This window comes from Gymnoscopelus braueri (genome assembly GCF_963280865.1).
Source record: "Gymnoscopelus braueri genome assembly, chromosome: 16".
Lineage (NCBI taxonomy): Eukaryota > Metazoa > Chordata > Actinopteri > Myctophiformes > Myctophidae > Gymnoscopelus > Gymnoscopelus braueri.
The window spans coordinates 45,666,854-45,738,942 of NC_137616.1; positions in this window are offsets into that span (position 1 = coordinate 45,666,854).

Genomic DNA, 72,089 nt, shown 5'->3' on the forward strand with positions numbered 1-72,089 from the left:
GGTGTCTTTTGTTATGCGCCTTTCACATTGAAATAGCCCTGACTGCAGTTAACTGGAGGAGAGCTGAGAGCAGGTGGGAGGAAGTGTTTCTCCACTCACAGACAAAGGGGAGGTTTTACTGTATAGTCCCACATCAACACACTGTGTAGTTTTTTACAAATGCACTATATGCGCAGAAGGACTACGTTCAGTGAGAGACAGGTCAACACACAGTGAACAGCTACACAAACCCAGCAGCTTGTCAGCACTATACTGCACCATTATTTACCGCATATCAATGAACATAATAATTATTAGATGAATATGAATGAATATGATCCATATATCCATCACAAGAAACTTAATTAAATTAATGTTTATTTTATTCAGTCATGTTGATATTGTCAAATTGTGTTATTCCGTTGCTTTAGTATCCTTGTCATCGTCATAATGGATTAGACTGAATGATCATGTCTTATAGTAAGGCATCCCCCCTATATGAGTTTTCTGAGCAAAGCCTTTACCACATACTGTTCAAGCAAAGGTATTTTCGCCTGTATGAGTCCTCATGTGTTTTTTTAGACCACACTTGTGAGCACAGCCTTTACCACATACTATAGTAAAGTGGACCTCCAGAGGACCATTCGAAAGGCCAAGAAGGAGTATGCGGCCAAACTGGAGGATCAATTTAACAGCGGTGATGTGAGGAGTACGTGGCAAGGCCTAAGAACATTACAAACTACAGGGGTGGGACCAAGCACACAGGGAACCCCTCGGCCTCTCTCCCGAATGAGCTGAACATCTTTTTCCCCCCGGTTTGAGCAGGCCACAAACACCGCACAACCTGCACCGTCCCCATCCCGGGACGCCTGCCCCCTGTCCATGATGTAGGGAGAGCCTTTAAAGGGCTGAATATCCACAAGGCTTCAGGCCCGGACAATATACCAGGCTGTGTCCTCAAGGCCTGTGCGGACCAGCTAGCAGATGTTTTCACGGACATCTTTAACCTCTCCCTTTTCCAAGGAGTGGTCCCTGCCAGTTTCAAGATGTCCACCATTGTCCCGGTCCCAAAGCAGTCCAAGGTGGCAGGCCTGAATGACTGGAGACCTGTCGCTCTAACCTCCATTGCATGTAAATGCTTTGAGAAGTTAGTAAGAGACTACATCTGTGCGATGCTGCCCCCTACTCTGGACCCCTGGCAATTTGCATACCGGCAAAATAGATCGACCGACGACGCAATTGCACTGGCTGTCCACTCCGCCCTCCAACATCTGGACGTGAAGAGCAAGGGCAGTAGGTATGTAAGGATGTTGTTTGTGGACTATAGTTCAGCCTTCAACACCATAGTTCCTGCCAGGCTCGATGCAAAGCTCAAAGTCCTGGGCGTGCATCCGGCACTGCGCACCTGGATACTGAACTTCCTGAGAAACCACTGCCAAGTGGTGAGAATGGGTGACATAACATCTGACCCCCTGACCCTCAGCACTGGAGCCCCCCAAGGCTGTGTGCTGAGCCCCCTCCTCTATTCCCTCTATACCCACGACTGCGAGACCAAGCTCAGCTCTAACATCATGGTCAAGTATGCGGACGACACGACAGTCATGGGCATGATTGTAAATGACGACGATACTGCATACAGGGAGGAGATCAGACTACTGGCCCTACGATGCCAGGAGGACAATCTCACCCTCAATGCTAAGAAGACCAAGGAGTTGATTGTGGACTACAGGGTACCAAGGAGAGAGCACGCCCCTATTTACATCGATGGAGTGGCGGTGGAGAGGGTCAGTGAATTCAAGTTCCTCGGGGTACACATCACTCAAGACCTTAAATGGTCAACACGCACCACACACGTGACAAAGAAGGCCCAACAACGCCTCCACTGCCTCCGGCAGCTGAAAAAGTTCAGTGTCAGCCCCAGCATCCTCAGGTCCTTCTATAACAGCACGGTCGAGAGTGTGCTATTGTACGGCTGTACTGCTTGGTATGGCAGTTGCACTGCACTCGACAGGGGGGCCTTGCAGAGGGTGGTGAAAGCGGCCCAGCGCATCATTGGAGGTGAACTTCCATCCCTCCAAGAACTCTTTGAAAAAAGATGCATTGCCAAAGCAAATCGGATCATCAAAGACACTTACCACCCCAGCCATAAACTCTTCAAGGCCTGCAGAAACCCTCGCCCTGGCAAACGGTTTCTTAGCCTCCCAAGTACCACAAATAGGACACTAAATAGCTTTTTCCCCACGGTAGTGAGACTGCTAAATAAGCAGTAGTGTAGTACTGGCTGTACACTCTGGACACACTGGACCTTATTATCGTTGTTTAGTGTCTCCGCCGGAGGCGGAGAGTATGTTTTCGCTTCGTCCCGCCGTGTGTTCACCTCCCTCCTAGCCAAGCTAACATTGGTCAAGCTCCACGTGACATGTGTCAATATGTTGACACCAATGCCTTTGATTGGCTAGAGGGACGCATGACGAAATAAAATCCTATAAATAGGTGTGTCACTTCAAAAAGCCATTTATGTTTTTTGAAGTGAGGTAAGACAGGATTAATCAGTCTTGATTGGAACAGTACCTTCCAGTACAAATCACCCGTCCGTGCGTGTGTGTGTCCCTCTGAGAACACCTAACATTGGTCAAGCAAAGGCGCAGAAGGCCAAAGCTAAGAAAGCATACTCATCTACAACAGTAACACAGAAGAGGACTATAGAGTTGAATTGATCCCACAACAAGGCCGAAGTCTTAATACTGTAACAATTGGCCACCTTGATCAAATACATTATGTAGCACTAGAGAAAACTGACATAGATCAAACACACCAATCAACTGCTGAAACTGTTCAAGACAATGAAGATGAAGAAGACAGACAAGCATTTGAACAAACCAGTCAATTACGACGACTCCCATATGACACATTGCTTCAAGAAGAACATTTTTTAGATGCAGACACTACATATTCAGTCACCCCTGCAGAATCGGTGGGTTTGCGATACAGATCTGTCTGTATAGTGACATGTACATTTTGTATGACTAACACATCCAGGAAACTCAAGAGTGAATTGTAAAGAGTAGAATCTAGAACAAAAGGTTGCTCAAAATAACCCATATACATTTGCGTAGTTAGGGGCCATTGTACTACCCATGGCTGTCCCCTTAGTTTGTAAGAAAACTAAGCGGCCTTTTTTGTACAGAAAATAATTTGTAGTCAATACTAATTCAGTGAGCTCAGTGACACAGGCTGTACTGGGTTTCATAAAGCCAAGTCCCCACCAGACCGATTTTGGGCCAACTTGGCGTCGGGAAGCGTTCTATATAGTCGTCCAGTCGGTTAGGGGTCCGTCGGGTGGTCCCTCGGGACCTTTTCGGCCGACCCAGAGCCGACCGAACATGTTCAGTCGTTTGGCCGACTGGTAGAGCCATGGGGTGGTGAAGCGGGGGGAGGGAGGGGGGTGAAGGCTCTGTAGAGCACCCTGATTGGCTGTTTAGCTTGTTTGGTCAGACAAATCAGAGCACGAGTAGAGAAACGGAAGTGAGCCAACGAGAGAGAATAAAAGACAACACAGGGAGTTGCTATGGTCATGTGTCTAGCAATGGCGACTACGTGGACTGAGGAAATCTAAGGATATTTATGTTATTAGGAATGATTCAGTCCAATATTGTCAGTCCATAATACCTTTACTGTCTATGTACTGTAGGTATGGAGATCAAAATAGTTATCTCGTTATATTTAGTTGAATATATTGGAATGGAATGATCAAGATGAACTATCAATCATTTAGCTGGGGACCCCCTGGAACCCTATCAAGGACTCCTGGAGGTCCCCAAACCTTACAATGAGATCCACTGATCTACAATATGGCAAATTAAGAACTAACTAGAGACACCATGATATACTTATATCTGTTTGGTGAATCGCATGTGTTTGGTGATAGTTGGAGAAATTCAACATTTAAAATAACTGAAACAATGTCATTCATTAGTAAACACTCCCCCACTCTGTGTGCAGTGCAAAGGGCCTTGATCAGCCAAATCCTGATTATATACATTATATTAAGCATTATCGTCTCAACACTCTAAAGAATCTCTGTCAGCAGATTTTCACTCTAATTAAAAAATAAATACATAAAAAACTAGGGTTCCTTTAGTTCAGAGTGTTTCAGGGGGACCCCAGCAAAATTAGCAAACCACATGAACCCTAGAAACCCTATTCTGGGCATGTCATAAAATGCAAACATTCACAGAAAATTGGCAAATTAAAAGCTCACAATGCGTTGCAATTCAACACTTTGTGAGCTTTTACATCAGCTAAGTTGGTCAAGATGTTGTGAAAAGGGGGAAAGAGGGGGGGCAGTCAACAAATTGTTCATATAGCATCACATCCAGACTATTTTAACCTGTTTTATACTATATCTGAAAATAGCGTGGTGCATTGTGAGCTTGTGGATCAGCTATTTACAAACAATGCGTTTGATTTGGGAATAATCTTGAAGAATGTTAACAACACAGACCATCATTTTATTTTATTCACATACCAGTATACTAACCCTTTTCATCATCTAAACTGACCATTTATTGCACACCAAAAAAATCCCATTGGAAATGAACTATTAACTATGTGAACATCTCTGGGTTTTCTTTCTTTGGGGAAGACAAAACAGTCAGCATGTTGATGAGGACATTGAAACTTGTGTCTATGTAAATATCTCTGATGATGATCATCATCATCATGGTGTCTTTTGTTATGAGCCTTTCACATTGAAATGTGCCCTGACTGCATTTAACTGGAGGAGAGCTGGGAGGAGGTGTTTCTCCACTCCAAGACAAAAGGGAGATGTTACTGTTTATTATTATACTCCTACATCAACACACTGTCCTGCTCAGTGCTCAGAGCCTCAGACTGACCCCAGGGCCCAGAACACACACTCCACACATGAACAGATGTCTTTGTATTTTGTGTGTGTGACATTTTACCCTGTTGTTTGTTCCATGTTGGAAAGTAATCTGATATTTTACTTTAGAAAAAGTACAAAAATCACTTGGCATCAAAATATACTCTATCAAACTTTTTAAGAAGTTTTAAGGCTTTTTAAGTCGATCTAAAAACTCACATTGTGCTGCATCATGATGCGTTGTGAGCTTGTAGACGGCTATACTTGAATAGCCGAAGTATAAAGTACGTCATAGGTGGTAAATGTATATTTTGTAATAATGATCTAACCCAAGTTTTCAAATAATTGTAGTGGTGTGTAAAATATTTTCCTCTGAGATGTACTGGAGTAGAAGTATAAAGTATTGAAAATCTAACTCAGGTAAATGTATCTCAAACCACATGGTGTCGCCATTGGTTTGTAGTATGACTAAATGAAATAGTATGATGAATATAAAACATATTCAATACTTTCAAAGTGTTCCTGAAAGAGTGTGTGTTCCTGAAACAACAAGCTGGGAGTTCCATAGTTATTTTACTTGTTGATGTCTCATAATGTGATTGTATACGTGTGACGATCTGGTAATGCCTGGGATTCAAAGCCTGCTACAGTATCATGTCTCTCCAGTATTTTGTTAATAAAACTTAACGTGTGCAAACAATTGTTGCTCTTTGACCATTTATTCCAGCTCCTCCTGTTGCATAGAGGAGACATGACTTGTGCTCATGGAGAAGACACATACCTACAAGATGTTGGAGAGCCTAAACAGACTGCTCAAAAATGAATAATTTGATGTGATTCTGTGCTACAGAGAAAAGGAGTTCCCCTGTCATTGTCTCCATTGTGTCCATAATCTCTGCTTAACAAGGGTTGTATTGTATTTGGTCCAGGCCCTGCTAGCAACAGCACACTTGTTAAATGTCACAGCTGTTCAAGAGGCCTGCTGTCGTTACATGGAGAGTCACATGCATGAAAAGAACTGTGTAGGGATTCACTGCTTGGCTGATACCTACTCCTGTAAGATGTTGGAGAAGCACAGCATGGATTACATTCTGAAACACTTCAATGTTGTGTGAATTCTGCTTCACAATGATAGGAAGAGCCGAAATCGACGGATGTCGGCTGGATCTTTAAACGACTGGATCTTTAAAGACTGCATTCTGGTGCAACCTATCTGCCAGTCTTATCATCTAATATTGTGGCAGATGTATTTAATTTGGCCACCGACTCTGTTTTCAGATGAGGAGCCAGAGCAAAAAAATCTTTGTAATTTATTTATTCAAGCAGACTGTGTCTGTAGGCTGTCTTGTCAATTGTTAATGTCATTTTAATGTGTGGTCTACAGTGCAAAAGTTCAGCCAACAAATAGATTTAATTCTATGAAGACACAAAAAAAGATTTATCGGACAGATCCATGTTGATCACATGACTATCAGCACTGCTGGCTGAACAGACCGATGTGAAAACATTGGGCAACTGGTTCAGCTCTTAATCTGGCCTCCAGTTTCACGTTGATCGGGCCAACTGTGCCAGAGATTAGCTGTTCACAGACAGACGGACACACGCACACACACACACACAAGGACACACGGACGGACAGGGGCAAAAGCATTGTCTCAGCCACGCCTTCGGCCTGGGGGAGACATTAATTATAACAACAACTAGGTATGCAGACTGTAACATGAATACTTACTTTAATCATGTATTCTGTAGTAATAATTTAAACAGAAGATATGCAGGCTGTAAAATGAAGCAGTGATTGTTCCTGTATTGATCACAGTAGTTATGGGTACAACACATTTTCTGATATCGTTTATGTAATGATAAAGCACACAGAGAGGACCTGTAGAGGAGAAACCTTTATTAGACTTAACAAATACAAACATTATCAATACCCCCCCCCCCCCTGGTGTATAAACATGGTTTGTTAAGTTTACAAAACACCTAAAGACACACAACTATGTAGAAGTAATGAAAATCAAATCACCACAACATCCGTGGTGTTGAGCAGGGACTGTTCCACTGCGCCATCCGAGCGCCTCGTCAGTCATGTTGATATTGTCAGATTGTGTGATTCCTCTGCTTTGATATCCATGATATTTTCATCCTGGATTGATGAATGAATGATCACATATATTATGTGTCTGTGTGACTGACTTCCACTAAAAGGCTTTCACCCCTGTATGAGTCCTCATGTGTATTTTTAGATTACCCTTTCTAGCAAAGCTGTTACCACAAACTGTACAAGAAAAGGGCTTTTCGCCTGTATGAGTCATCATGTGTAATTTTAGATGAGTCTTTGTAGCAAATCCTTTACCACAGACTGTACAAGAAAAGGGCTTTTCACCTGTATGAGTCCTCATGTGTGTTTTTAGAGTACTTTTCACAGCAAAGCTTTTACCACAAACTGCACAAGAAAATGGCTTTTCACCTGTATGAGTCCTCATGTGTCTTTTTGCTGTACCCTTTTCAACAAATTCTTTACCACAAACTGTACAAGAAAAGGGCTTTTCACCTGTATGAGTCCTCATGTGTGTTTTTAGATGACCCGTCTGAGTAAAGCCTTTACCACATACTTTACAAGAAAAGGGCTTTTCACCTGTATGAGTCCTCATGTGTCTTGTTAGATCACCCCTGTTAAGACAGCCTTTACCACATACTTTACAAGAAAGGGGCTTTTCACCTGTATGAGTCATCATGTGTGCTTTTAGATGACTCTTGTGAGCACAGCCTTTACCACATACTGTATAAGCAAAGGGCTTTTCCCCTGTGTGAATCATTGTGTGTCTCTTCAGATGTGACTTACGAGTAAATATTTTGTCACACTCTGTACAACTAAAACTTTTCCTCTCTCCGTGACTCCTCATGGAGAGAGGAGACGATTTCAGGTCCTGGGACAGCTTGTGCTGTCCTCCCACATTTTGTTTCTTGTGTGATTTCAGTGTTTTTAAAGCTGACTGGTCTCCCCTAGTCTCCTCCCACTCATCACTGTCTTCGGTGTCCGATTCAGAACAGTGAGAAGAGAGGAGCTGGTCATCACTGGTTGGTTGTGATGTTCCACAGTCCTCTACATCAGGTTGTGTTTTCATGTGTTCAGTTGAGGTGCTGGCTACAGGCTCTGTCTCTCTGTTTTCATCATCATCTTCACTTTTCACTGCTAGTAATGTCAACGTTGACCCACCAGCCTCTTCTGGTCTTTGAAGTAGCTGCTCCTGTTCTTCTTTAATCTGTGGAATTTGTGGTTCCTCCTGGACCAGACTGGGGCTCCTCTCATATTTTGGAGATTTTGATTCTTCCTGGACCACACTGGAGCTCCACTCCTCTTCAGGGGAAACCTCCTCTTTACACACATGGGTGAGCAGGAAGTCTAGGAAAAAAGATACAATGAGACTCTATAGAACTTTACATGATATCATGCAGTGTTCCCTCTGCTTTATGAAAAGCTGGTGCACATATATCCACAAAAACACAAGTTCAACAAATACAAAATAAAGTCTGCAGACTGGCTAAAAAATCTCAGCTGTTGTAATTGCTTTATTTTCCTTTGTTTCCTGTTTTATGTCTTTAGTAGTTGGAAGAACTTCAGCTGTAAATAAAGTCTTCTGCGCTCTGTGCTGAAAATAATGTGGCCGTTGTTTGTTTACATTGCAGCTCTCATGAGTCCCTGAATGAGAGGTGGTCTCTATAATTTTGGTTTATACCACTTTCACCAATAAAATAAATAAAGAGTGCTTAAAACTTACTGAGGTCCAGGTGGTCTTCAGGTTCCTGTTCAAGGTGGTCTTCAAGTTCCTGTTTAATAGAAACGGTCCTGGCTGGAGAACTGATCTTCACCTGCAGACTGGACTCCACACACTGGTCTGGAATGAAGGAATACAGCACAAAATAATTAGAGCAAAACTAATAAGGACTTTGATGTGACATAAATAAGGACTAGTCACTAGACTATATATAGACTCTGGACTATAGATATGTATTATGTATACATTATAAGTAGGTGTGTGAGAATATGTGTGTGGAGGGGGGAGTTAAACTCAGTCATCAAAACGGAGCCTAATGGTTGGTCTATTGATCTACAAGCAATGATCCACAGAAACAGATCTACAACCTGACAAAACTTCCCCATGCAAACACTGTGTCATACCTGCAGTGTGTAGTTTGACGTTATGTGTCATACCTGCAGTGTGTAGTTTGACGTTATGTGTTTAACAGACATACCTACAGTGTGTAGTTTGATGTTGTGTGTGTACAGACATACAGTGTGTAGATTGATGTTGTGTTTGTAACAGACATACCTGCAGTGTGTAGATCGATGTCCATATCAAAATCAATGTCCAGCAGTTTGTTTTGTTTCTCCAGCAGAGTTTCTAGTGTCTCTATCTCTCTCTGGAAGAGGTTGCACATTAACTCTGCAGCCGCACTGAGGTGCTCCAACACAAACACTCTGACAAGCTTCACACAACAAACATCAGCACCACACTGCTGTTTGTCCAAAACACACAATATCTCCTCTCCCACCGACGTCATGTGTTCATTTATCTTCAGCCGTACAGACTCCATTTGACACGTTTTTACCTCCTTTATGACACGTTTTTCACCTTCTTTTGCGTTTCGTCCCCTGGTGGAAGAGGTGTGTAAGTGAAGATAGAGCGTCCTGTAGCTGTGGAAAGACAGTCTGTCCTCCCTCACTGTGAGTTGTGTGTTTGGGCCGGGGTGTGTCCAGAGAGTTTAACTGTGGTGTGTCCTGGAGTCTGAGCAGGAGGACAGTGTGGAGATTTGGAGTGAAAACACCACCTTTTTATCTTGGAGAGGAGAAACAGCTCCTCCCATCTCCTCACATTCTTCCAGTTAACTGCAGTCAGGGTCAATTTCAATGTGAAAGGCTCATAACAAAAGACTGTGTAATGATGGGCCATCATCAGAGACACATTTACATAGATGCAAGTTTCAATGTCTTTTGCTTCATCAACAAGTTGACTGTTTTTCTTTGCCAAAGAAAGCAAACCCAGACACATTAACTCTTTTCACTTCTTTACACCTGTAAACCTGTGATGAGGCAAAAGTGAATTCTGATTCTGTCAAATGTTCTTTTCGAGGTTTTGCTATTGATCAATTTCTGTGGAATTGTCTGTTTAGATAACAAAATGTTACTTTTCTGTGAATAAAATAGCTTTAAAAAAAAAACATTACAATGATACGCCGTAATGCCACCCTTTTTCGCTATTGAAAATGTATTGAATTCTGGGTTTTATCAGCACTGCACACAGAGTGGGGAATGTTTACTAATAAATTACATTGTTTCAGTGATTTTTTTTACATAGCATATGAATGAGTTTAATTATTGAACTACCAAACATTTCTTATTTTCATTTTAATACCCAGTATGTTGTGCAGATGTTATAAATCTGCATACTATAATGTTAGCAGGTATATCTCAGATAATATACTGTATGTCCATATTTAGTTTATTTAGCCGTTACATGCCATATTGTATTTGTGTTGATGATCAGTGCCCCCTCCCCCCAGGAGTCCATGGGAGGGGTCCAGGGGATCTCCATAGATAGATAGATAGATAGATAGATAGATAGATAGATAGATAGATAGATAGATAGATAGATAGATAGATAGATAGATAGATGGATGTACCTACAGCACATACACTGTAAAGGAATTCTGGACCAAATGACAGAACTGTGTATAATATACTGTATATATTTACTGTGTATAAATGGGTGTACATTACTGGTGTAAGATATCTGAAGTTACAGGTAAGGACTATCGTTGGATGATAATAAACCTTATCCTCTGAAGTTGTCTGCTATTTTCATATAAGGTAATGAGTAAGAAAGGAGCCCATTTAAGTTTGAGTAATTGTTGCAATGTGCTTATTAAGTACAAAAGTATCAAAAATATACTTACAAGTAAAAGTACCAACATTTCCCTACATTTTTTAACCTTTTCAGAAATAACCCATCTAGAAGCCCACAACATGTTATACATTGTGACGTGTTGTGAGCTTGTAGCTTGTAGTTTTGATCCTAAAACAACTAATATTGTAGTTTTGACTCCACTATATTTCTATAGAAAAAAACTGTAAATTTTGAATTAACAACTTCAGTTGCATCCCAACTTCCAAGTAATGTAAAGTTACACTTGGTAGTGAAGCCGCATTGGGCACAACTACCGCACCTGTAGTTCCCATCGGGAATGTCATCCAAAAGGGTGCTTTTCTTCTGTTCGGGTGTATAAGATCTAACCAACTGGTCCATCAAATTGGGAGACCACAGCTGGGGCTTCTTCTTCACAACTGGGGCTTCTTTAAAAACAGTGTTGAGTCTTGGGTCTGATTGAATTATATGTCAGTGTTCAGATTGTTTTTATTATTCAAACCCCATGGGTGAATACCTGAGGACACTTGATTGATTGAATACTTCATTCATACTTCATACTTCATGCAAACAATTGTTGCTCTCTGACCATTTATTCCAGCTCCTCCTGTTGCATAGAGGAGACATGACTTGTGCTCATGGAGAAGACACATCCCTACAAGATGTTGGAGAGCCTAAACAGACTGCTCAAAAATGAATAATGTGATGTGATTCTGTGCTACGGAGGAAAGGAGTTCCCCTGTCATTAACTCCATTTTGTCCAACAGCTCTGCTTAACAAGGGTATCATTTTATTTGGTCCAGGTCCTGCTAACAATAGCACACTTGTTAAATGTCACAGCTGTTCAAGAGGCCTGCTGTCGTTACATGGAGAGTCTCATGCATGAAAAGAACTGTGTAGGGATTCACTGCTTGGCTGATACCTACTCCTGTAAGATGCTGGTGCAACCTATCTGCCAGTCTTATCATCTAATATTGTGGCAGATCTATTTAATTTGGCCACCGACTCTGTTTTCAGATGAGGAGCCAGAGCAAAAAAATCTTTGTAATTTATTTATTCAAGCAGACTGTGTCTGTAGGCTGTCTTGTCAATTGTTAATGTCATTTTAATGTGTGGTCTACAGTGCAAAAGTTCAGCCAACAAATAGATTTAATTCTATGAAGAAACAAAAAAAGATTTATCGGACAGATCCATGTTGATCACATCGATGGCCAAAACGCAAAACCTCCTATCTGAAAAATTAACATTGTTGGGAAAATGAAAAAGAAAACTACAAAATGTTGTATCTTTTTTGCACAATGCTATTTTTTTATGATACCCATCACATAATTCACCATTTCTGGATTTCTGGACTATATTACAATATTATATGCTAATTACACTGATCTCATATTGCAAATGCAGATAGGAGGTTTTTCCCCACTTTTCCTGGATAATTCTGCAGATAGGAGCTTTTGCACTCTGATGTTAAGTGATTGCATAACTAAATAATGATAAATAGTACAGAATGTAAATACATACATTTACAGCTGCAAACAGTTGCATCAGTGGTGTGGTCTAGGTTTGTTTTCTGAGGTATACAACAATCATTACCTGCACGAGATGCGCGTGGTCGTGGGTATACGCTAGCGCATTTTCAATGGATGAAATGGTTAGTAGACTGTATACGCTTTTTTCCAAAAACAACAACAATTAGGTGGACTACAAAACAACTGGCCCAGGCACCCCTCGACATAATCCCCCCTATACCCTCAACTCCACCACCTGAAATACCCCCCCACTCCCACAACCCCCATTCCCCCCAACCAGCACAACACACCCCCCAAACCCCACCCACCCAAACCCTCATGCCCTCCAACTCCCCTAACTCATACAACTGGATCACCAACCTTGTGTCCGGTGTGGATAGTGGAATAGTATGTAAGATCATTGAATGTCTTAAAGAGCCTATAAGCAAGGAGGAAAGACGGATGCCTTGACCCTAGAATCACCACAGCCAGGGAGGAGATGAGAGCAGCACACAGGGACTTTGTCGCTGACCAAAAAGGAGAAGGTCTGAGGGAGGAATATAAGCGGAGGAAGGAGGAGCTATATCAAGTGTATGCAACTGGAACAACGGGAGCTGACCCAGAAGTTCAGGGACATTAAAGAGGTGCATGTTAACCAGAAACATGGCAAGAGCTGGAAGCTCATCAATGACATTTCTGGCAGAAGCTCGTCTCAGACCTCCAAGATCTGGGGAGAAAGCGCAGAGGAATGAGTTGAAACATGGTACCAGCACTTCAAAACACCCCTCGGATATCCTCCTTCAACCGAAGAAGAGGATGATCCGATGCTCCTGTCTTCCATGACCTTCCCAAACCAGACGGTTCACCATGAATGAGTACCAGAGGGCCAAGGCTACTATCAAGTGAGGCAAGAGCTGCGGGGAAGATGGAGTGACAGCAGAGGTTCTGATGTATGTGCCCATAGACGAGGTGGTGTTGGATTTTATCAAGCACACACGTCTAGCAAGCTGCCGAAGCTGTGGAGCAAAATGATCATCGATCCAGTACCAAAGTCAGGCGAACTCACCAAGGCATTAGCCTGAGCTCACAAGTTGCCAAGACGGCTAACAGGAAGATCCTCAACCGTCTTAGACCCATCTTAGACCCTGTAATGAGAAACTCGGGCAGATACTGGTGCTGAGGAGGATACTGGAAGGAGTAAGGAGCGGAATCTTTCAGTGGTGATCACCTTCATGACTTCCAAAAGGCTTTTGGCACCATCCACCGGGGGAATCTGATGAACATTCTCCGGGCCTATGGAGTTCCTGAGAAGATGGTTCAGATGATGGAGACAAGCTACTCGAGGCAGTCCAGGACTTCTAATAACCTGGGCCTGGACTGCTTCAATGGAACAGGACCTGAAGGTCCGGGGGGCACTTGACTGGAATGCCTTGCATGGGATGAGGAGAGTGTGGAAATCAGACATGGGAGAAGACCTCAAGAGGCGGCTGTTCGTATAGCTACAGTGGAGTCAGTACTGCTGTATGGGGCTGAGACATGGACCGTCACAGCACAACAGGAAAGGATCTTGGATGGAGTCTACACAAGAATGCTATGAATGGCACTAGGAGTCACATGGACGGACCACATCAGAAATGTGGTCCTCTACAGGAACCTACCATGGGTCACAGACAAAGTCAGAGAGAGAAGGATGAGGCAGGGCACTGCGTCAGGGACCCATAACTAGTGGCAAGCAAACTAACACTATGAGAGCCAACCCAGGGCAAAGCCAGGAGAGACAAGAAGTGCACCACCTACGTAGATGCACTTCGGCGTAACAGCTTAGCCAACAATACTGTAGAGCTCAAGACCCTGATGCTAGATAGGAGAGTGTGGAGGGCAGCGATTCAGGAGTCCCAAGTTGGTGTTGGCTAGACCACACTCACACATCGCATCGCAAAGACCCTATTCTATATGATCCGGCCTAACTGACCCATGCCCCCCTCAACATAATCCCCCCATACCCTCTACCCCCAACTCCACCACCTGCAATACTCCCCCACTCCCACAAACCCCCCCCCAACTGCCAGCCCACACCTCTCCACCTCCATAACTCAAAACCCCATCCCACTTCAGGGGTCCCGAGTTGGTGTTGGCTAGACCACACTCTCGCATCGCAAAGACCCTATCCTGTGTGATCCGGCCTAACTGGCCTATGCCCCCCTCAACATAATCCCCCCCATACCCTATACCCACCAACTCCACCTACTGCAATACTCCCCCACTCCCACAACCCCCCCCCCAACTGCCAGCCCACACCTCTCCACCTCCCTACCTCAAAACCCCATCCCACTTCAGGAGTCCTGAGTTGGTGTTGGCTAGAACACACTTTTGCATCACAAAGACCCTATCCTGTATGATCCGGCCTAACTGGCCTATGCCCCCCTCAACATAATCCCCCCCATACCCTCTACCCCCCAACTCCACCACCTGCAATACTCCCCCACTCCCACAAACCCCATACCCCCCAACTGCCAGCCCACACCTCACAACCCCCATAACTCAAAACCCCATCCCACCCCATACCCTCATACCCCCAAATCCCACCCAACCCATTACCCCCACTCCCAGAACCCCCGGTCCCCATGCCCCCAACCAGCACACCACAACCCCCAAACTCCACCCACCCAAGCCCTCATGCACCCCCACCCCATTTTTATGTTCATTTTGAGATCAAGACATTCTACAGTACTGTATCAAGTATTACCATTACATTTATTTATCAACTCACACCCTTGGTGTGATAAAAGTGTCACCACCTGACACTAATCATTAGCAATCAACAAGGCAATGCAATTAACTTGACAGAGTTACTAACAAATACTTAACTAGTAAGGGGGGAAGACACTTTTTTATTTTGAAAATAATAGATGACTACAAACTGAAAGACATTTAGACGGTCTACATAACATAGAATTCCCAAGTTTCAGCTCTGTCTGCTGCTCAACTAGTTCTGGTGCAGATAAGAGGTTTTGCGCTTCAACATTTTAGCACTAATTGGCACTGAACAAGATAGGAGGTTTTAGTCAAATTACTTTTTCTGACAAAATGAGGGGCGGGACTATCTTGCAGACAGACTGAGCATGTGCAGCATAGCCTATAGTCCTCATCCACAGTGAAATCCGAAAATCATGAAATTTGCACATAAGGAGGTTTTGCATTTTGGCCATCGACATGACTATCAGCACTGCTGGCTGAACAGACCGATGTGAAAACATTGGGCAACTGGTTCAGCTCTTAACACATCGGGTGCCAAACACGGTCTGAACCGTGTTTGCGCAGAGTAGCGGTCCGGTGCCGAACACGGTCCAGACCGTGAAATATGTCTTTTTGTTTTTTTCGTTTTTCTCCACACGGGCGGGGCTAGAGCAGCTCTGGGAGTACCCATTGTGATCTTGAGAAGGATAGGCCAGATAGATCACCGGAAAAACAAAAACATGGCTGCCATCCACTTCCTGTCTATTTCCTTCTTTAACCCATTTAGACCGGGTGCTGCGCAGACGTTACTGTACCTTTAAGACCGTGTGCTGCACTTGCGTTGCTTTACCTCTGAGGCCGGGGCAACGTGCGCGTCTCCTTGTAGTTTTGTAGTCTTTTCTAGTACTTTTCCGGTCACGTGAGCAATGAAATGCATCCTGATTCGCTAGAATACTTTCTTGGGAATCTCGCAATGCTTTTTGGGGATTTTTTTTCTTCTTCTACGCTTTTCTGTGATTTTTTTTGTTCAGCGTGCACCAGCTTCATAGTAAATATGGCGACCGCAGCAACAGCGCATCGGAGCGGTAGAGACGATGAACTCAGCGATGGCAGTGACATAGATATTGATTATAGTTTCAGCACAAGCAGTGATTGTGAAGTTGATCCAAGTGATGGAAACGTGGAGGAGGAGGATTTTGAACAGCCGTCAGATCCACTGGCCAGAGACCAGTGGATGCCTGACATGCCTCACGTTTTCTGGGATGATTCTGACGATGAGTCTGATTTTGGAGGCTTTGACTGTGACTGGAAGACACACAATTATACCCGACGCACAAAAAAAGAGTACACAGGCCATAAGGGTGTACAAATTAATATTCCTGACAATGCAACGCCAGGTCAGATATTCTCCAATATCTTCACTGAGGAGCTATTTCTTTATCTTGTCAATGAGACAAATAAATATGCTCAACAAAGCAGGGCTCAAACCCCATCCAACAGCAAGTGGGTCGAAGTCAGTCTCATTGAGATGAAGACTTTTATAGGACTTTGTCTTGGGATGGGGATCCTGAAATTACCTGCCAGGAGGGATTACTGGAGAATAAAGAGACCCCTTCTTCAGACCAACTTCCCCCAGCAAATGTCGCGTGACAGATTTGCCGCTATCTGGAGGTAATAATGATGATTATTCTATTTGATAACAGTAATAAATGATTATGATGATGATGATTATGATTATAACGCTGGTAAGAAATGATGATGTTCATTCAATAGGCTACAGTAGGCCTAGACCCCATAACAAGTGTACAAATGGAACCAAATGGACCCGTGATATCTATCTATCTGTCTATATCTATCTATCTATCTATCTATCTATCTATCTATATATCTAGTGTACAAATGGAACCAAATGGACCCGTGATATATATCTATATATCTAGTGTACAAATGGAACCAAATGGACCCGTGATATATATCTATCTATCTAGTGTACAAATGGAACCAAATGGACCCTGATATCTATCTATCTGTCTATATCTATCAATCTATCTATCTATATATCTAGTGTACAAATGGAACCAAATGGACCCGTGATAGATATCTATCTATCTAGTGTACAAATGGAACCAAATGGACCCCTGATCTAGGTAGATAGATATGTACACACAGTATTATTATAATAATGTCTGATGACAGTGAATGTAATAAATAATCTACTATACTATAACTATAATGCTGATAAGAAATAACAACAGTAGTAGTATTTTGTTTTGTGATCTTATTTATCAAATGCAATAATACACAATAATTACATGAATCTACTAGCAATAAGTATTAACAATACAGACAATATAATAAAGTCTGATAAGAATGTACTAGCAATAAGTATAAGAATATAGACAGTATAATCAAGTCTGATGATAATAATAATAATGATGATGATGACGATGATTATAATACTAAGACATTATGATGATGATAATAGTAATAAATTATGATAATAGTAATAAATGATGATGATAATAATGATGATGATACTAATACATTATGACGATGATAATAGTAATAAATTATGATAATAGTAATACATTATGATGATAATAAATGATGATGATAATAGTAATAAATGATGATGATAATAGTAATACATTATGATGATACTAATACATTATGATGATGATAATAGTAATACATTATGATGATAATAATGATGATGATAATAGTAATACATTATGATGATGATAATAGTAATAAATTATGATGATAATAGTAATAATAGATGATGATAATAATGATGATGATAATACTAATACATTATGATGATGATGATAATAGTAATACATTATGATGATGATAATATTAATACATGATGATGATAATAATGATGATGATGATGATACTAATACATTATGATGATGATAATAGTAATAAATGATGATGATAATAATAATGATGATGATAATAGTAATAAATTATGATGATGATAATAGTAATAAATGATGATGATAATGGTAATACATTATGATGATAATAGTAATAAATTATGGTGATATTAGTAATAAAGTATGATGATACTAATGATGATGATACTAATAAATTATGATGATGATAATAGTAATACATTATGGTGATAATAGTAATAAATTATGATGATACTAATGATGATGATACTAATACATTATGATGATGATAATAGTAATAAATTATGATGATAATAATGATGATGATAATAGTAATACATTATGATGATGATAATAGTAATACATTATGATGATAATAGTAATAAATTATGGTGATATTAGTTATAAAGTATGATGATACTAATGATGATGATACTAATAAATTATGATGATAATAATAGTAATACATTATGATGATAATAATGATGATGATAATAGTAATACATTATGATGATGATAATAGTAATACATTATGGTGATAATAGTAATAAATTATGATGATACTAATGATGATGATACTAATACATTATGATGATGATAATAGTAATACATTATGATGATAATAGTAATAAATGATGATGCTAATGGTAATAAATGATAATAATGATGATGATAATACTAATAAATTATGATGATGATAATAGTTATAAATTATGATGATAATACTAATAAATTATGATGATGATAATAGTAATACATGATGATAATAATGATGATGATGATGATGATAATAAATTATGATGATAATAGTAATAAATGATGATGATAATGGTAATAAATGATGATACTAATGATGATACTAATACATTATTATGATGATGATAATAGTAATAAATTATGATGATGATTATACTAATAAATTGTGATGATGATAATAGTAATAAATTATGATGATACTAATGATGATGATACTAATACATTATGATGATGATAATAGTAATACATTATGATGATAATAGTAATAAATGATGATGATAATGGTAATAAATGATAATAATGATGATGATAATACTAATAAATTATGATGATGATAATAGTTATAAATTATGATGATAATACTAATAAATTATGATGATGATAATAGTAATACATGATGATAATAATGATGATGATGATGATGATAATAAATGATGATGATAATAGTAATAAATGATGATGATAATGGTAATAAATGATGATACTAATGATGATACTAATACATTATTATGATGATGATAATAGTAATAAATTATGATGATGATTATACTAATAAATTGTGATGATGATAATAGTAATAAATTAAGATTGTAATGCTGGTGATGATAGTAGCTTGATGGTATGCTGATGATAATGGCTTTACACAGTAGCTTCATAAATAAATACATAAATGAATACATACCTACCGTAAATACATAAATATTGCAATGTAATATACAAGATATACACAATATAGATAGTATAATAATGTCTAATGATGGAACAAGACACTGACGCCGACACTCTTCGCAGACGCCGAAGAGGGTGAGGAGGAAGAGGATGAAGATGAGGAGGAGGAAGACGAAGAGGAGGAGCCGGCAGAAACTGGAGAAGAAGATGATGCTAAGCTTCCACTATTTTTACAATACCAAAATATGACAAGTGAAAACATTCATATTCATCCGAAGTAACTTAGGTACTTGTGTGAATATCTATGTGCATTTTCAGATATCTTCATCTCCAAGATAACGAGGAAGAAGGCCTGGACCGCACGGACAAGCTGTGGAAGATACGGTGGTTCCTGGAATACCTCACCACAAAGTTCCAGGCCCTGTATGGGGTAAATGGCTTCGTGTCTGTGGACGAGAGCATGGTGAAGTTCAAGGGCAGACTCTCCTTCCGCCAATATCTTCCGCTCAAACCCACCAAGTGGGGTGTGAAGGTGTGGGTCATGGCGGAGAGCTCCACTGGATACGTCACCAACTTCCAGGTAAGAAACATAAAATCAGCACACCAGTTAGCTCTCATATGCAAAGATGTATTGTAATAGTGAATGACGTTTCAAGCACCAAAGCTCTTCCTCAGACTTGTTTTTCTTACAAACTTCCAGGTCTACACAGGTCGTGATGGGGGGATACAGGAGAAGGGTCTTGCTCACCGTGTGGTCATGGATCTCGCCAAACCCTTTTATGGCTCCAACCTGTCCATTTATATGGACAACTTTTACAGTGGGGTGGAGCTTTTCCAGGAAATGCGGACCAAAGCATTGGACGCCTGCGGCACTATTCGGGCCAACAGGAAGGGGCTACCTAAGGATCAACAGCTCACCAAGAAAGCCGGCATGGGAAAGCACCAGTTCCGAGTCGCCCAGAAGGATGACCTCACCTTTTGTGTCTGGCAGGACACAAAAGTCGTGATGGTTCTTTCCAACTTCCATGACCCCACGGCGACCGGGACCGTGCAGAGAAGGAAGGGGTCGACCAGCCAGTCAACAGTGGTAGTGCCAGCCAGCCTTGCTGACTACCAGAAGCACATGAAAGGTTTGTTTGGGTTATTGATTTTTTTTTATTGACAAAAATACATCCTGTATATGACATAGCCTACAGTATTTGAACACATCTGTCCAAATAGCTTGAGAGCTTTTTTTCCATTGTGGTCCTCTCAGTGCAAATGTGTGTGTAAACTGAGTGCCATGTGTTTGTTCCAGGTGTGGATCTTCTGGATCAAATGGTGGGGTACTACAACATAGAGCATCGCTCAAAGAAGTGGTGGAGGAGGGTTTTCTTTTTCTTCCTGTCGGTCTCCTGCTACAACGGGTACATTGCCCATCGATCTGCTGGAGGAGAGGCATTCTCTGCCAAGTTCAAGGGCTACAAAGAGTGGCTGGAGGAGCTGATGGAGGAACTGATAGTCCCTGTGGTGGCAAGACCTCCTCCTGAGTCCTCCTCCTCTTCATCCCGAGTGAATGCTGAGCTCACCACTGACCACGACTTTGAAAAGATCTTTTCAAAGAGAAGGGCCTGCAGGGAGTGCGCAGTGGCAAGGTGTGGCACTGACACACGTGCTACAGCTACAGTGTACGGCTGCAAGCAGTGCCAGGAGGCTGTGCACATGGAATGCTTCGGCAAGCATGTCCGCCGTTTCATGCATTGAACTGTGAACTACTCAGGATGAGTAGTTCAGTTGTCTTCTCTCTTCTCTCTTCTCTCTTCTCTCTTCTCTGTTGTTATTTGAACAGTGGTCTCTTCTCTCTTCTCTCTTCTTTTGGCTGGTTCTGTAGAACCACTGATCCGATTGACTTCCCACTTGGCATTGCACTAGCCTGTGAGCCCAGGAATCCTCCCGCCAAGTGGGGAGTCAATCGGATCAGCGGTTCAGGAGATATTCCTGCCCATTCTAAGCGGGTCGGGCCGGTTCTGCAGCCATTTTTTTTGGATTAAATTTGTTGCATTTTAGCATTTGGCCACTTGCCACTTGCCAGGCACTTTCATTTTATGCACGAAAAAATACATGTGAATATGTTATTCTGTTATTCTGCCCATTCCGGTCGGGCCGGTTCTGTAGAACCGCTGATCCGATTGACTTCCCACTTGGCATTGCACTAGCCTGTGAGCCCAGGAATCCTCCCGCCAAGTGGGGAGTCAATCGGATCAGCGGTTCAGGAGATATTCCTGCCCATTCTAAGCGGGTCGGGCCGGTTCTGCAGCCATTTTTTTTCAAATCAAATTTGTTGCATTTTTGCATTTTGCCACTTGCCACTTGCCAGGCACTTTCATTTTATGCACTAAAAATACACTGACACTTTTGTTTTACTTTTTAGTGAATATGTTCTTCTGTTATTCTGCCCATTCCGGTCGGGCCGGTTCTGTAGAACTGCTGATCCGATTGACTTCACACTTGGTACTGCACTAACCTGTGAGCCCAGGAATACCCCCGCCAAGTGGGGAGTCAATCGGATCAGCGGTTGAACCGCTGATCCGATTGACTTCCCACTTGGTACTGCTCTTACCTGTGTGCCCAGCAACATACCTGCCAAGTATGAAGTCAATCGGATCAGCGGTTCACGAGATATTCAGACATATTTGAATTGTATTATTATTTTATTATCACTGTATAGATTTTTTGTATTTTGTATACATATTTGTGAAAATAAAATTAATTGTGAACAATAGCCAAAGTTGTAAGCTCTCAAATGTTTTTGGAATTTTGTTTCTATCTGCTACAGAGGCTGAGAAATATATTTTTTATAGAACCTTGACAATTCTGATATTCCTGCTCATTCAAAGCGGGTCGTCCGGTTCTGTAGAACCACTGATCCGATTGACTTCCCACTTGGTACTGCACTAGCCTGTGAGCCCAGGAATACCCCCGTCAAGTGGGGAGTCAATCGGATCAGCGGTTCAGGAGATATTCCTGTTTATTCAAATTGGGTCGACCGGTTCTGTAGAACCACTGATCCGATTGACTTCCCACTTGGTACTGCACTAGCCCAGGAATACTCCCGCCAAGTGGGGAGTCAATCGGATCAGCGGTTTAGGAGATATTCGTGCTCATTCAAGGCGGGTCGTCCGGTTCTGTAGAACCACTGATCCGATTGACTTCCCACTTGGTATTGCACTAGCCTGTGAGCCCAGGAATACTCCCGCCAAGTGGGGAGTCAATCGGATCAGCGGTTCAGGAGATATTCCTGTTTATTCAAAGTGGGTCGACCGGTTCTGTAGAACCACTGATCCGATTGACTTCCCACTTGGTATTGCACTAGCCTGTGAGCCCAGGAATACTCCCGCCAAGTGGGGAGTCAATCGGATCAGCGGTTTAGGAGATATTCCTGTTTATTCATAGTGGGTCGACCGGTTCTGTAGAACCACTGATCCGATTGACTTCCCACTTGGTACTGCACTAGCCTGTGAGCCCAGGAATACTCCCGCCAAGTGGGGAGTCAATCGGATCAGCGGTTTAGGAGATATTCGTGCTCATTCAAGGCGGGTCGTCCGGTTCTGTAGAACCACTGATCCGATTGACTTCCCACTTGGTATTGCACTAGCCTGTGAGCCCAGGAATACTCCCGCCAAGTGGGGAGTCAATCGGATCAGCGGTTCAGGAGATATTCCTGTTTATTCAAAGTGGGTCAACCGGTTCTGTAGAACCACTGATCTGAATGACTTCCCACTTGGTATTGCACTAGCCTGTGAGCCCAGGAATACTCCCGCCAAGTGGGGAGTCAATCGGATCAGCGGTTCAGGAGATATTCCTGTTTATTCAAAGTGGGTCGACCGGTTCTGTAGAACCACTGATCCGATTGACTTCCCACTTGGTATTGCACTAGCCTGTGAGCCCAGGAATACTCCCGCCAAGTGGGGAGTCAATCGGATCAGCGGTTCAGGAGATATTCCTGTTTATTCAAAGTGGGTCGACCGGTTCTGTAGAACCACTGATCCGATTGACTTCCCACTTGGTATTGCACTAGCCTGTGAGCCCAGGAATACTCCCGCCAAGTGGGGAGTCAATCGGATCAGCGGTTTAGGAGATATTCCTGTTTATTCATAGTGGGTCGACCGGTTCTGTAGAACCACTGATCCGATTGACTTCCCACTAGGTACTGCACTAGCCTGTGAGCCCAGGAATACTCCCGCCAAGTGGGGAGTCAATCGGATCAGCGGTTTAGGAGATATTCGTGCTCATTCAAGGCGGGTCGTCCGGTTCTGTAGAACCACTGATCCGATTGACTTCCCACTTGGTATTGCACTAGCCTGTGAGCCCAGGAATACTCCCGCCAAGTGGGGAGTCAATCGGATCAGCGGTTCAGGAGATATTCCTGTTTATTCAAAGTGGGTCGACCGGTTCTGTAGAACCACTGATCCGATTGACTTCCCACTTGGTATTGCACTAGCCTGTGAGCCCAGGAATACTCCCGCCAAGTGGGGAGTCAATCGGATCAGCGGTTTAGGAGATATTCCTGTTTATTCATAGTGGGTCGACCGGTTCTGTAGAACCACTGATCCGATTGACTTCCCACTTGGTACTGCACTAGCCTGTGAGCCCAGGAATACTCCCGCCAAGTGGGGAGTCAATCGGATCAGCGGTTTAGGAGATATTCGTGCTCATTCAAGGCGGGTCGTCCGGTTCTGTAGAACCACTGATCCGATTGACTTCCCACTTGGTATTGCACTAGCCTGTGAGCCCAGGAATACTCCCGCCAAGTGGGGAGTCAATCGGATCAGCGGTTCAGGAGATATTCCTGTTTATTCAAAGTGGGTCAACCGGTTCTGTAGAACCACTGATCTGAATGACTTCCCACTTGGTATTGCACTAGCCTGTGAGCCCAGGAATACTCCCGCCAAGTGGGGAGTCAATCGGATCAGCGGTTCAGGAGATATTCCTGTTTATTCAAAGTGGGTCGACCGGTTCTGTAGAACCACTGATCCGATTGACTTCCCACTTGGTATTGCACTAGCCTGTGAGCCCAGGAATACTCCCGCCAAGTGGGGAGTCAATCGGATCAGCGGTTCAGGAGATATTCCTGTTTATTCAAAGTGGGTCGACCGGTTCTGTAGAACCACTGATCCGATTGACTTCCCACTTGGTATTGCACTAGCCTGTGAGCCCAGGAATACTCCCGCCAAGTGGGGAGTCAATCGGATCAGCGGTTTAGGAGATATTCCTGTTTATTCATAGTGGGTCGACCGGTTCTGTAGAACCACTGATCCGATTGACTTCCCACTAGGTACTGCACTAGCCTGTGAGCCCAGGAATACTCCCGCCAAGTGGGGAGTCAATCGGATCAGCGGTTTAGGAGATATTCGTGCTCATTCAAGGCGGGTCGTCCGGTTCTGTAGAACCACTGATCCGATTGACTTCCCACTTGGTATTGCACTAGCCTGTGAGCCCAGGAATACTCCCGCCAAGTGGGGAGTCAATCGGATCAGCGGTTCAGGAGATATTCCTGTTTATTCAAAGTGGGTCGACCGGTTCTGTAGAACCACTGATCCGATTGACTTCCCACTTGGTACTGCACTAGCCTGTGAGCCCAGCAACATACCTGCCAAGTATGAAGTCAATCGGATCAGCGGTTCACAAGATATGCAGACATATTTGAATTGTATCATTATTTTATTAATTATATATCACTTTATAGATTTTTTTCTATTTTGTAATACATATTTTTGCAAATAAAATTTATTGTGAACAATAGCCAAAGTTGTAAGCTCTCAAATGTTTTTGGAATTTTGTTTCTATCTACTACAGAGGCTGAGAAATATATTTTTTATTGAATCTTGACAATTCTATGAATTTTCTCAGAAATACCTCAGGTTCTAGGGTGTCTTCCATAATACTGCCTTAGGTTTTAGAAGGCCTTTTCAAAATCGCCCTCAGGTCTAAATGGGTTAAAACACCTATATCTCCGAATCTGTTTCCGGTGGGGAAAACCGGTCATGCGCGATGCGCGATCCCCCCCCATTGTAACTCGCGAGTGAAATGTTATCGTTCCAGGCTGTAGCCAGGGTCATCGCGCAACATGAATGGATGTTTTTTTTTACATGGATTTGCTCCTCGTGGAGTCTAGAGCTTTAAACAGCAAAGCGCAGTCAATCGGGAGAATGCTGGCACCCAACGTAAGTTGTTATGAAAAAATGCTGGCACCCAATGTGTTAATCTGGCCTCCAGTTTCACGTTGATCGGGCCAACTGTGCCAGAGATTAGCTGTTCACAGACAGACGGACACACACACACACACACACACACACACACACACACACACACAAGGACACACGGACGGACAGGGGCAAAAGCATTGTCTCAGCCAGGGGAGACATTCATTATAACAACAACTAGGTATGCAGACTGTAACATGAATACTTACTTTAATCATGTATTCTGTAGTAATAATTTAAGCTCAAGATATGCAGGCTGTAAAATGAAGCAGTGATTGTTCCTGTATTGATCACAGTAGTTATGGGTACAACACATTTTCTGATATCGTTTATGTAATGATAAAGCACACAGAGAGGACCTGTAGAGGAGAAACCTTTATTAGACGAAACAAATACAAACATTATCAATATCCCCCCCCCCCCCCCCCCGGTGTATAAACATGGTTTGTTGAGTTTACAAAACACCTAAAGACACAAAACTATGTGGAAGTAATGAAAATCAAATCACCACAACATCCGTGGTGTTGAGCAGGGACTGTTCCACTGCGCCATCCAAGCGCCTCGTCAGTCATGTTGATATTGTCAGATTGTGTGATTCCTCTGCTTTGATATAGATGATATTTTCATCCTGGATTGATGAATGAATGATCACATATGTGTCTGTGTGACTGACTTCCACTAAAAGGCTTTCACCCCTGTATGAGTCCTCATGTGTATTTTTAGATTACCCTTTCTAGCAAAGCTGTTACCACAAACTGTACAAGAAAAGGGCTTTTCGCCTGTATGAGTCATCATGTGTAATTTTAGATGAGTCTTTGTAGCAAATCCGTTACCACAAACTGTACAAGAAAAGGGCTTTTCACCTGTATGAGTCCTCATGTGTGTTTTTAGATTACTTTTCACAGCAAAGCTTTTACCACAAACTGCACAAGAAAATGGCTTTTCGCCTGTATGAGTCGTCATGTGTGTTTTAAGATGACCCTTGTGAAAACAGCCGTGACCACAAACTGTACAAGAAAATGGCTTTTCACCTGTATGAGTACTCATGTGTAATTTTAGATTTTCCCTTTCAGGAAAGCTTTTACCACAAACTGCACAAGAAAATGGTTTTTCACCTGTATGAGTCCTCATGTGTTTTCTTAGATTACCCTTGTGAACACAGCCTTTACCACAAACTGTACAGGCAAAGGGCTTTTCACCTGTATGAGTCATCATGTGTTTTTTTAGATTACCCTTGTGAGCACAGCTTTTACCACAAACTGTACAAGCAAAGGGCTTTCCCCCTGTGTGAGTCATTGTATGTCTCTTCAGATGTGACTTAAAATTAAATATTTTGTCACACTCTGTACAACTAAAACTTTTCCTCTCTCCGTGACTCCTCATGGAGAGAGGAGACGATTTCAGGTCCTGGGACAGCTTGTGCTGTCCTCCCACATTTTGTTTCTTGTGTGATTTCAGTGTTTTTAAAGCTGACTGATCTCCCCTAGTCTCCTCCCACTCATCACTGTCTTCGGTGTCCGATTCAGAACAGTGAGAAGAGAGGAGCTGGTCATCACTGGTTGGTTGTGATGTTCCACAGTCCTCTACATCAGGTTGTGTTTTCATGTGTTCAGTTGAGGTGCTGGCTACAGGCTCTGTCTCTCTGTTTTCATCATCATCTTCACTTTTCACTGCTAGTAATGTCAACGTTGACCCACCAGCCTCTTCTGGTCTTTGAAGTAGCTGCTCCTGTTCTTCTTTAATCTGTGGAATTTGTGGTTCCTCCTGGACCAGACTGGGGCTCCTCTCATATTTTGGAGATTTTGATTCTTCCTGGACCACACTGGAGCTCCACTCCTCTTCAGGGGAAACCTCCTCTTTACACACATGGGCAAGCAGGAAGTCTTCTTTAATCTGTGGAATTTGTGGTTCCTCCTGGACCAGACTGGGGCTCCTCTCATATTTTGGAGATTTTGATTCTTCCTGGACCACACTGGAGCTCCACTCCTCTTCAGGGGAAACCTCCTCTTTACACACATGGGCGAGCAGGAGGTCTAGGAAAAAAGATACAATGAGACTCTATAGAACTTTACATGATATCATGCAGTGTTCCCTCTGCTTTATGAAAAGCTGGTGCAAATACATCCACATAAACACAAGTTCAACAAATAAAAAATAAAGTCTGCAGACTGGCTAAAAAAATCTCAGCTGTTTTAATTGCTTTATTTTCCTTTGTTTCCTGTTTTATGTCTTTAGTAGTTGGAAGAACTTCAGCTGTAAATAAACTCTTCTGCGCTCTATGCTGAACATAATGTGGCCGTTGTTTGTTTACATTGCAGGTGGTCCCTGAATGAGAGGCGGTCCCTATAATTTTTTTAAGTAATTACTTGTAAATGTTAGATCAGTGAGTCTTCTGGGTAATTAATACTGAAGTAGTTAATACTGAAGTATAATTAACTGCAAAGCTTCAGTGAACCCATTAATACTTTTACAACCGAACCATCATACTGAGGTAAACCCTCAGTACCGGACCACTTTCACCAATAAAATAAATAAAGACTGCTTAAAACTTACTGAGGTCCAGGTGGTCTTCAGGTTCCTGTTCAAGGTGGTCTTCAAGTTCCTGTTTAATAGAAACGGTCCTGGCTGGAGAACTGATCTTCACCTGCAGACTGGACTCCACACACTGGTCTGGAATGAAGGAATACAGCACAAAATAATTAGAGCAAAAATAATAATAAGGACTTTGATGTGACATAAATAAGGACTAGTCACTAGACTATAGACTCTGGACTATAGATATGTATTGCATATGTATACATTAAAAGTATTTGTATGAGAATATGTGTGTGGAGGGGGGAGTTAAACTCAGTCATCAAAACGGAGCCTAATGGTTGGTCTAATGATCTACAAGCAATGATCCACTGAAACAGATCTACAACCTGACAAAACTTCCCCATGCAAACACTGTGTCATCATACCTGCAGTGTGTAGTTTGACGTTATGTGTGTAACAGACATACCTACAGTGTGTAGTTTGATGTTGTGTGTGTAACAGACATACATGCAGTGTGTAGATTGATGTTGTGTTTGTAACAGACATACCTGCAGTGTGTAGATCGATGTCCATAACAAAATCAATGTCCAGCAGTTTGTTTTGTTTCTCCAGCAGAGTTTCTAGTGTCTCTATCTCTCTCTGGAAGAGGTTGCACATGAACTCTGCAGCCGCACTGAGGCGCTCCAACACATACACTCTGACAAGCTTCACACAACAAACATCAGCACCACGCTGCTGTTTGTCCAAAACACACAATATCTCCTCTCCCACCGACGTCATGTGTTCATTTATCTTCAGCCGTACAGACTCCATTTGACACGTTTTTACCTCCTTTATGACACGTTTGTCACCTTCTTGTGCGTTTCGTCCCCTGGTGGAAGAGGTGTGTAAGTGAAGATAGAGTATCCTGTAGCTTTGGAAAGACAGTCTGTCCTCCCTCACTGTGAGTTGTGTGTTTGGGCTGGGGTGTGTCCAGAGAGTTTAACTGTGGTGTGTCCTGGAGTCTGAGCAGGAGGACAGTGTGGAGATTTGGAGTGAAAACACCACCTTTTTATCTTGGAGAGGAGAAACAGCTCCTCCCATCTCCTCACATTCTTCCAGTTAACTGCAGTCAGGGTCAATTTCAATGTGAAAGGATCATAACAAAAGAGAGTGTAATGATGGGCCATCATCAGAGACACATTTACATAGATGCAAGTTTCAATGTATTTTGCTTCATCAACATGTTGACCGTTTTTCTTTGCCAAAGAAAGCAAACCCAGACACATTCACTCTTTTCACTTCTTTACACCTGTAAACCTGTGATGAGGCAAAAGTGATTCTGATTCTGTCAAATGTTTCATTTCGAGGTTTTGCTATTGATCAAGTTCTTCTGTGGAATTGTCTGTTTAGGTAACATAAAATGTAACTTTTCTGTGAATAAAATAGGTTAAAAAAAAGTGTGTTTGTTGGACATTACAACGATACGCCATAATGCCACCCCTTTTCACTTTTGAAAATGTATTGAATTCTGGGTTTTATCAGCACTGCACACAGAGTGGGGAGTGATAACTAATAAATGACATTGTTTCAGTGTTTTTTTTTTACATAGTATATGAATGAGTTTAATTCTTGATCTACCAAACATTTCTTTACTTTCATTTCAATATGTTGTGCAGATGTTATAAATCTGCATACTATAATGTTAGCAGGTATATCTCAGATAATATACTGTATGTTCATATTTAGTTTATTTAGCCGTTACATGCCATATTGTATTTGTGTTGATGATCAGTGCCCCCTACCCCCAGGGGTCCATGGGAGGGGGGGGGGGTGTCCAGGGGGATTAGATAGATAGATAGATAGATAGATAGATAGATAGATAGATAGATAGATAGATAGATAGATAGATAGATAGATAGATAGATAGATAGATAGATAGATGTACCACAGCACATACACTGTAAAGGAATTCTGGACCAAATGACAGAACTGTGTATGATATACTGTATATATTTACTGTGTATAAATGGTGTACATTACTAGACTGGACATTGATGTGACAAATAAAAGTGATTCTGATTAACTGTGTAGATTAACTGAGCTGTGACGGCTGGTCAACATAATTTAAAATGCAAATAAGACACCACAACATAAGGTCAGCCAGTCTCTCACCTCCTGAGTGTGTGTGTGTGTGTGTGTGTGTGTGTGTGTGTGTGTGTGTGTGTGTGTGTGTGTGTGTGTGTGTGTGTGTGTGTGTGTGCGTGCGTGTGCGCGTGTGTGTGTGTGTGTGTGTTGGGTCTGAGAAAATGTTTTGGATGTGCGTGTTGAATAATAGGCCTTGATAAGCGAGATCCTGAGAGGAGAGATGTTGTTATAAGGTAACAAAAATAAAGCAGCCTGACATACCACAATGAGTAAACCCAAAACCAGAGCAAAATGTAATGCTATTTGGCCCTAAATAGAGAATATGCAGTGGCATAAAACCTGGCCCAAAACTAAGGAAAGCCTTGACTAGGTACAGACTCAGTGAGCACAGCAATAGAGAAAAGCCGCCACAGGCAGACCTGGCTCCCAAGAGAAGACAGGCTGTGTACCCACTGCACACACAATGTGGTGGAAACAGATTCCCTTCACATTGAAGTCTATGAGATTGTCTTGAACTTCAGACAATGTTCAAGCTGGTTGAGATCGCCCCGAAGGGCCAGGACTCTCTGTGCTGACTGGACCATTACTTTGTGTAGGTGTGCTGGTTTAAAACAAACACAACCTTTTGTGGACACCCATACAACGGCTAGTCACAGCTCAAAGTTATTATTTTATGTTGACAATAAAACGACAACTATAGTAATAATAACAATGATATAATGTATGCATTGTATGGCACAGCAACAACTGACCATATTCACTTTTTAATGTCAATCAAAGGTGAGCAGTTACCTGGTGTGTCAAGGGAACAACAGCACAGTAAAGGTAGACTGGGCTACACTTACAGAGGCAGATCTTTCCGTTTTTAATGCTCTTACAGAGAAACATTTAAATAATGTACATGTTTGCAAAAATGCTATTTTGTGTAGGGATACAATTTGTAAGGTGAGCGCATAGGCAATCTCTCTGTCTTATGTATGATAACATAATGGGTACATCAGACCTGGTTGGAATGAGGTTGTAGCCGAGCATCATGTGGAAGCCCGTGAAGCCTTTAAGGCCTGGGACAGGGCAGGCAGACCTAGACAAGGGCAGCAGCTTGAGCATAAGAAGCTCACCAATGCCAGGTTTAAGTATGCTGTTCGCTACATACAGAACAATGAACAAAACATGAGGGCTGACTCCATGGCAAAGCTGTTAAGTAATAATGTTGATTTCTGGAAAGAAGTCAGAGTTCTAAACAACTGCAAATCACCCTTACCGTGTACTGTAGGTGGAGCTTCAGGTGCAAACAATATAGCTGAGGTATGGCGCCTGTATTATAATAATAATTATAATAATAATAATAACAGTGAGCCATATAAGGCAGACAACATCATGAGTGATGACCCCATGGGTATCACAGCACAGGAGGTGTATAATGCCGTACACAAGCTAGCTAACAACAAAGCAAGTGGCCTTGATGGTATTGATGCTGAGCACCTGAAATATACCAGTGTGAGAACATATCCTCTCCTCGCATTATATTTTACTGGTTTTATGTTTCATGGCATGCTTCCTGACTCTATGCTCTCTGTTTTATTAGTACCTGTAATTAAGGACAAGAACTAATCAGTTCTTATGTCCTTTATTGATGCGTCACAAGCTTTTGATCGCATCAATCATTATAAGCTTTTTTTAAAGCTAACCCAATGAGGGATGCCTGGGAGCATAGTTAGGATTTGAGTCTACTGATATACCAACCAGACTATGAAAGTGTGGGGAAATAGTTTATCTCTCCCTTTTCGAGTCACTAATGGTGTCAGGCAGGGGGTAATTTACTACTTCCGCTGTAAAAACTGACCCCCCAATTTGACAGCCTTCTGCTCTGGGTGATCCGCAGGGAGGGAATGTGGACTGCGAACCCCACCCTTTTACTATTTGGGTCCATGGACCCATCTGTGTACACCTGTAAGTGGCCTGCCCAATTCTCCCGCATCCTCTCCTGCACCAACTCCTCTGGGTCTCCTCTACCCTTCTCCCTTATTCTCTCAGCTATCATAAAGTCCACCTCCCCTTTTGTTATCAGCCTTGGAGGAACTGCAGGCCACACCACCGCAGTACCCCCCTGTACCCCCCTCAATCCCAGCTCCTCCTCCTCCACTCTTATTTTGTATTAAATGTATTATAGGCTATTAATGCTTAAAAATGATATTAAGCATTATCGTCTTAATACCCTAAAGAGTCTCCAAATCCCTGTCTGCAGATTTTCACTCTAATTTATATTTTAAAAAAAACAGGGGTCCTTTGGTTTAGGGTGTTTCAGGGGGACCCCAGCAAAATGAGATAACCACATGAACCCTAGCAACCCTATTCTGGGCATGTCATATTAGGCAAACATTCACAGAAAATAGGCAATCTACAAGCTCACAATGCATTGCAATTCAACACTTGAGTGGCAGTAGCTGCGCCGGGAGAGGGATAGTCTGGTTACCTAACGTGCAATCACGTCTCAGCATTTCCTAATTCCCCCATTAGATGGGAAAGCTACACTCTCATTTGACTGCTGTTTTCAAATCACGCCTCCTCATTTCCATTTAACCCTCCTGCAGTGTTCCGATCAAATCTGTCCAATTTCCAACTTTTCTGAGTCATAACTTTTGTGTTTTTCATGTGGGTGACTTGAAACCTTGATTTGATGATTTCTTCCCCACTAGGCAGGTGAACATATAAAAATAGTGATGACCATTTTCATCATACAGTAATAGTTTAAGCACAAGATATGCAGGCTATATAATGAAGCAGTGATTGCTCCTGTATCATTCACAGTAGTTATGGGGTACAACCAGGCCTGGAATTTCGTCATTTTAGGGGCAAGGCCACTTGGCCTTTAGTGTTGTAATTTTTTGGAGGGCACAAAGGCCAAATGCCAGGGCAGGAAGGCCATTAAAAAAAAAAAAGTAAGTCCAAAAATGATTTTTAAGTCCACGGAAATAATGAATTTAACTTGAAGGTTAAGGATGATTTTATTTCAATATAGTATAAGAATAGTATAACTATCTGTGAAATATAACCCATTTATTTCACAAAATAATGTGTTGGCGAATGACCAATATTTAGCTATATAGGTCTCAATATGTCACATTCAGCCCTGGACTTCACTGACTGAAGTAGGGGTCACATAGTTTTAGCTGACTACGGGGAGAAAAACCCTGCCGTTTAGTTTGTTTATGTGCTGCTTGCTCCTCCTCTCTCACTGCGCCAGCGCGCTCTGCCTGTAGGAGAGGAGAGCGGGGGAGTTGCGTGGTGTTGACGGACAGTTTGAGGATCCAATGGAGTTGTTAGGTTTTGTCAGAGACGCTTTTTAATACTTTTCATTGGTTCAAACGTTTTTATTTCACACAGACGTAAAGGGTGTTCAATAGCGTTGATTTACTGAAAATGGAGTTAGCTGCTTCGTCCTGGACACCGACGATAGTCCTGGACACCGACGATATGCTATTCTATTTAGGCACAGGGCAGATGCTTTAATGCCTTAATGATTTAAGCAAAAATACGTAACCACATGGATACCCTAGATTCCTCCATTCACATGAAATAGACAATCTAGCGTCGATAAAACAGGAGCCTGCCGTTCAGTTTTTCTCACTTGTACTGGGTTCTCACTTGTAACATTACTGTAATAGAACAGACCACTAGGACATTGGTTCTCAAACATTTTCAGCTGAAACCCAAAAGATACAGATGGTGTCTCAGACATAGACACACATCCATTATGAACAAACTATTTTAAACACTATTTAATAGTGAACATTGAACACATCTACAAGCTCACAACACATCGTTGTGAGTTTTTATTTAATTTATTGATTTACTATTATTTCTATAATTGCTAAACATTTCTACAGAATCTGTGGATATCCTGTCATTCTGGGCATAAATAAGAAGTTGAATATTTGAATGATATAGCACACATAGAGGAACTGTGGTTGTGAAACCTTTATTAAACTAAACTAAACTAAACAAAACAAAATTAAAAAAAATCCCAAGGGATAAAAGCAGATCTGAGTTTATAAAAACACCTCAAACTAAGTGATGATGTACACTATCTCCCTGGCATCTACCATATTATGTACTATGATATTGTAACAATCTAAATAACACACACGTCAACACACAGTGAACAGCTACACAAACCTAGCAGCTTGTCAGCACTTTACTGCACCATTATTTACTGCAAATCAATGAACATAATAGTTATAGCATGAATATGAATGAATATGACTTGTTAAATCCTGACGAATGTGGACAGACACAGTGATGCTCATATTGTACTAGTGAATGAGCTGGAGGGAATAATACTATAACGACAAATTTAAAAAAAAATGAAATACCATCATGGCGAATAGAACATCAGATTACGTGATTCCTCTGCTTTAGTAGCCTTCTCATTGTCATCCAGGATTAGACTGAATGGTCATTATGTCTTAAACTAAAGGCTTTTCACCTGTATGCGTGCTCATGTGTATTTTTAGATTACCCGTCTGAGTAAAGCCTTTACCACAAACTTTACAAGAAAAGGGTTTTTCACCTGTATGAGTGCTCATGTGTCTTGTTAGATTACCCTTGTGAAGACAGCCTTTACCACATACTTTACAAGAAAGGGGCTTTTCACCTGTATGAGTCCTCATGTGTGTTTTAACTTGTCCCATCTGAGTAAAGCCCTTACCACATACTGTACAAGCAAAGGGCTTTTCCCCTGTATGAGTCCTCATGTGTGCTTTTAGATCACTCTTTTGAGCACAGCCTTTACCACATACTGTACAAGCAAAGGGCTTTTCACCTGTATGAGTCCTCATGTGTGTTTTTAGATTACCTGTCTGAGTAAAGCCTTTACCACAAACTTTACAAGAAATGGGCTTTTCACCTGTATGAGTCCTCATGTGTCTTGTTAGATCACTCTTATGAAGACAGCCTTTACTACATACTTTACAAGAAAGGGGCTTTTCACCTGTATGAGTCCTCATGTGTGTTTTAACTTGTCCCATCTGAGTAAAGCCCTTACCACATACTGTACAAGCAAAGGGCTTTTCCCCTGTATGAGTCCTCATGTGTGCTTTTAGATCATTCTTTTGAGCACAGCCTTTACCACATACTGTACAAGCAAAGGGCTCTCCCCCTGTGTGAGTCATTGTGTGTCTCTTCAGATGTGACTTAAATTTAAATATTTTGTCACACTCTGTACAACTAAAACTTTTCCTCTCTCCGTGACTCCTCATGGAGAGAGGAGACGATTTCAGGTCCTGGGACAGCTTGTGCTGTTCTCCCACATTTTGTGTCTTGTGTGATTTCAGTGTTTTTAAAGCTGACTGATCTCCCCTAGTCTCCTCCCACTCATCACTGTCTTCAGTGTCCGATTCAGAACAGTGTGAAGAGAGGAGCTGGTCATCACTAGTTGGTTGTGATGTTCCACAGTCCTCTACATCAGCTTGTGTTTTCATTTGTTCACTTGAGGTGCTGGCTACAGGCTCTGTCTCTCTGTTTTCATCATCATCTTCACTTTTCACTGCTAGTAATGTCAACGTTGACCCACCAGCCTCTTCTGGTCTTTGAAGTAACTCCTCCTGTTCCTCTTTAATCTGTGGAAGTTGTGGTTCCTCCTTGACCAGACTGAAGCTCCACTCCTCTTCAGGTAAAACCTCCTCTTTACACACAGGGGCGTGCAGGAAGTCTAGGAAAAACATACAAAAAGACTCTATAAAAGAAAAACTCTATGCTGTAAATAGTTTGGCCGTAGTTTGTTTACATTGCAGCTCTCAGAGAATATGCGAGACGAGCTGAATGAGAGGCGGTCCCTATTATTTTGAAAGTAATAACTTGCTTATGTTAGATCAGTGAGTCTTCTGCAGCAGGTTAGCTAATACTGAAGTAGAATTAACTGCGCAGCTTCAGTGAACCCATTCACAATTGTACAAACGAACCATCGTCCAATTCATGGTACATTTAGATAGATGCAGGGGTCCATGCATCAATGTAGTCACATTGTAAATGCTTAAATCAATATTCATATCGGTTAATCTTTACACCCTCAGTACCGGCCCACTTTCACAAAAAAAATAAATGAAGAAAGAATGCTTGAAACTTACTGAGATCCAGGTGGTCTTCAGGTTCGTGTTTAATGTGGTCTTCAGGTTCCTGTTTAATAGAAACAGTCCTGGCTGGAGAACTGATCTTCACCTGCAGACTGGACTCCACACACTGGTCTGGAATGAAGGAGTACCGTACACACTTTAAGAATAAGGACTTTCTGACACAAATAAGGACTTTAATAATAAGGACGTTGATGTGACATTAATAAGGATTAGACTATGTAGAAACTATAAGATATTAATCATATTACATTTTATAAACAGCCTAAAACTCCTGAATAAAACTGAACCAGAATTGATTCATATTATAAACCAGAATGTTTAATAAAAAAACAAAATGAAATCTAGCAAGCAGTATTTTTTTATTTCATATTTGAAACAACCAATCAGTTTGATAGATATAATATAGAAGATAGATAACAGAAGTAGGTCAAATATTGTTGCCGGCAGGTGGAAACCTGAATTCTAATTCAAATAGTAGCAAAAATAGCAGATCAAAAGCTTGTAAATCTGCTATTTTGGCTACTTTTGTTTGACACTGTAGTATGATAAATTAATGTACATAAAAAGTTAAAATATGGAGATACAAGGTTTCTGCCCGACACCAACGATGTGTAAAGAAAAAAAATAAACAGTGAGAATCACGTAGATCTCAGGATTCACATGGGAACCAATGATGATCTCTGACTCCATGTGATCACATGGATTAAACTCCATCGTGGCGACGGATTTCAATCAATTGGATTCCATAACTCTGTGTGTGTGTGTGTGTGTGTGTGTGTGTGTGTGTGTGTGTGTGTGTGTGTGTGTGCGCGTGCGTGCGTGCGTGCGTGCGTGTGTAGGTTACAGAAATGATCACAGCAATATGGGATGAGGACTTAAACCCTGTCATCAAAACAGAGCATACTGGCTGGTCTATTGACTTGCAAGCAATGATCAAACACTGTGTCATACCTGCAGTGTGTAGTTTGATGTTGTGTTTGTAAAACACATACCTGCAGTGTGTAGTTTGATGTTGTGTATGTAACAGATATACTTGCAGTGTGTAGTTGTATGTTGTGTGTGTAACAGACATAGTTACATAGTGTGTAGTTTGGTGTTGTGTGTGTAACAGACATACCTGCAGTGTGTAGATCGATGTCCATATCAAAATCAATGTCCAGCAGTTTGTTTTGTTTCTCCAGCTGAGTTTCTACTGTCTCTATCTCTCTCTGGAAGAGGTTGCACATGAACTCTGCAGCCGCACTGAGGCGCTCCAACACAAACACTCTGACAAGCTTCACACAACAAACATCAGCACCACGCTGCTGTTTGTCCAAAACACACAATATCTCCTCTCCCACCGACGTCATGTGTTCATTTATCTTCAGCCGTACAGACTCCATTGTTTTTACCTCCATTATGAGACGGTTTTCACCTCCTTTATGAGACGTTTTTCACCTCCTATATGAGACGGTTTCACCTCCTTTATGAGACGTTTTTCACCGCGATCACAACACGCAGTAACTTCCGGGTCAACGTGTTTCACACATGCGCATTGAAGGATCCAGGCACTGCTGCCTTCTTAGTGCCTTTCAACCCCTGGTGGAAGAGGTGTGTAAGTGAAGATAGAGCCAGCCTCCTGTAGCTGTGGAAAGACAGTCTGTCCTCCCTCACTGTGAGTTATTTGGTTTGATCTGCAATGACGGTCAAGCTTTTATTGTCTCACATGGGGCTGCTAAGGGGGCGGAGCTTGACACACACACACACACACACACACACACACACACACACACACACACACACACACACACACACACACACACACACACACACACACACACAATTGTTGTCTTATTTGCATTTTAAATGTGTCTTGCCGGCCCACTTGGCACAGCACAGATAATCTACACACAATTCATGTGTGTCATTGTCTCCAAGTATCCCCCAAGCCAATTTACACATTCTAGTATCTAGACTTGGTTTCTCGTTGATCAATATCTGTGATTCTCAAACTCTCTAATTTCAACGACCCCACATTAGATTTGCATTAGACCACATAACTCCATTTGACAAGATGTTTATCTCTGGAACCCAAATCTACGGATATGTTTGTTATTAGGATTGATTCAGTCCAATATTGTCGGTCCATGATACCTTTATTGTCTATGTACTGTAGGTAAGGAGGTACATTGAGATGAGATCCACTGATCTGGCAGATTAAGAACTAGAGACACCATATTGATATACTGATATCTGTTTATTGCATCATTTGTTTGGTTGTTGAAGAAACTCAACATTTAAAAGAACTGAAACAATGTCATTCATTAGTAAACACTCCCCCACTCTGTGTGCAGTGCAAAGGGCCTTGATCAGCAAAATCCTGAAAAAGTCAGGAGAGGTATCCCCCAATTTACACATTCTAGTATCTAGATGTGGTTGTCGTTGATCTACATCTGTGATTCTCATACTCTAATTTCAAGGACCCCACATTAGATTTGCATTAGACCACATAACTCCATTTGACAAGATGTTTATCTCTGGAACCCAAATATAAGGACATTTTTGTTATTAGGAATGATTCAGTCCAATATTGTCGGTCCATAATACCTTCACTGTACTGTAGGTATGAGATCACAGTGAAATTATGATCAAATTAAAAATAATTATCTTGTTACATTTATTTTAATATATTGGAATGATGAAGATTACCTATCAATCATTTGGCTGGGGACCCCCTGGAACCGTGCCAAGGGCCCCTAGGTCCCCAAACCCTATATTGAGATCCACTGATCTGGCAGATAAAGAACTAGAGACACCATGTATTCTTTATAGTTAGTGACTCGATTTATAGTGGCTCATAGGAATTAGACTACGTGACAACCAGGAATAGTTTGGTGACCACCGGAGAGACGGGTGACAGCCGGAATGTAGACGGCATACCGGGAGCAGTATGGGTTAGCGCCCCAGCCTGTGTCTTCCGTGAGGAAGAAGCCCAACAAACCCACGGTGAGGCCTTTAGGAGGGCCATTCAAGCAAACCGCAAGTGGAGCTAATACCATTAGACGGCCCAATCTAGTGGTATCGGCCCAAGGAACCATCATGCCAGAAGGAAATGTTTGAATTGGGATGGTGCAGAGGATCTGGTACAGCGCTCAGGTCCTGGACCTGGTGAGACGAAGGAGGAGCCCGGCCAGGAGGCCACCCACACGTGCCAGAGCCTCCCCCGAGTTCCGGCAGAGTAGTTCTGGAGAAGCGGACTGATTGGCCCGGTCTTTCCCTATAGGACTGACCGTGGGTAGCTACCTGGGACGTAAGTTGGGGCTTGATCAACCCCGGCTGGGTCACCAAGGCGAGGGTGTATGTTGCGAGACCCGAAACACCCTATGACCCCAGGCATAGGGTGGATCGGGATGGCTCCAACACTGATGATACATCCCAGGTGCATCCATGTGATGTATTCTTTATAGTTTATATGATTGATATACTGATGTCTGTTTAGTGCATCTCATGTGTTTGGTAGTTGAAGAAACTCAACGTTTAAAAGTACTGAAATATCATTCATTATTAAACACTCCCCCATTCTGTGTGCGGTTTAAAGGGCCTTGATCAGCCAAATCCTAAAAAAAACAGGAGAGGAGATTTTAAAAACGTATTTTAAGCATTATCATCTCAACACATAAAGAGTCTCCAAATCCCTATCTGCTGCAGATTTTCACTCTAATTTAAAAAAAATAGGGATCCTTTAGTTTAGGGTGTTTCAGGGGGACCCTAGCTAACCACATGAACCCTAGCAACCCTATTCTGGGCATATCATAATAGGCAAACAAATCACAGAAAATATGCAATCTACAAGCTCACAGTGTATTGCAATTCAACACTTTGTGAGCTTTTACATCAGCTAATTTGGTCAAAGATTTGGTTGGGGGGCAGTCAACAAAGTGGTTAATATATCATCAATATTGTGACTTTTTTTTACTTTTGGAAAATAACTATTTGAAAATAGCATAGCATTTACGAAAAAAATCGGAACATGTGTTTATTATTTGGGAATAATCTTGAAGAATGTTAACAACACAGATCACAGATCATCACTTTATTTTATTCACCAACAAATTAGAATCACCTTTTTTATCATCTAAACTGTCCATTATATTACACAAAATATTTTTAATCACTTTAGAAATGAACCATTAACATCTTGAGGTGTGCTTTCTTTGGTGAAGACAAAACAGTCAGAATGTTGAAACTTGTGTCTATGTAAATATCTCTGATGATGGCCCATCATCAGAATCAGAATCAGTTTTATTGTCACATCACAGGTTTACAAGGTAAAAAAGTGGGTGAAATTCGTTTTTGTACATCATTCCCATCGCAATGTTAATTCCATAGAAAGAAGAGGGGGGGAGAAGAAGAGGGGTGGGGGGCAAGTGGGAAGGAGATCAAAACAAGAGAACAACAGAAGGCCAGACAAGTTATCTACATATTTACAAAGTACCTGAGATAATAAAAACTAAGGTGCCTGAGCATAGCAGGAATGTATGTATACTGTGCATGATATATACTTATACTTTGCATGATCTACTGATGGACGTTAAGGTGCTTAGAGAAAAAAAAGAGCACAATAAAAAGACAAAAAAAGTCAGTGCGTTATACATGGGATTAAGGTGCAAAAGGTCAATGCGTGTCCACCTAGGGTGGACTGACCCTAGTATAATCCGCAAGTAGCTCCATGAGGGAGTGCAACAAAAAGTCATTTGTACCTGGTGTAGTCCACATGTATGTCCGAGGGGGAGCTAAGTCCAAGTCATTTGTCCCTGGTATAATCCACAGGTGTGTTCAGGAAGAGCCAGAAAAAGTCTGCGACCAGCTGGACAGGAAAAAAAAGTCTGCGACCAGCTGGACAGTGCCGCCTGTTGTTAGGCTGCTGAACAAGGCTTATGCCTCATTCAGCATTCTGACAACAGCCGGATTAAAACTGCACCAGAACCTGGTGGTGGAACTCTTGATACTGCGGTAGAGCCCCTTGCCCGGTCGCGGTCGTTGTAGGGGTTTGAACAGTTTGTGACTTGGGTGGTGCTTGTCCTTGATGATGCGCTTGGCTTTGACCATCATCACCATCATCATGGTGTCTTTTGTTATGCGCCTTTCACATTGAAATAGCCCTGACTGCAGTTAACTGGAGGAGAGCTGAGAGCAGGTGGGAGGAAGTGTTTCTCCACTCACAGACAAAGGGGAGGTTTTACTGTATAGTCCCACATCAACACACTGTCTAGTTTTTTACAAATGCACTATATGCGCAGAAGGACTACGTTCAGTGAGAGACAGGTCAACACACAGTGAACAGCTACACAAACCCAGCAGCTTGTCAGCACTATACTGCACCATTATTTACCGCATATCAATGAACATAATAATTATTAGATGAATATGAATGAATATGAGTTGTCAAATCCTGACAAATGTGGACAGACACAGTGAGCTCATATTGTACTACCAGCAACTGATTAAGTAAATGAGCTGGAGGGAATACTGCTAACAAAATATAATAAAACAAATTCCATATCCATCACAAGAAACTTAATTAAATTAATGTTCATTTTATTCAGTCATGTTGATATTGTCAAATTGTGTTATTCCGTTGCTTTAGTATCCTTGTCATCGTCATAATGGATTAGACTGAATGATCATGTCTTATAGTAAGGCATCCCCCTATATGAGTCCTCATGTGTCTTTTTAGATTAATTTTCTGAGCAAAGCCTTTACCACATACTGTTCAAGCAAAGGTCTTTTCGCCTGTATGAGTCCTCATGTGTTTTTTTAGACCACACTTGTGAGCACAGCCTTTACCACATACTATAGTAAAGTGGACCTCCAGAGGACCATTCGAAAGGCCAAGAAGGAGTATGCGGCCAAACTGGAGGATCAATTTAACAGCGGTGATGTGAGGAGTACGTGGCAAGGCCTACAGAACATTACAAACTACAGGGGTGGGACCAACCACACAGGGAACCCCTCGGCCTCTCTCCCGAATGAGCTGAACATCTTTTTCACCCGGTTTGAGCAGGCCACAAACACCGCACAACCTGCACCGTCCCCATCCCGGGACGCCTGCCCCCTGTCTATCTCTGTCCATGATGTACGGAGAGCCTTTAAAGGGCTGAATATCCACAAGGCTTCAGGCCCGGGTAATATGCCAGGCCGTGTCCTCAAGGCCTGTGCGGACCAGCTAGCAGATGTTTTCACGGACATCTTTAACCTCTCCCTTTTCCAAGGAGTGGTCCCTGCCAGTTTCAAGATGTCCACCATTGTCCCGGTCCCAAAGCAGTCCAAGGTGGCAGGCCTGAATGACCTGTCGCTCTAACCTCCATTGCATGTAAATGCTTTGAGAAGTTAGTAAGAGACTACATCTGTGCGATGCTGCCCCCTACTCTGGACCCCTGGCAATTTGCATACCGGCAAAATAGATCGACCGACGACGCAATTGCACTGGCTGTCCACTCCGCCCTCCAACATCTGGACGTGAAGAGCAAGGGCAGTAGGTATGTAAGGATGTTGTTTGTGGACTATAGTTCAGCCTTCAACACCATAGTTCCTGCCAGGCTCGATGCAAAGCTCAAAGTCCTGGGCGTGCATCCGGCACTGCGCACCTGGATACTGAACTTCCTGACAAACCGCTGCCAAGTGGTGAGAATGGGTGACATAACATCTGACCCCCTGACCCTCAGCACTGGAGCCCCCCAAGGCTGTGTGCTGAGCCCCCTCCTCTATTCCCTCTATACCCACGACTGCGAGACCAAGCTCAGCTCTAACATCATGGTCAAGTATGCGGACGACACGACAGTCATGGGCATGATTGTAAATGACGACGATACTGCATACAGGGAGGAGATCAGACTACTGGCCCTACGATGCCAGGAGGACAATCTCACCCTCAATGCTAAGAAGACCAAGGAGTTGATTGTGGACTACAGGGTACCAAGGAGAGAGCACGCCCCTATTTACATCGATGGAGTGGCGGTGGAGAGGGTCAGTGAATTCAAGTTCCTCGGGGTACACATCACTCAAGACCTTAAATGGTCAACACACACCACACACGTGACAAAGAAGGCCCAACAACGCCTCCACTGCCTCCGGCAGCTGAAAAAGTTCAGTGTCAGCCCCAGCATCCTCAGGTCCTTCTATAACAGCACGGTCGAGAGCATGCTATTGTACTGCTGTACTGCTTGGTATGGCAGTTGCACTGCACTCGACAGGGGGGCCTTGCAGAGGGTGGTGAAAGCGGCCCAGCGCATCATTGGAGGTGAACTTCCATCCCTCCAAGAACTCTTTGAAAAAAGATGCATTGCCAAAGCAAATCGGATCATCAAAGACACTTACCACCCCAGGCATAAACTCTTCAAGGCCTGCAGAAACCCTCGCCCTGGCAAATGGTTTCTTAGCCTCCCAAGTACCACAAATAGGACACTAAATAGCTTTTTCCCCACGGTAGTGAGACTGCTAAATAAGCAGTAGTGTAGGACTGGCTGTACACTCTGGACACACTGGACCTAATTATCGTTGTTTAGTGTCTCCGCCGGAGGCGGAGAGTACGTTTTCGCTTCGTCCCGCCGTGTGTTCACCTCCCTCCTAGCCAAGCTAACATTGGTCAAGCTCCACGTGACATGTGTCAATATGTTGACACCAATGCCTTTGATTGGCTAGAGGGACGCATGACGAAATAAAATCCTATAAATAGGTGTGTCACTTCAAAAAGCCATTTATGTTTTTTGAAGTGAGGTAAGACAGGATTAATCAGTCTTGATTGGAACAGTACCTTCCAGTACAAATCACCCGTCCGTCCGTGCGTGTGTGTGTCCCTCTGAGAACACCTAACATTGGTCAAGCAAAGGCGCAGAAGGCCAAAGCTAAGAAAGCATACTCATCTACAACAGTAACACAGAATAGGACTATAGAGTTGAATTGATCCCACAACAAGGCCGAAGTCTTAATACTGTAACAATTGGCCACCTTGATCAAATACATTATGTAGCACTAGAGAAAACTGACATAGATCAAACACACCAATCAACTGCTGAAACTGTTCAAGACAATGAAGATGAAGAAGACAGACAAGCATTTGAACAAACCAGTCAATTACGACGACTCCCATATGACACATTGCTTCAAGAAGATTTTTTTTTAGATGCAGACACTACATATTCAGTCACCCCTGCAGAACACCAAAAACCACGCGCATTCTACCAAGACGACCCGTTCTACCAAGACGACCCGTGCTATTAAAATAGCACGGGTCTGCTGGCGGAGACTTTCTAGTTTTTTATCTATTTATTAATATGAGTGTCGTCAGGTTTTTCAATTAAAATGATCTTAAAGTTTAATGCACTTTTTGCACTCTCAACTGCTGTTGTTGTTTTAAGCTGCACTATAATGTTTTTCACCCACTGTTTTACTTGTATTTCATGTGATGTGACAATAAAGTTCTATTCTAAAGCCGCAATGGCTCCCACAGAAGGGAGAGTTTGCTTTTTGGGGTCTAATTTTAGGTGTGAGGCATTCCTCTTGCGTCATGGCTTTGAAACGATCAGAAGCAACATCAACCCATTCCTGTTTGTACTCTTTCTATAAATCTATTGGTCAGATCAGTTGCCTGTGCATTATAGCTAGCGTCAGCGCTGCAAACCCTACATGCCCTGTGAAACTGACTGATGGGCAGACTTTGAATCAGGTGTGTGGGGTGAAAACTATCCCCTCGTAATAGAGTATTCCTATCGGTGGGTTTGCGATACAGATCTGTCTGTATAGTGACATGTACATTTTGTATGACTAACACATCCAGGAAACTCAAGAGTGAATTTTAAAGAGTAGAATCTAGAACAAAAGGTTGCTCAAAATAACCCATATACATTTGCGTAGTTAGGGGCCATTGTACTACCCATGGCTGTCCCCTTAGTTTGTAAGAAAACTAAGCGGCCTTTTTTGTACAGAAAATAATTTGTAGTCAATACTAATTCAGTGAGCTCAGTGACACAGGCTGTACTGGGTTTCATAAAGCCAAGTCCCCACCAGACCGATTTTGGGCCAACTTGGCGTCGGGAAGCGTTCTATATAGTCGTCCAGTCGGTTAGGGGTCCGTCGGGTGGTCCCTCGGGACCTTTTCGGCCGACCCAGAGCCGACCGAACATGTTCAGTCGTTTGGCCGACTGGTAGAGCCATGGGGTGGTGAAGCGGGGGGAGGGAGGGGGGTGAAGGCTCTGTAGAGCACCCTGATTGGCTGTTTAGCTTGTTTGGTCAGACAAATCAGAGCACGAGTAGAGAAACGGAAGTGAGCCAACGAGAGAGAATAAAAGACAACACAGGGAGTTGCTATGGTCATGTGTCTAGCAATGGCGACTACGTGGACTGAGGAAATCTAAGGATATTTATGTTATTAGGAATGATTCAGTCCAATATTGTCAGTCCATAATACCTTTACTGTCTATGTACTGTAGGTATGGAGATCAAAATAGTTATCTCGTTATATTTAGTTGAATATATTGGAATGGAATGATCAAGATGAACTATCAATCATTTAGCTGGGGACCCCCTGGAACCCTATCAAGGACTCCTGGAGGTCCCCAAACCTTACAATGAGATCCACTGATTTACAATATGGCAAATTAAGAACTAACTAGAGACACCATGATATACTTATATCTGTTTGGTGAATCGCATGTGTTTGGTGATAGTTGGAGAAATTCAACATTTAAAAGAACTGAAACAATGTCATTCATTAGTAAACACTCCCCCACTCTGTGTGCAGTGCAAAGGGCCTTGATCAGCCAAATCCTGATTATATACATTATATTAAGCATTATCGTCTCAACACTCTAAAGAATCTCTGTCAGCAGATTTTCACTCTAATTAAAAAATAAATACATAAAAAACTAGGGTTCCTTTAGTTCAGAGTGTTTCAGGGGGACCCCAGCAAAATTAGCAAACCACATGAACACTAGAAACCCTATTCTGGGCATGTCATAAAATGCAAACATTCACAGAAAATTGGCAAATTAAAAGCTCACAATGCGTTGCAATTCAACACTTTGTGAGCTTTTACATCAGCTAAGTTGGTCAAGATGTTGTGAAAAGGGGGAAAGAGGGGGGGCAGTCAACAAAGTTGTTCTATAGCATCACATCCAGACTATTTTAACCTGTTTTATACTATATCTGAAAATAGCGTGGTGCATTGTGAGCTTGTGGATCAGCTATTTACAAACAATGCGTTTGATTTGGGAATAATCTTGAAGAATGTTAACAACACAGATCATCATTTTATTTTATTCACACCAGTATACTAACCATTTTTTTCATCATCTAAACTGACCATTTATTGCACACCAAAAAAATCCCATTGGAAATGAACTATTAACTATGTGAACATCTCTGGGTTTTCTTTCTTTGGGGAAGACAAAACAGTCAGCATGTTGATGAGGACATTGAAACTTGTGTCTATGTAAATATCTCTGATGATGATCATCATCATCATGGTGTCTTTTGTTATGAGCCTTTCACATTAAAATGGACCCTGACTGCATTTAACTGGAGGAGAGCTGGGAGGAGGTGTTTCTCCACTCCAAGACAAAAGGGAGATGTTACTGTTTATTATTATACTCCTACATCAACACACTGTCCTGCTCAGTGCTCAGAGCCTCAGACTGACCACAGGGCCCAGAACACACACTCCACACATGAACAGATGTCTTTGTATTTTGTGTGTGTGACATTTTACCCTGTTGTTTGTTCCATGTTGGAAAGTAATCTGATATTTTACTTTAGAAAAAGTACAAAAATCACTTGGCATCAAAATATACTCTATCAAACTTTTTAAGAAGTTTTAATAGTTAGGGAATTTTAGCAATATGTGTGGACCATCTGTGAAAAAATTTACTACCAATAGCTTTCTTCACCAATGTGTTCTTATAGGTGTCTAGAATCACCTCTCAATTAATTTAAACCCAAATCCTCGTGGAAAATCCTGGAGAGCCAATCAAAGTTAAGGAGCCCAGAGGGCTTGGGTGAAAAATATGAAAAGAAATAAAAGTCTTGTGAGGTGTCTAACTAGGGGTTTTCAGGGGTGCTGAATCCATTCCAACCATTATTTTTGAGTAAAAATGTCTCCCTGGCCATCTAATATTGGTATATTGGTTATTGTTAGTGTATAATCAGTGTATAATCAATGGTAGGGGATTGGGGTGTTGTTGACTTGATTCTATTCTGAAAAATAAAATAAGAAAATATTGCTAAACACTTGATAAGAGTGTACACCTACTGTGCACATGCTCAGTGGGATACACTGTCTGCATGTGGGGAAGGAGCGGGAGTGTTGCATCCTGGCAAATATGTCTGGACGATTTTAAGGTACGGTAGTTTATCTACTTTTTGGCATTTATTTTCCTCTGCTGGCAAAACTTTTGATTACTGTGAATTTAGATGTCAATTTTCTCTAGCCTATTGCTTACATTGAACAACCATTAGTTAAACAATCATGACACTTGTCTTTTAGTAGACAACATGGAAGAGGATTCTGTAGCTTGTGACTTAAGGTGCTTCATCTGTGGTGGTCCTGAGACTGAGATTCAAAAGCTCTCAAAAGTCACCCAAAAAGGCTATGCACAGATTTTGTCTTATTCTGAGAGTGTGGATGATGCAGCATTAATCAGAAGACTTCATGAGGACAGGAAAAACTGAGATGACCCCAAACTAAGATACCATTTGGAATGCAAAACCGAGCTATACAGTCGTGCAAGAAGTATATCCACTGGATATCGTACGTTTTTTTTCATTGTGATGAAAGTTGCCACTTGCAGATTTCAATCCTATTCTATGTTGTGAGTGACATCATAATTTAATACAAACTTTAAACATAATCTATTCTTTAGAGCAAGATGAGCAAGACCAACGGCCAGACAGGAAGAAAAGACGCAGGGCATTGTCTGGGTCAAGTAGTTCAAGTGCTAGCTGGCACACTTGATCTACCATAATACTTGCATCCTTTGCAATGAAGGTATCAATGTTGGCACATTGAAAAGAAACCCTGGTAAGTCTTTTGTATGTAAAATTCAAATGAATTTTGATAATTGTTTTTCTTGCTCCTCATTGTAGGCTTCCACTCAAAGTAATATAATTTAATCATGCACATACTGTATGTGGCTACCTTTTATCCAGACAGATCTCGGCAGTTGTATCGTGCACCTGATAATGTCTACCAGGACCAACTGAAAAGGAGTTTGATGTAGTGAGCAAAGCGACGAGGTGATGACTGGGGATTTGAAGTCTCTGGTCGCCTGGTGGCAGAAGAGGCAGTATATCATATTCGATGCAGAAGAGACTTTGAGAACCCTGTTACAAAGTCTGAGGTAACATTATATGGATACACAATACAGCTGTACAATACAACTCACATTTCTTATCCTGAGGGAAGAAATATAATTTTTAATAGTGAAACTTTTGACTTAAAAAATAATTTATTCTGCAAGATTGATATGGGTCCAGGAATGAGGGGGACTAATAAAGGATAAGAAATGTGAGTTGTATTGTACAGCTGTATTGTGTATCCATATAATGTTACCTTAGACTTTGTAACAGGGTTCTCAAACAGGGTTTGAGAACCCTGTTTGAGAACAGGGTGAACAGGTGAGAACAGGGTGAACAGGTGAGAACAGGGTTGAACCCAGGGTTCAAGAACCCTGTTCTTGAACAGGGTTCAACTGCTGGCTGAACAGACCGATGTGAAAACATTGGGCAACTGGTTCAGCTTAATCTGGCCTCCAGTTTCACGTTGATAGGGCCAGCTGTGCCAGAGATTAGCTGTTCACAGACAGACGGACACACACACACACACACACACACACACACACACACACACACACAAGGACACACGGACGGACAGGGGCAAAAGCATTGTCTCGGCCACGCCTTCGGCCTGGGGGAGACATTAATTATAACAACAACTAGGTATGCAGACTGTAACATGAACACTTACTTTAATCATGTATTCTGTAGTAATAATTTAAGCACAAGATATGCAGGATGTAAAATGAAGCAGTGATTGTTCCTGTATTGATCACAGTAGTTATGGGTACAACACATTTTCTGATATCGTTTATGTAATGATAAAGCACACAGAGAGGACCTGTAGAGGAGAAACCTTTATTAGACTAAACAAATACAAACATTATCAATATCCCCCCCCCCCCCAGGTGTATAAACATGGTTTGTTGAGTTTACAAAACACCTAAAGACACAAAACTATGTGGAAGTAATGAAAATCAAATCACCACAACATCCGTGGTGTTGAGCAGGGACTGTTCCACTGCGCCATCCAATCGCCTCGTCAGTCATGTTGATATTGTCAGATTGTGTGATTCCTCTGCTTTGATATCCATGATATTTTCATCCTGGATTGATGAATGAATGATCACATAATGTGTCTGTGTGACTGACTTCCACTAAAAGGCTTTCACCCCTGTATGAGTCCTCATGTGTATTTTTAGATTACCCTTTCTAGCAAAGCCGTTACCACAAACTGTACAAGAAAAGGGCTTTTCGCCTGTATGAGTCATCATATGTAATTTTAGATGAGTCTTTGTAGCAAATCCGTTACCACAAACTGTACAAGAAAAGGGCTTTTCACCTGTATGAGTCCTCATGTGTGTTTTTAGATTACTTTTCACAGCAAATCTTTTACCACAAACTGCACAAGAAAATGGCTTTTCGCCTGTATGAGTCGTCATGTGTGTTTTAAGATGACCCTTGTGAAAACAGCCGTGACCACAAACTGTACAAGAAAATGGCTTTTCACCTGTATGAGTACTCATGTGTAATTTTAGATTTTCCCTTTCAGGAAAGCTTTTACTACAAACTGCACAAGAAAAGGGTTTTTCACCTGTATGAGTCCTCATGTGTTTTCTTAGATTACCCTTGTGAACACAGCCTTTACCACAAACTGTACAGGCAAAGGGCTTTTCACCTGTATGAGTCATCATGTGTTTTTTTAGATTACCCTTGTGAGCACAGCTTTTACCACAAACTGTACAAGCAAAGGGCTTTCCCCCTGTGTGAGTCATTGTATGTCTCTTCAGATGTGACTTAAAATTAAATATTTTGTCACACTCTGTACAACTAAAACTTTTCCTCTCTCCGTGACTCCTCATGGAGAGAGGAGACGATTTCAGGTCCTGGGACAGCTTGTGCTGTCCTCCCACATTTTGTTTCTTGTGTGATTTCAGTGTTTTTAAAGCTGACTGATCTCCCCTAGTCTCCTCCCACTCATCACTGTCTTCGGTGTCCGATTCAGAACAGTGAGAAGAGAGGAGCTGGTCATCACTGGTTGGTTGTGATGTTCCACAGTCCTCTACATCAGGTTGTGTTTTCATGTGTTCAGTTGAGGTGCTGGCTACAGGCTCTGTCTCTCTGTTTTCATCATCATCTTCACTTTTCACTGCTAGTAATGTCAACGTTGACCCACCAGCCTCTTCTGGTCTTTGAAGTAGCTGCTCCTGTTCTTCTTTAATCTGTGGAATTTGTGGTTCCTCCTGGACCAGACTGGGGCTCCTCTCATATTTTGGAGATTTTGATTCTTCCTGGACCACACTGGAGCTCCACTCCTCTTCAGGTGAAACCTCCTCTTTACACACATGGGTGAGCAGGAAGTCTAGGAAAAAAGATACAATGAGACTCTATAGAACTTTACATGATATCATGCAGTGTTCCCTCTGCTTTATGAAAAGCTGGTGCACATATATCCACAAAAACACAAGTTCAACAAATAAAAAATAAAGTCTGCAGACTGGCTAAAAAATCTCAGCTGTTGTAATTGCTTTGTTTCCTGTTTTATGTCTTTAGTAGTTGGAAGAACTTCAGCTGTAAATAAAGTCTTCTGCGCTCTGTGCTGAAAATAATGTGGCCGTTTTTTGTTTACATTGCAGCTCTCATGAGTTCCTGAATGAGAGGTGGTCTCTATAATTTTAAGTAATTACTTGTAAATGTTAGATCAGTGAGTCTTCTGATTAGTTAATACTGAAGTAGAATTAACTGCACAGCTTCAGTGAACCCATTAATACTTTTACAACCGAACCATCGTACTGAGGTAAACCCTCAGTACCGGACCACTTTCACCAATAAAATAAATAAAGAGTGCTTAAAACTTACTGAGGTCCAGGTGGTCTTCAGGTTCCTGTTCAAGGTGGTCTTCAGGTTCCTGTTTAATAGAAACGGTCCTGGCTGGAGAACTGATCTTCACCTGCAGACTGGACTCCACACACTGGTCTGGAATGAAGGAATACAGCACAAAATAATTAGAGCAAAACATAATAATAAGGACTTTGATGTGACATAAATAAGGACTAGTCACTAGACTATAGACTCTGGACTATAGATATGTATTACATATGTATACATAAAAAGTAGGTGTGTGAGAATATGTGTGTGGAGGGGGGAGTTAAACTCAGTCATCAAAACGGAGCCTAATGGTTGCTATTGATCTACAAGCAATGATCCACAGAAACAGATCTACAACCTGACAAAACTTCTCCATGCAAACACTGTGTCATACCTGCAGTGTGTAGTTTGACGTTATGTGTGTAAAAGACATACCTACAGTGTGTAGTTTGATGTTGTGTGTAACAGACATACATACAGTGTGTAGATTGATGTTGTGTTTGTAACAGACATACCTGCAGTGTGTAGATCGATGTCCATATCAAAATCAATGTCCAGCCGTTTGTTTTGTTTCTCAAGCAGAGTTTCTAGTGTCTCTATCTCTCTCTGGAAGAGGTTGCACATGAACTCTGCAGCCGCACTGAGGCGCTCCAACACAAACACTCTGACAACCTTCACACAACAAACATCAGCACCACACTGCTGTTTGTCCAAAACACACAATATCTCCTCTCCCACCGACGTCATGTGTTCATTTATCTTCAGCCGTACAGACTCCATTTGACGTTTTTACCTCCTTTATGACACGTTTTTCACCTTCTTGTGCGTTTCGTCCCCTGGTGGAAGAGGTGTGTAAGTGAAGATAGAGCCTCCTGTAGCTGTGGAAAGACAGTCTGTCCTCCCTCACTGTGAGTTGTGTGTTTGGGCCGGGGTGTGTCCAGAGAGTTTAACTGTGGTGTGTCCTGGAGTCTGAGCAGGAGGACAGTGTGGAGATTTGGAGTGAAAACACCACCTTTTTATCTTGGAGAGGAGAAACAGCTCCTCCCATCTCCTCCCATTCTTCCAGTTAACTGCAGTCAGGGTCAATTTCAATGTGAAAGGCTCATAACAAAAGACAGTGTAATGATGGGCCATCATCAGAGACACATTTACATAGATGCAAGTTTCAATGTCCTTTGCTTCATCAACATGTTGACTGTTTTTCTTTGCCAACGAAAGCAAACCCAGACACATTCACTCTTTTCACTTCTTTACACCTGTAAACCTGTGATGAGGCAAAGTGAATTCTGATTCTGTCAAATTTGCTATGATCAAGTTCTGTGGAATTGTCTGTTTAGATAACAAAATGTAACTTTTCTGTGAATAAAATATCTTAAAAAGATAAAAAAAAATACAATAATGATACGCCGTAATGCCACCCCTTTTCGCTTTTGAAAATGTAATTGAATACTTGCACACAGAGTGGGGGATGTTTACTAATAAATTACATTGTTTCAGTGATTTTTTTTTACATAGCATATGAATGAGTTTAATTATTGATCTACCAAACATTTCTTTACTTTCATTTCAATACCCGGTATGTTGTGCAGATGTTATAAATCTGCATACTAATGTTAGCAGGTATATCTCAGATAATATACTGTATGTCCATATTTAGTTTATTTAGCCGTTACATGCCATATTATATTTGTGTTGATGATCAGTGCCCCCTCCCCCCAGGGGTCCATGGGAGGGGGGGGTGTCCAGGGGGTCTCCATAGATAGATAGATAGATAGATAGATCGATAGATAGATGTACCTACAGCACATACACTGTAAAGGAATTCTGGATGACAGAACTGTGTATAATATACTGTATATATTTACTGTGTATAAATGGGTGTAAATTACTAGTCTGGACATTGATGTGACAAATAAAAGTGATTCTGATTAACTGTGTAGATTAACTGTGCTGTGACGGCTGGTCAACACAATTTAAAATGCAAATAAGACACCAATAAGGTCAGCCGGTCTCTCACCTCCTGAGTGCATGTGTGTGTGTGTGTGTGTGTGTGTGTGTGTGTGTGTGTGTGTGTGTGTGTGTGTGTGTGTGTGTGTGTGTGTGTGTGCGCGCGCGAGCATTTCACTCCAGTAATTCAATCAAATAATTTATTTCAAAATACTACTGTTGGTCTATAAAGCTTTGAATGGTTTAGGGCCAAAATACATTTCTGATCTTGTGCGATACCATCTAGATCTCTCAGGTCATCTGGGAAAGGTCTGTTTTCTATAAAAATTGCCTTGCAAATGTGTTCAGATTTTGGAATTATAAAACATATTAACAACAGATCATAACTTTATTGTATTCACATACCAGTTGATGAAACTGACTATATGTATTTCACATATAACTATCTAAACGTTTTCTTTCTTTGGCAAAGAAAAGCAATCAATGAAGCAAAATACATTGAAACTTGTGTGTATGTAAATGTTTCTCTGACCATGGCCCATCATCACCGTCATGGCCCTCATGTTATGAGCCTTTCACATTTAAATGGGCCCTGACTGCAGTTTACTGGAGGGGAGCTGGGAGGAGGGGTTTCTCCACTCCAAGACAAAAGGGAGGTGTTATACCACTTATACTCCTACATTAACACAGTGTCCTGCTCAGACGGTCGGACCCCAGAACATATAGATAAGCGACCATTATCACTTCAGTTCAACTTTCAGACTGCACTCTTCTTTAAAGTGACCGTATGAGAAAACACACTGGTGTAAGATATCTGAAGTTACAGGTAAGGAATATCGTGGGATGATAATAAACCTTATCCTCTGAAGTTGTCTGCTATTTCCATATAAGGTAATGAGTAAGAAAGTAGCCCATTTAAGTTTGAGTAATTGTTGCAATGTGATTGTTGAGTAATTGTTACAATGTGATTGTACTATTGTAAAGTACAAAAGTATTGACATCAAAATATACTAACAAGTAAAAGTACCAACATTTCCCTACATTTTCTAACCTTTTCAGAAATAGCTCATCTAGAAGCCCACAACATGTTATACATTGTGACGTGTTGTGAGCTTGTAGCTTTTAGTTTTGATCCTAAAACAAATAATATTGTAGTTTTGACTCCACTACATTTCTATAGAAGAAACGGTACATTATGAATTAACAACTTCAGTTGCATCCCAAGTAATGTCTAAAGTTACACTTGGTAGTGAAGCCGCATTGGGCACATCTACCACACCGGTAGTTCCCATCGGGAATGTCATCCAAAAAGATGCTTTTCTTCTGTTCGGGTGTATAAGATCTCACCAACTGGTCCATCAAATTGGGAGGGTGTTTAAGACCACAGCTGGGGCTTCTTTAAAAACAGTGTTGAGTCTTGGGTCTGATTGAATTATATGTCAGTGTTTAGATTTGTTTTTATTATTCAAACCCCATGGGTGAGTACCTGAGGACACTTGATTGATTGATTGAATACTTTATTCGGAAAGTTTGCAGAGAAGAAGCACATGCAGAGAAAAAGCACATGGAAGTACAGTTTAGAATACAGGGTCAACTAAAATGGATCGCCCTGGAAAGCCGCAATGGCTCCCACAGAAGGGAGAGTTCGCTTTTTGGGGTCTAATTTTAGGTGTGAGGCATTCCTCTTGCGTCATGGCTTTGAAACGATCAGAAGCGACATCAACCCATTCCTGTTTGTACTCTTTCTATAAATCTATTGGTCAGATCAGTTGCCTGTGCATTATAGCTAGCGTCAGTGCTGCAAACCCTAGGTGCCCTGTGAAACTGACTGATGGGCAGACTTTGAATCAGGTGTGTGGGGTGAAAACTATCCCCTCGTAATAGAGTATTCCTATCGGTGGGTTTGCGATACAGATCTGTCTGTATAGTGTTGTCATTTTGTATGACTAACACATCCAGGAAACTCAAGAGTGAATTGTAAAGAGTAGAATCTAGAACAAAATGTTGCTCAAAATAACCCATATACATTTGCGTAGTTAGGGGCCATTGTACTACCCATGGCTGTCCCATTAGTTTGTAAGAATAAGTCATTTTTGTACAGAAAATGATTTGTAGTCAATACTAATCCAGTGAGCTCAGTGACACAGGCTGTACTGGGTTTCATAAGAGGATCTCTTTGCCTCAGAAAAAAGTTGACAGCCTCTACGCCTCCCCTGTGAGGGATGTTGGTGTAAAGGCTGCAAACATCCATCGTGACCAACAGACACTCTGTGGTGGGTAAGTCCACAGCCTTTAAATTACTTTACTTATACATACAAAACATGCATTATACCCTTAAGCCTTATAATCCATGCAATTTGAAAATAGCTGATCTGAAAGCTCACACCACGTCACCAAAGTCAGACAAATTGACAAATGTTATTACTTTTGTGCTGTGACTGTGAGTATATTTGATGACAATGCTTATAGTCAAATGTTGAATACAGGCGCAGATTCCCGTAACATTGAAGTCTATGAGAGCACCTCAGACAATGTTCAAGTTGGTTGAGATTTCCCCAAAGGGGCAGGACTCTCGATGCTGACTGGACCATTACTTTCAGTAGGTGGTGTGATAGTTCAAAACAGACACCCTACAACCGCCGGTCACTGCTCAAAATTATTATTCTATAATGACAACAAAAATAATATAATATAATCGAACGACGTCACAGATCCAAGATGTCGGCACGCATGTTTACACGCTCTGCATGTTATGTTTGTTTTAACGTTTTAATCGTTTTAATGTAATCCGTAGCTTGTACCACTCATACTACTGGTGGTTAGTTTTAGGATCTTGGATCTCCCATTCAGCTTTTGTCCTGACATCGGAGGACAATTATTTTATTTGAGAACGGCTCTGCTGGTCCATTGGATGCAGCTAGCCCCGAGGCTATCATCAACGCTCTTGCACACAGTTGCGGCTACTGTTGGCGTTCATCTTCGGCAGTACACTATTGGGATGTCCCCCGTTTGATTTGGGAATAATCTTGAAGAATGTTAACAACACAGATCATCACTTTATTTTATTCACATACCAGTATACTAACCCTTTTCATCATCTAAACTGACCATTTATTGCACACCAAAAAATCCCATTGGAAATGAACTATTAACTATGTGATCATCTCTGGGTTTTCTTTCTTTGGGGAAGACAAAACAGTCAGCGATTGTTGATGAGGACATTGAAACTTGTGTCTATGTAAATATCTCTGATGATGATCATGTCTTTTGTTATGAACCTTTCACATTGAAATGGACCCTGACTGCATTTAACTGGAGGAGAGCTGGGAGGAGGTGGGAGGAGGTGTTTCTCCACTCCAAGACAAAAGGGAGATGTTACTGTTTATTATTATACTCCTACATCAACACACTGTCCTGCTCAGTGCTCAGAGCCTCAGACTGACCCCAGGGCCCAGAACACACACTCCACACATGAACAGATGTCTTTGTATTTCATGTGTGTGACTATTTACCCTGTTGTTTGTTCCGTGTTGGAAAGTAATCTGATATTTTACTTTAGAAAAAGTACAAAAGTGCAAAAGTGTTGGCATCAAAATATACTCTATCAAACTTTTTAAGAAGATAGTCGATCTAAAAACTCACATTGTGTTGCATCATGATGCGTTGTGAGCTTGTAGACGGCTAAATTTGAATAGCCGAAGTATAAAGTACGTCATAAGTGGTAAATGTATATATTTTGTAATAATGATCTAACCCAAGTTTTCAAATAATTGTAAATTGTAAATAATGCCTGGGATTCAAAGCCTGCCACAGTATCACGTCTCTCCAGTATTTTGTTAATAAAACTTAACGTGTGCAAACAATTGTTGCTCTCTGACCATTTATTCCAGCTCCTACTGTTGCAGAGAGGAGACATGACTTGTGCTCATGGAAAAGACACATCCCTACAAGATGTTGGGGAGCCAAGCAGACTGCTCAAAAATGAATAATGTGATGTGATTCTGTGCTATGGAGGAAAGGAGTTCCCCTGTCATTGTCTCCATTTTGTCCAACATCTCTGCTTAACAAGGGTATCATTTTATTTGGTCCAGGCCCTGCTAGCAACAGCACACTTGTTAAATGTCACAGCTGTTCAAGAGGCCTGTTGTCGTTACATGGAGAGTCACATGCATGAAAAGAACTGTGTAGGGATTCACTGCTTGGCTGATTCCTACTCCTGTAAGATGTTGGAGAAGCACAGCATGGATTACATTCTGAAACACTTCAATGTTGTGTGAATTCTGCTTCACAATGATAGGAAGAGCCGAAATCGACGGATGTCGGCTGGATCTTTAAACCACTGGATCTTTAAAGACTGCAATCTGGTGCAACCTATCTGCCAGTCTTATCATCTAATATTGTGGCAGATCTATTTAATTTGGCCACCAACTCTGTTTTCAGATGAGGAGCCAGAGCAAAAAATATTTGTAATTTTTTTATTCAAGCAGACTGTGTCTGTAGGCTGTCTTGTCAATTGTTAATGTAATTTTAATGTGTGGTCTACAGTGCAAAAGTTCAGCCAACAAATAGATTTAATTCTATGAAGAAAAAAAAAAGATTTATCGGACACATCCATGTTGATCACATGACTTACAGCACTGCTGGCTGAACAGACCGATGTGAAAACATTGGGCAACTGGTTCAGCTCTTATTCTGGCCTCCAGTTTCACGTTGATCGGGCCAACTGTGCCAGAGATTAGCTGTTCACAGACACACATACGCACACACAAGGACACACGGACGGACAGGGGCAAAAGCATTGTCTCGGCCACGCCTTCGGCCTGGGGGAGACATTAATAATAACAAGAACAACTAGGTATGCAGACTGTAACATGAATACTTACTTTAATCATGTATTCTGTAGTAATAATTTAAGCACAAGACATGCAGGCTGTAAAATGAAGCAGTGATTGTTCCTGTATTGATCACAGTAGTTATGGGTACAACACATTTTCTGATATCCTTTATGTAATGATAAAGCACACAGAGGACCTGTAGAGGAGAAAACTTTATTAAACAAAACAAACACAAACATTATCATCACCCCCCCACCCTCCCCCCAGGTGTATAAACATGGTTTGTTGAGTTTACAAAACACCTAAAGACACACAACTATGTAGAAGTAATGAAAATCAAATCACCACAACATCCGTGGTGGTGAGCAGGGACTGTTCCACTGCGCTACCCGAGCGCCTCGTCAGTCATGTTGATATTGTCAGATTGTGTGATTCCTCTGCTTTGATATCCATGATATTTTCATCCTGGATTAGACTGAATGATCACATTATGTGTCTGTGTGACCTACTTCCACTAAAAAGGTTTTCACCCCTGTATGAGTCCTCATGTGTATTTTTAGATTACTCTTTATAGCAAAGCCGTTACCACAAACTGTACAAGAAAAGGGCTTTTCGCCTGTATGAGTCCTCATGTGTATTTTTAGATCACCCTTCTGAATACAGCCTTTACCACAAACTGTACAAGAAAAGGGCTTTTCACCTGTATGAGTCCTCATGTGTACTTTTAGATGAGTCTTTGTAGCAAAGCCTTTACCACAAACTGTACAAGAAAAGGGCTTTTCACCTGTATGAGTCATCATGTGTTTTTTTAGATTACCCTTTATAGCAAAGCTGTTACCACAAACTGTACAAGAAAAGGGCTTTTCGCCTGTATGAGTCATCATGTGTTTTTTTAGAATACCCATGTGAACACAGCCTTTACCGCATACTTTACAAGCAAATGGCTTTTCCCCTGTATGAGTCATCATGTGTGTTTTTAGATTTCCCTTTCGATTAAACATTTTGCCACACTCTGTACAACTAAAACTTTTCTTCTCTGTGTGACTCCTCATGGAGTGAGTTTGTTTTGATGATTTCAGGTCCTGGGACAGCTTGTGCTGTCCCAGGACTGTCTCAGAATAGTGAGAAGAGAGGAGCTGGTCATCACTGGTTGGTTGTGATGTTCCACAGTCCTCTACATCAGCTTGTGTTTTCATGTGTTCAGTTGAGGTGCTGGCTACAGGCTCTGTCTCTCTGTTTTTATCATCATCTTCACTTTTCACTGCTAGTAATGTCAACGTTGACCCACCAGCCTCTTCTGTTCTTTCAAGTAGCTCCTCCTGTTCCTCTTTAATATGTTGAAGTTGTGGTTCCTCCTGGACCAGATTGGGGCTCCACTCCTCTTCAGGTGCAACCTCCTCTTTACACACAGGGACATAAACGAAGTCTAAGAAAAAGATACAACGAGACTATAAAAGGTTTGAATCTTGTACCTCCACTACAGTACATCAGTGCAGAGTTGTGGCTGGAAAAAGTTTCAACAGATTACTCTTTGCCCACATCTTCCAAATGAATATTTAATGGTGCGCTGACTGCGCTCTGTGCTGTAAATAGTGTGGCCGTTGTTTGTTTACATTGCAGAGGCGAATGAGAGGCGGCCCTTATTATTATTTTAAGTAATTACTTGTTAATGTTAGATCAGTAAGTCGTCTGCAGCAGGTTAGTTAATACTGAAGTAGAATTAACTGCGAAGCTCCAGTGAACCCATTAATAATTTTACAAACGAACCATCATCCAATTCATGGTACATTTAGGTCGATGCAGGGGTCCATGCATCGATGTAGTCACATTGTTAATGCTTAAATTGATAACCGATTCACATTGGTTCATCTTTACACCCTCAGTACCGGCTCACTTTCACCAATGAAAGAAATAAAGAGAGACTTACTGAGATCCAGGTGGTCTTCAGTTTCCTGTTTAATAGAAACAGTCCTGGATGGAGAACTGATCTTCACCTGCAGACTGGACTCCACACACTGGTCTGGAATGAAGGAAGAGAATAAACACTTTGATGTAAAATGAACAAGGACTTTAATAATAAGGACATGAATAAGATGGAATATGAAAGAGGGAACAGAGGTTGTAAAGAAGTGTTATTTTTTTGTTGAAGCTTCTGATTCTAAAAACGATCTTAATTTGAAGCTTCAACGACGGGCCTGGATGGGGGAATAATGAGCTGCACGCACGAGCTACCGCATACGTGGTCTGTGGAACAGAGTCAAACTAAATGTAATGCCTCAACTGCTACAATTCCAAGTGCTTGTCAGGGTGGGGGGTCCCCAGTTCAAATATGACTATTTTGGAGAGTCACAGCTTAAAAAGGTTGAGAACCACTGGCCTAGATGACCATGTAAACAGTTCAGATAATAACAGTACTTGGTACCTTCTAGTCAGTGTTGCCATGTCTGCTTATTATAAGCCTCTTTGCTTTTTTTTGTAACATTTCTTGTAAATATTGGTGGTTGTGGGTTGCGGTTTCTGGGGCTTGTTTCTGAACACGTTCCCTGCCATTGACACAGATCTACGTCAATTTAAAACAAATCAAGTTTTTGGTGATTACGCTAGAGGGCGCCCTTCGCCAACCTATGAATGATCCCTTAAATGTGATGGTGCACTGACTGCGCTCTGTGCTGTAAAAAGTGTGGCTGTTGTTTGTTTACATTGCAGTAGATGTCAATCTTAGCTAATCAGGATGGAATATGAAAAATCAAACAGATCTGTCTTGATCACTTGATCACATAAACAGTCTCGGTCATGCCTTTCGGCCTGGCGGAGATAATAAAACACTACATACTATCCTGTGCAACTTTACTACAGGTTGCATCCTTGCATCAAATGTGTTTTACATAAGTCGGCCTCCTGGTGGCGCTATATATGGCGTGAAAAATGCAGGGCAAATGTTTTTCCTTGGCCACTGGTGAGTGTGCATACAAAGTTTTACACAGATCGGTGCAGTTATAGATAGAAACAAGAATCGCCCTGTTATAGCGCCACCATGACTCTGATTTGAAAAATGTCAAGTACAATTTCTTCCTCTGCCTAGTGAGAATGTGCGTAAAAAAATTCACGAAAATGACATGATTTGAGGCATTTTGTTTAAAACGGAGCACTCCTGCAAACTTTGAAAGACATTCTTAGCCAATCAGGATGGAACATGAAAAATCTGAAAGGTACGTTTCGTTTAATGACTATAGAGGTAATGTGTTCCTATGTGCGTGATATTTGGATAAAATCTGTAGGAGTACTGTCAAAAAATGTGTTTTGCAAAAAGCGGCCTCTTGGTGGAGCTATAACAGTGCCATGTGGAAGATTTGGGGCAGAGGTTCTGAATTGGCATCCAGGGAGTGTGTGTGCAGTTTCACTGCGATCAAGCCAACAGTGCCGGAGATTAGCAGTTCACAGACGGAGGGGGCGGCGGACACACACACACAGACGGACGGACGGACGGAAGAACAGGGTGTAAAACATAGTCTCGGCCATGCCTTTCGGCCTGGCGGAGACAATAAAACACTTCATACCTATCCTGTACAACTTTACTACAGGTTGCATCCTTGCGTCAAACAGTCCACGTCCCTCATCCATCTCTCGCTGTTCCTCTGACAACGTTGAATATCTTTTGGAGGACATCACTCTAGATGCTGTAGACCTCTCCCTGTGGTGCTCTGTGGAAATCACCATGCATTAGCAGAGCCTGAGAGTGCCAGACAAGCAGATCCTGGTCAGTCCAAGCTCCTACCTGTTTGGTATATATGTGCCTCGGGCCTAGGAGGTAGGAAGTTGGGCTTACCAGTATAATTGTATTAATTATTGCGAACGCGGAAGAGGCGCCTCCGACCAAGTGGAGCTTACTATGTAACCCTGCTCGGGTTGTGTGTGTGTCTGTCTGTGTGTCTGTGTTCATGCTCTCATTGGCTCATGCCCCCATGTGACTCACATGCGTGCACTGCCTGTAAGCAGCCACCCGAGTGCGCCAGAGTGCAGGAATTTAGACAATGCTCTGATTACAATGCACAACGGCCTGCAAAACACACACACACACACACACACACACACACACACACACACACACACACACACACACACCACACAATGTCAATGTTCTCTCCCCATCACGGTGAAATAACACGGATTACAAGTCCGTAAATACACAATATTTTCGAGCTGCGTTCGCGCGTCTTACTTGTGTAATGATGATGGGTTGTATATGCTTAGTGATTATTTGGTGTTTTTGTAAAAATAAAAAAAATAACTGACAGGGCCGTGGTCAGCAGGGCAGCCACTGTTCTTTTTCCTCCATTTTATTTTAGTAGTTGTTGCTATGCTCAAGTGCCTCCCTTGTGTTCAGCTTTTTGTAGATTATTCATTTATTGTACCTTCATGTTGATGAACCCCAACAATTATAAATCTAATAAAAAAATGTAAGAACATCTAGCAAGCAGTCATTTTTAATTGCATATTTGATATTTGTTGAACAGATTTATGATCCTGAAATAGATAACACAAGTAGGTATAATATTGTTGCTGTCAGGTGGAAACCTTGTATGTCAAAAACTGTTACTTTTCAGAATTCTAATTAAAAAGTAATAGAAATAGCAGATCAAAAGCTTGTAGATCGGCTACTTTTGTGTGACACTGTAATATGATGAATGGCATTAATTGACAAAAAAAACATTAAAAAGGTTAAAATATGGAGATACAAGGTTTCTGCCCGACAGCAACGATATGTAAAAAAGGAAGCGGAAAGAAAAAAGGAAAGAGTGAGAATCATTTAGATCTCAGGATTCACATGGGAACGGTGTGGCTAGGGTGACCATATATTCAGCCCCTCAAACCGGGACCCTAAAAGAGATATTTCTAAAATAATTGAATTCAGACACGTGTTCTTGTTTGACAAATTTGTAGTGAATGTTGAAAACCGGGACATATTAGTGTTTTATTTAGATTGTAATGTTTTGGGGACTCGGGACACGCAGCTTGAACACGGGACAATCCCGGCCAAACCGGGACGTCTGGTTACCCTGACGGCTCCGTCAGGCTCTGTCTCTCTGTTTTCATCATTATCTTCACGTTTAAATGCTAATGTCAACGTTGACCCACCAGCCTCTTCTGGTCTTTGAAGTAGATCCTCCTGTTCCTCTTTAATCGGTGGAGGTTGTGGTTCCTCCTGGACCAAACTGGGGCTCCACTCCTCTTCAGGTGAAACCTCTTTACACACAGGGACGTGCAGGAAGTCTAGGAAAAATATATAATGAGACTCTATAAAAGGTTTGAATCTTGTTACTCCGAGTCAACAGATTACTCTTTGCCCACATCTTCCAAACATTGTATTCGATGGTGCACTAACTGTGCTCTGTGCTGTAAATAGTGTGGCCGTTGTTTATTTACATTGCAGCGCTCTCATAGAACAGTGGTTCTCCAACCATCGTTCTCAACCTTTTCAGGCCATGGCCCCCCAAAATAATCATGTTTGAACTGGGGACCCCCCACCCTGACAAGCACTAGGAATGTAGGAGTTGCAGCATTACATTTAGTTTGACTCGGTTCTACAGAGTCAAACGCGAGGCGTTGTGAGCTTGTAGATCGGCTATTTCTTGTAGATTGGATATTTTCACAATGTTTTGCCTCTTTCTTTAATTATTTGACGATTTGGCCAATGTTTGACCAGATTTTATAGTATAGTTTGTTGATTACTTTTGATGCAGTAATGGTACCTTTATCTTCTTTGAGGTATTAAAACAGTTGTAAAAGTCCTTAAATGATCACTTCACTGTTATCTGGGAACCCCCTCAAAATCATGTGGGGACCCGAACCGCAGGTTGAGAACCACTGTCATAGATGATAATGCGAGACAGGCTGAGAGAGGTGAATGAGAGGCGGTCCCTATTATTTTGAAAGTAATGACTTGTAAATGTTAGATCAGTGAGTCTTCTGCAGCAGGTTGGTTAATACTGAAGTAGAATTAACTGCAAGGCTTCAGTCAACCCATTCATAATTTTACAACCGAATCATCATCTGATTCATGGTACATTTAGAAAGATGCAGGGGTCCATGCATCGATGTAGTCACATTGTTAATGCTTAAATCAATAACCGATTCATGCTTGAAACTTACTCAAGTGGTCTTCACGTTCCTGTTTAATGTGGTCTTCAGGTTCCTGTTTAATAACAGTCCTTCCTGGAGAACTGATCTTCACCTGCAGACTGGACTCCACACACTGGTCTGGAATGAAGGAATACAATACGCACTTTAATAATAAGGACTTTGATATGATATGAATAAGAACTAAACTTTATAAGCAGGTATACTAATATTGTTGCTGTGAGATGGAAACCTATTATGTCCTAACTTACTTTTCAGAATTCAAATTCAGAAATAGCAGATCAAAAGGTCGGCTAATTTTGTGTGACACTGTAGTATGGTGAATTAGGGCATTAATTTACAAAAAAACACAAGAAGGTTAAAATATGGCTGCTATAATAGAACAGTGAGAATCATGCAGATCTCAGGATTCACATGGGAACGGTGTGGCTCCAATGATGATCTCTGACTTCATGTGACCACAAAGATTAAGATTCTCAATCGTGGAGACATATTTACATCAAATGGATTCCATAAGAGAGAGTGTGTGTGTGTGTGTGTGTGTGTGTGTGTGTGTGTGTGTGTGTGTGTGTGTGTGTGTGTGTGTGTGTGTGTGTGTGTGTGTGTGTCACACAGCAGTGGGACGAGGAGTTGATCTCAGTCATCAAAACGGAGCCTACTGGCTTGTCCATTGATCCACAAGCAATGATCCCCAAAAACAGATCTACATAGTTAGGGAATTTTAGCAAAATATTTGGACCATCTGTGAAAACATTTACTACCAATAGCTTTCTTCACCAATGTGTTCTTATAGGTGTCTAGAATCACCTCTCAATTAGTGCAAACCCAAATCCTCGTGGAAAATCCTGGAGAGCCAATCAAAGTTAAGGATCCCAGAGGGCTTGGGTGAAAAATATGAATAGAAATAAAAGTCTTGTACTACTACTAACTAGGGGTTTTCAGGGGTGCTGAATCCATTCCAACCATTATTTTTGAGTAAAAATGTCTCCCTGGCCATCTAATATTGGTATATTGGTTATTGTTAGTGTATAATCAGTGTATAATCAATGGTAGGGGATTGGGGTGTTGTTGAATTGATTCTATTCTGAAAAATAAAATAAGAAAATATTGCTAAACACTTGATAAGAGTGTACACCTACTGTGCACATGCTCAGTGGGATACACTGTCTGCATGTGGGGAAGGAGCGGGAGTGTTGCATCCTGGCAAATATGTCTGGACGATTTTAAGGTACGGTAGTTTATCTACTTTTTGGCATTTATTTTCCTCTGCTGGCAAAACTTTTGATTACTGTGAATTTAGATGTCAATTTTCTCTAGCCTATTGCTTACATTGAACAATCATTAGTTAAACAATCATGACACTTGTCTTTTAGTAGACAACATGGAAGAGGATTCTGTACTTGTGGCTTAAGGTGCTTCATCTGTGGTGGTCCTGAGACTGAGATTCAAAAGCTCTCAAAAGTCACCCAAAAAGGCTATGCACAGATGTTGTCTTATTCTGAGAGTGTGGATGATGCAGCATTAATCAGAAGACTACATGAGGACTGGAAAAACTGAGATGACCCCAAACTAAGATACCATTTGGAATGCAAAACCGAGCTATACAGTCGTGCAAGAGGTATATCCACTGGAAATCGTAAGTTTTTTTCAATGTGATGAAAGTTGCCACTTGCAGATTTCAATCCTATTCTATGTTGTGAGTGACATTATAATTTAATAAAAACTTTAAACATAATCTATTCTTTAGAGCCAGATGAGCAAGACCAACGGCCAGACAGGAAGAAAAGACGCAGGGCATTGTCTGGGTCAAGTAGTTCAAGTGCTAGCTGGCACACTTGATCTACCATAATACTTGCATCCTTTGCAATGAAGGTATCAATGCTGGCACATTGAAAAGAAACCCTGGTAAGTCTTTTGTATGTAAGATTCAAATGAATTTTGATAATTGTTTTTCTTGCTCCTCATTGTAGGCTTCCACTCAAAGTAGAATAATTTAATCATGCACATACTGTATGTGGCTACCTTTTATCCAGACAGAGCTCGGCAGTTGTATCGTGTACCTGATAATGTCTACCAGGACCAACTGAAAAGGAGTTTGATGCAGAAAGCAAAGCGACGAGGTCATGACTGGGGACGTGAAGTCGCTGGTCGCCTGTCTGGTATTATAGATTTGGTGGCAGAAGAGGCAGTATATCATATTCGATGAAGAAGAGACTTTGAGAACCCTGTTACAAAGTCTACGGTAACATTATATGGATATGCAATACAGCTGTACAATACAACTCACATTTCTTATCCTTTATTAGTCCCCCTCATTCCTGGACCCATATCAATCTTGCAGAATATATTATTTTGAAATCAAAAGTTTCACTATTAAAAATTATATTTCTTCCCTCAGGATAAGAAATGCGAGTTGTATTGTACAGCTGTATTGTGTATCCATATAATGTTACCTCAGACTTTGTAACAGGGTTCTCAAAGTCTCTTCTGCATCGAATATGATATACTGCCTCTTCTGCCACCAGGCGACCAGCAACTTCAAGTCCCCAGTCATCACCTCGTCGCTTTGCTCTCTGCATCAAACTCCTTTCAGTTGGTCCTGGTAGACATTATCAGGTGCACGATACAACTGCCGAGATCTGTCTGGATAAAAGGTAGCCACATACAGTATGTGCATGATTAAATTATTCTACTTTGAGTGGAAGCCTACAATGAGGAGCAAGAAAAACAATTATCAAAATTCATTTGAATCTTACATACAAAAGACTTACCAGGGTTTCTTTTCAATGTGCCAGCATTGATACCTTCATTGCAAATGATGCAAGTATTATGGTAGATCAAGTGTGCCAGCTAGCACTTGAACTACTTTACCCAGACAATGCCCTGCGTCTTTTCTTCCTGTCTGGCCGTTGGTCTTGCTCATCTTGCTCTAAAGAATAGATTATGTTTAAAGTTTTTATTAAATTATGTTGTCACTCACAACATAGAATAGGATTGAAATCTGCAAGTGGCAACTTTCATCACATTGAAAAAAACGTACGATTTCCAGTGGATATACCTCTTGCACGACTGTATAGCTCGGTTTTGCATTCCTATGGTATCTTAGTTTGGGGTCATCTCAGTTTTTCCAGTCCTCATGTAGTCTTCTGATTAATGCTGCATCATCCACACTCTCAGAATAAGACAACATCTGTGCATAGCCTTTTTGGGTGACTTTTGAGAGCTTTTGAATCTCAGTCTCAGGACCACCACAGATGAAGCACCTTAAGCCACAAGTACAGAATCCTCTTCCATGTTGTCTACTAAAAGACAAGTGTCATGATTGTTTAATTAATGATTGTTCAATGTAAGCAATAGGCTAGAGAAAATTGACATTTAAATTCACAGTAATCAAAAGTTTTGCCAGCAGAGGAAAATAAATGCCAAAAAGTAGATAAACTACCGTAACTTAAAATCGTCCAGACATATTTGCCAGGATGCAACACTCCCGCTCCTTCCCCACATGCAGACAGTGTATCCCACTGAGCATGTGCACAGTAGGTGTACACTCTTATCAAGTGTTTAGCAATATTTTCTTATTTTATTTTTCAGAATAGAATCAATTCAACAACACCCCAATCCCCTACCATTGATTATACACTGATTAGGCTATACACTAACAATAACCAATATTAGATGGCCAGGGAGACATTTTTACTCAAAATAATGGTTGGAATGGATTCAGCACCCCTGAAAACCCCTAGTTAGACACCTCACAAGACTTTTATTTCTTTTCATATTTTTCACCCAAGCCCTCTGGGCTCCTTAACTTTGATTGGCTCTCCAGGATTTTCCACGAGGATTTGGGTTTGCACTAATTGAGAGGTGATTCTAGACACCTATAAAAACACATTGGTGAAGAAAGCTATTGGTAGTAAATGTTTTCACAGATGGTCCAAATATTTTGCTAAAATTCCCTAACTATACAACCTAACAACATCTCACCATGCAAACGCTGTGTCAAACTACACAGCAGTGTGTAGTTTGACGTTGTGTGTGTAACAGACCTGCAGTGTGTAGTTTAGTGTTGTGTATGTAACAGACATACCTGCAGTGTGTAGATCGATGTCCATATCAATGTCCAGCAGTTTGTTTTGTTTCTCCAGCAGAGTTTCTAGTGTCTCTATATCTCTCTGGAAGAGGTTGCACATGAACTCAGCAGCCGCACTGAGGCGCTCCAACACAAACACTCTGACAAGCTTCACACAACAAACATCAGCACCACGCTGCTGTTTGTCCAAAACACACAATATCTCCTCTCCCACCGACGTCATGTGTTCATTTATCTTCAGCCGTACAGACTCCATTGTTTTTACCTCCATTATGAGACGTTTTTCACCTCCTTTATGAGACGTTTTTCACCTCCTTTATGAGACGGGTTTCACCTCCTTTATGAGACGTTTTTCACCGCGATCACAACACGCAGTAACTTCCGGGTCAACGTGTTTCACACATGCGCATTGAAGGATCCAGGCACTGTTTCCTTCTTAGTGCCTTTCGCCCCCTGGTGGAAGAGGTGTGTAAGTGAAGATAGAGCCTCCTGTAGCTGTGGAAAGACAGTGTGTCCTCCCTCACTGTGAGTTGTGTGTTTGATCTGAACTGACGGTCAAGCTTTTATTGTCTCACATGGGGCTGCTAAGGGGCGGAGCTTGACACACACACACACACACACACACACACACACACACACACACACACACACACACACACACACACACACACACACACACACACAACTATACCATATTGTTGTCTTAATTGCATTTTAAATGTGTCTTGCCGGCCCACTTGGCACAGCACAGATAATCTACACACACTTCATCTGTGTCATTGTCTCCAAGTATCCCCCAAGCCAATTTACACATTCTAGTATCTAGACTTGGTTTCTCGTTGATCAATATCTGTGATTCTCAAACTCTCTAATTTCAACGACCCCACATTAGATTTGCATTAGACCACATAACTCCATTTGACAAGATGTTTATCTCTGGAACCCAAATCTACGGATATGTTTGTTATCAGGATTGATTCAGTCCAATATTGTCGGTCCATGATACCTTTATTGTCTATGTACTGTAGGTAAGGAGGTACATTGAGATCCACTGATCTGGCAGATTAAGAACTAGAGACACCATATTGATATACTGATATCTGTTTAGTGCATCATTTGTTTGGTTGTTGAAGAAACTCAACATTTAAAAGAACTGAAACAATGTCATTCATTAGTAAACACTCCCCCACTCTGTGTGCAGTGCAAAGGGCCTTGATCAGCAAAATCCTGAAAAAGTCAGGAGAGGTATCCCCCAATTTAAACATTCTAGTATCTAGACGTGGTTGTCGTTGATCTACATCTGTGATTCTCAAACTCTAATTTCAAGGACGCCTCATTAGATTTGCATTAATCTCTCAAGAACAGATTCTGCTCTGCGTTGGAATCTGTCGTGAAGGTTCGTCATAACGTGTACACACTGGGCTACAAGTGGGCGTGCCTTCAGATCAGGAAGCAGGCCGCGCTTTACCCAATCAAATGTAGTGGGCGGGATTTACGTGTCCGCCGATCCTTCCCCACTCGAAACCAACCAAAACTAATTTAACAATAGTGTACGCGGAGCAGACAAAACCACGAAAAGATATTCACATTTTAACTTGCTCTTTTATCATAGAAACAAGTGGGCTTATAACCAAAACGATCCATGTTCTCTGGGAGAAGTGGTGTTAGTGTTCCGTGTAGAAATATTGTTAGTGGGAATGAAAACATAGTCGCACAACCGGAAGTGAAACGCTGAAGGCAGACCAAAACCCCGGTTTCCTTGCACACGGGTGCTCCGTCGTCATTGTCCCAGAGCCAAGTGAGATAGTACAAACAGCAGAGGGCGCTGTTTTTCCTTCTCATTTGGCTATAGGTTCCCATATTGGATTTGCATTAGACCACATAACTCCATTTGACAAAATGTTTATCTCTGGAACCCAACTATAATGACATTTTTGTTATTAGGAATGATTCAGTCCAATATTGTCGGTCCATAATACCTTCACTGTACTGTAGGTATGAGATCACAGTGAAATTATGATCAAATTAAAAATAGTTATCTTGTTACATTTATTTTAATATATTGGAATGGTTGTTCTACACATTGGCAGAAGAATGGTAAAAGGCCTTTCACGTTGTTGTCATGTTTGAGAAAAATTGAGGAATGATCAGTGGAGCTCCTTCTGGTGTTGTACCCATGAGTGTCATTCAGATTGATCATTTCAATAAACTTGCTGTGGAAATGCATGTGGACCACCCATCTGACCACTTAACTCATCAGTTGACAAACTGGCTGCCAACCTAAGTGGTCAGATGGGTGGGCCGCAAAAGTTTCTGAAACTTTCAAGTAGGCCCTGATCTGAAAAACCTTGCGAACCATTGCTCTAATGAGCTTCTTTTGGGATGTCTGTAGTTTAGTTTTTAATGAGTTGTAGGTGACCGCAAGGTGCATGCATAGTCAAAATAACATGGTCTAAATCAACTAATGACGTTGTCTGTTTGTTTAAGTGTCTTCTAACTGTCTACTGTGGTTCATATTTCATTGTTTTTATACAGTACAAACGGCCAAGGAGACAGTTGCCATATCCACTTCAACTGAAGGATCGGACCCTCAGTACCTCGCTCACTCAACTTCCGAGTCCAGCAGCTCATCTTCAGATGAGAAAAAGAAGAAGAAGAAGAAGAAGACAAAGAGGAAGAAGAAGTCGTCCAAATATCAGTCATCATCCACATCATCTTCCTCGTCCTCATCATCATCATCATCATCATGATGATGATGATAAGAAGAAGAAGAAAAGGTCCAAGAAGAAGGCCAACAAACAGAAGGGGAAAACTGAGCCGAGATGTGTGACGAGAGGTAATTCAAATTAGAACTTTAACTTTATTAGAAAATTAACATTCCATATTTAATGGCCAATAGTTCAACACAAATCACTTGAAAAGAAACACAAGCCCTGAACGTTCCCTATTCTGTTTGTTGGCTGTTTTACTTCTTCGCTCTTGCTCTCTTCACAGATGAAGTTTGTCCTATTGTTAACCAATGGAATGCTTTGTTAGGCCTAGCACCAACACAGAATAGAATGTTTGAACTTCAAAACGAGCACTTCAAAATAGTGGTTTGGAAATGGGGAAAACGTAATGGAAATATGTTTACTGTCGACACTGAAAATTGCTTTTTGATCGGCTCCTTCCCCTATTTTTGCTCACCATCATTGTAAAACTGTTAATTTTGTTATTGTTCCTAAATATCAGTTTCAATGTATTTCAAGTTAATTGACCAGCCCTACAAACAATCACTGTTGAAGATAGTTTGGGCTATGGCTGATGAATGATGATGCTGTTTAATTAGGTTTTTACCTCGCAACAGTGGTATTTAAATTACAAACTTTCTCACTGTGGCTAACATCGAGTTTGTCTTCTTCAATATCCTTAGCACGTGGACCAGATGAGGTCGTGGCCAGGTATAAGCGGGTCCTGAAGGCCTACCGGAAGAAGAAGTCAATGAGTCAGGCGTGTAAAGTTGTGGGTGTT